The 72089-nt window shown below is 39.5% G+C and overlaps 1 protein-coding gene across 9 annotated transcripts; it reads right to left on the bottom strand.

The window, feature by feature from the left end:
* Positions 1-35692: 35692 nt before the first annotated feature.
* Positions 35693-60719, bottom strand: cnnm1.L (cyclin and CBS domain divalent metal cation transport mediator 1 L homeolog). Of its 9 annotated transcripts, none has more exons than XM_018225286.2 (12): positions 58860-60709; positions 56621-56764; positions 55239-55379; positions 52689-52858; positions 52480-52579; positions 50229-50276; positions 47191-47253; positions 41765-41928; positions 38946-39132; positions 38569-38679; positions 37371-37484; positions 35693-35838 (listed from the first exon to the last, which is right to left on the bottom strand). In XM_018225286.2, the coding sequence occupies exons 1-12, from the start codon at positions 60274-60276 to the stop codon at positions 35762-35764; spliced, it is 2736 nt and encodes a 911-aa protein (XP_018080775.1). In that variant the 5' UTR covers positions 60277-60709; the 3' UTR covers positions 35693-35761. The 9 variants fall into 9 exon arrangements, with proteins under 9 accessions (XP_018080775.1, XP_018080773.1, XP_018080774.1 ...); XM_018225284.2 differs by having other exon boundaries at positions 50229-50279; positions 58860-60708; XM_018225285.2 differs by having other exon boundaries at positions 50229-50279; positions 55239-55376; positions 58860-60708.
* Positions 60720-72089: the final 11370 nt, after the last annotated feature.

Raw genomic sequence — 72089 nt, 5'->3', positions numbered from 1 at the left:
AATTAACTGAACTTGCATGCAAAATTTCATAGGTTAACATTATGTTTTTTTAAACCTGAGGCAAATACTTGAAATTTGCTACCATATGCATACTTTGGTTTGAACACCCTGGGTGCAATTACACTGGATATATAAACATTCTGAAAAAAAAAAAAAAAAAATAATGAGAAAAACCTGAAACCGAGACATTTCTTGCTCTATCAACGACATTCCAACCAAGTCGCCGCTTCTTCCGGTGTCGTGAAGAACCTTGCAGATTGACCATCCTCGACCCGAAGTCTACTTGGAAATAACATACTATACTTGTAGCCTTTATCCCTTAGCTTCTTCTTGACTTCTATAAAAGTGTGTCGTCGGCGCTGTACTTCTGCTGTGAAGTCCGGATAGAATTGCAGGCTGGTATTCAGATACTTAACTTCTCCTTTCACACGTGCCGCACGTAGTATGGTGTCCCTGTCTCTATAATTTATAAGGCGTATAATGAAAGATCTTGGGTTCCCCCCTGTGAGTTGCTTTATAGGGATTCTGTGAGCTCGCTCTACAGCAAATGTTCCTGATACCTGTAAAGGGGCGAGTACATCTTTAATCAGTGTTTCAGTAAACTCTGCAGTATTTTTCCCCTCTACCCCTTCCGGCAGCCCAATTATGCGAACATTATTTCTCCTTGCTCTATTTTCTGCGTCTTCAACTCTCTGGCCGAGGATTTTAACTTGTTTTTGCAACTCTACCATTGTAGACTTCTGTTGGTGCATAAAATCCTCTGTCTCACTTATGCGGCACTCTGCTTCTGTCACCCGATCTCTGACTTTTTCCATATCAGCTCTAAAAATGGATATCTCTGTCTGTATCTCAAGCCTTAGGTCGTCCATTTTGGCTGAGATCGCGATCTGGGACCCCCGGATAGCCTCCAATAGCATAGCAGACTCTGGGGAGATTTCCTTTGGCTGCTCCTTCGGCTGCACTTTTTCCAGTGTGGGACTCAGCGCCTGTTCCTGCGTCTCATTTGTACTGGTATACTCATTTATACTGGCCCCTGTACCTGTACCTGTAACTGTACTTGTACTTGTACTTGTACCAGCCATTATGGTTGAGTTTGCTGACCTTGATGCTGGTTTTTGCGCCGCTGCCTTTAGCGCCAAACTACCAGTAGGACCTGCACGTTGCTCAGCTAATATGGCGTCTCGCTCCCCTTTGCGCTGTTGCTGCAGCGCCGTCTGCGTTTGCCTCCGCTGCCTCGTTCGCCCTCGGTCTGTCATGTATACCACACGAGTGTCCTACTAGTGTCGGTAAGTAAATCGGCAAATCAGCAAAGTAAATCAGATAGCACTCAAGTTGACGCTCTGGATATAGAAGAAACACGGACTCTGTACTCTCGCTGCTACCGCAGCTGCAGCTTCACATAGTCACGCCCCCTCCAACTCCAGCATCTTACTGCTCTACCTCTGCTCTCCTTGACCCGTCTGAACCACCCTCCACTCCGCCTTCCACCTTGACCACCTGTTCCCATTCCCAGTCATCTGCCACCAGCCAAGTTTCTGTGAAGGCCATGTTTGAGCGTAAGAAGCCAATGTCTGACTGTCACCCCCTTGCCCGGCGTCTGACAGCTGGCTTGTCTGCACTCTTAGCCTGCCAGCTTTTACCATACCAGCTGGTGGACTCTGAGGCCTTCCGCAAATTTGTAGCAATTGGGACACCACAGTGGAAGGTACCCAGCCGCAATTTTTTTTCTAAAAAGGGAATACCACACCTGTACCAACATGTGCAGAGCCAAGTTACCGCATCTCTGTCACTTAGTGTTGGGCCAAAGGTCCATATGACTACTGACGCATGGTCCTCCAAGCATGGTCAGGGCAGGTATGTCACCTACACTGCCCACTGGGTGAACTTGGTAATGGCTGGGAAGCAGGGAATGGGTAGCTCAACAACAACAGTGGAGTTGGTGTCACCGCCACGGATTGCACGCGGTTCTGCCACCACCTCTACTCCTCCATCGCTCTCTACCTCGTCTTCTTCTTCTTCTTACTCTGCTGCTGGGTCCTCCTTCTCCTCCTCCACACCTGTGCACCCCCAGCTCCCCCTAGGCTATTCGACGTGCCAGGTACGCCGTTGTCACGCTGTCTTGGGGATGACGTGCCTGGAAAGCAAAAACCATACCGGATCTGTACTCCTGTCATCTCTGCAGTCACAGGCCGATCGGTGGCTGACCCCACACCAACTGCAGATCGGAAAAGTGGTGTGTGACAATGGAAGCAATCTGTTGGCAGCGTTGAGACTAGGCAATTTAACACATGTGCCCTGCATGGCACATGTGTTAAATTTAATAGTCCAACGTTTTGTCTCCAAGTACCCAGGATTCCAGGACGTTCTCACCCAGTCCAGAAAGGTGTCGGCCCATTTCAGACGTTCCTACACAGCCATGGCACGCCTTGCTGACATTCAGCAGCGCTACAACATGCCAGTCAGGCGTTTGATTTCTGACAGCCAGACTCGCTGGAATTCAACGCTCCTTATGTTGGAACGTCTGCTGCAACAACAAAGGGCCGTCAACGAGTACCTTTTTGAACTGGGTGGTAGGACTGGATCTGCACAGCTGGGGATTTTTTTCCCCCGTTACTGGGTGCTTATGCGCGATGCCTGCAGGCTCATGCGACCTTTTGAAGAGGTGACAAATATGGTCAGTCGCACCGAAGGCACCATCAGCGACCTAATACCCTTCGCTTTCTTCCTGGAGCGTGCCGTGCGACGAGTGACAGATGAGGCTGTAGACCAGCGTGACGAGGAGCTGGAAGCGCACGATTTCTGGTCGGAATCACCAGAACGAACCCAGGCACCTGCTGCAACGCAGGGAGAGGTGCCAGAAGTGGAGTCAGAGGAGGAAGGTGGCTTTGTGGAGGAGGAGGAGGAGGACCAACAGGAGCAGGCTTCCCAGGGGGCTAGTGGTGACCTTTTGGGGACCCCTGGTCTTGTACGTGGCTGGGGGGAGGAGACCGTGGATGATGCAGTCCTTGATAATGAGGAAGCGGAGATGGATAGCTCTGCATCCAACCTTGTGAGAATGGGGTCTTTCATGCTGTCATGCCTGTTGAAGGACCCCCGTATCAAGAGGCTTAAGGAGAAGGACCTGTACTGGGTCGCAACGCTACTAGACCCTCGGTACAAGCATAAAGTGTCAGAAATGTTACCAACATACCACAAGTCCGAAAAGATGCGGCATTTACAAACCAGCCTGCAAAACATGTTGTACAATGCTTTTAAGGGTGATGTCACTTCAGGAACTCATCAACATTCCAGGGGCAGAGGTGCCAGTAATCCTGCCACGAGCACACCTGCAAGGACAAAGCCCTTTGGCCAGTCTGTAACGTCAGACATGCAAATGTTTTTCTGTCCAAGGCAGCGCCACAACCCTTCTGGATCCACCCTCAAAGAACGCCTCGACCGGCAGGTAGCGGACTACCTGGCATTAACTGCAGATATCGACACTCTGAGGAGCGATGAACCCCTGGACTACTGGGTGCGCAGGCTTGATCTGTGGCCAGAGCTGTCACAATTTGCCATGAACCTCTTGTCTTGCCCAGCCTCAAGTGTGCTCTCAGAAAGGACCTTCAGTGCAGCAGGAGGGATTGTAACTGAGAAGAGAACTCGCCTAGGTCACAAAAGTGTCGATTACCTGACCTTTATTAAAATGAATGAGGGGTGGATCTCGGAGGGTTACTGCACGCCGGAAGACTTGTTCTGACTTCTATGCAGCTGTCCTTCTCTTCAAGCCTCATGACTCCACACACAGCTGTCCTTTAGCGTCCTCCTCCTCCCTCCGCCACCGTTACAAACTAGGGTGCAAACCCTACTGGTTTAATTTTTTCTGGCCTCTGTGCTTCAGTGGCTGCAACCAAAAAAACTGGGCAAACAATGTCTACAAGGTCAACGTATGGCAAAAAATGACTATTTTCAGCATTTATATGGCATATTTTTTCTGGCAACTGTGCTTCAGTGGCTGCGTCCAAAAAAATGCATATTTTCAGCATTTATATGGCATAATTTTTCTGGCCTCTGTGCTTCAGTGGCTGCAACCAAAAAAATTTATATTTTCAGCATTTATATGGCATAATTTTTCTGGCAACTGTGCTTCAGTGGCTGCGACCAAAAAAATGCATATTTTCTGCATTTATATGGCATAATTTTTCTGGCCTCTGTGCTTCAGTGGCTGCAACCAAAAAAATTTATATTTTCAGCATTTATATGGCATAATTTTTCTGGCCTCTGTGCTTCAGTGGCTGCAACCAAAAAAATGCATATTTTCAGCATTTATATGGCATAATTTTTCTGGCAACTGTGCTTCAGTGGCTGCGACCAAAAAAATGCATATTTTCAGCATTTATATGGCATAATTTTTCTGGCCTCTGTGCTTCAGTGGCTGCAACCAAAAAAATGCATATTTTCAGCATTTATATGGCATAATTTTTCTGGCCTCTGTGCTTCAGTGGCTGCAACCAAAAAAATGCATATTTTCAGCATTTATATGGCATAATTTTTCTGGCAACTGTGCTTCAGTGGCTGCGACCAAAAAAATGACTATTTTCAGCATTTATATGACGTTGACCTTGTAGGCATTGTTTGCCCAGTTTTTTTGGCCGCAGCCACTGAAGCACAGAGGCCAGAAAAAATATGCCATATAAATGCTGAAAATAGTCATTTTTTGCCATACGTTGACTCAACGTATATGGCAAAAAATTACTATTTTCAGCATTTATATGGCATATTTTTTCTGGCAACTGTGCTTCAGTGGCTGCGACCAAAAAAACTGGGCAAACAATGCCTACAAGGTCAACGTATGGCAAAAAATGACTATTTTCAGCATTTATATGGCATATTTTTTCTGGCAACTGTGCTTCAGTGGCTGCAACCAAAAAAACTGGGCAAACAATGTCTACAAGGTCAACGTATGGCGAAAAATTACTATTTTCAGCATTTATATGGCATATTTTTTATGGCAACTGTGCTTCAGTGGCTGCGTCCAAAAAAACTGGGCAAACAATGCCTACAAGGTCAACGTATGGCAGTTGTTTAAAGAGAACAGTAGATTACTAGCCAGCAAAGCTACCTAAGCTAAAATGTCCCTCAAATCCCTGCAGACTTCTGTCCCTCCAATACAGAGCAGTATCAAGCAGATTACTAGCCAGCAAACTTACTATCATCTGTCCCTGAAATCACTAACAGCTCTCCCCCTACACTATCTCTTCCAAGCACACACAGGCAGATTTTTCAGATACATTTTTGCCCTTGATCCCCCTCTGGCATGCCACTGTCCAGGTCGTTGCACCCTTTAAACAACTTTAAAATCATTTTTCTGGCCAGAAATGTCTTTTCTAGATGTTAAAGTTCGCCTTCCCATTGAAGTCTATGGGGTTCGCGAACCGTTCGCGAACCGCTCGCATTTTTGCGCAAGTTCGCGAATATGTTCGCGAACTTTTTTTCCGACGTTCGCTACATCCCTAATAAGTAAATGCACCACAATCAGGTATCAATTAGAAAGGAGACTTCTGTGATTCTATCTGAAAGATGATTGGTTGCCAATTTAGTCCCGAGCAGCAGGAGAAAAGGAATGATCTAAGGCGCACTGCAAGTTATTTCACAAGTTGGTTGTCTAACAATAAATGGATATACAGGTATAGGGTGTATTATCTGGAATCCTCGGGACCTGGGAGGTTTCAGGTTAAGGGATCTTTTTGTAATTTGGATCTCCATATCTTAAGTCTGCTAAAAATTATTTCAACATTAAACAAACCCAATAGGATTATTGTGCCTCCAAAATGGATTTATGCATCTTAGTTAAAGGGCATGTAAAGGCAAAAAAATAAAATCCCATTTTTACTTTCTTTAATTAAAAAGAAACCTATCTCCAATATACTTTAATTAAAAAATGTGTACTGTTTTTACAAGAAACCTGACTGTATGCAGTGAAATTCTCCCTTCATTTACTGCTGTGGATAAGAATTGTCAGATGGTCCGTAACTGCTGAGCAGGGAAACAGGGAGCCCCCGCCTTACTTCCCAGCCATGCAGAACTCAAGCAGCTTTGTTTATGACGATCCCTAAGCAGTCCAGACCACACTGAGCATGTGCACAGTCTTAGTCTTGCAAAGATGTTTAACAAAGTAACAAGATGGTGACCCCCTGTGACCAACTTTGAAAGCATAAATTATTTGTTTGATTAGGCTTGTGGTGCAGTAAGTTCATGTTTATATTTAGTATACAAAACACAGCATTTCTAGACTTTACATGCCCTTTAAGTCTGCTAAAAATTATTTAAACATTAAACAAACCCAATAGGATTATTGTGCCTTTAATATGGATTTATGCAGCTTAGTTAACAACAAGGACTGTTTTATTATTACAGAGAAAAGGAAATCATTTAGAAGAAAATTTGAATTAGTTGCTAGAAATGGACTCTATGGGAGATGGCCTTCCTGTAATTTGCAGCTTTCTGTATAAAGGGTTTCTGGATAAGGGATCCCATACCTGTATATTACTAATTATAAAACAGGGCACATTTTTGTTCTTTTATATTCAAATTGCTTTCCCTTTAACCTTGGTTTTAGCCTTTTCAGAAAAACAAATTATCAAGTTTAGTTACCTGCCCTATGACATGCTTTGTTGCTCTTGGTTTAATTCTCTCTTTGAAAGCGTATAATGATTCACAATGATTGAGTGACAGAGGAATGCAGCTCTTAGCTTTCTGGCATGCAAAGTATCGGATCTATATATCCTGCCAAAAAGAGAGGGCAGAACAAAAAGCCTGGGGGGAGATTCCATTATTGCATTTTGTTTATGTTCCTAACAAGGCTGCTGTGCTTTGATTTCTTGAAGATTCTGAACAATGCTCTTAATACAGGTATGATTTCTGTAGGGTATAATTATAGTGCTTTTGTGTATTTCATTTGCAAGATGGTACACACAATAAGCGAGGCTGAAATGTGAAAACTGCAACATGGAACAGCTGAAGGGATAAAAAAAAAATCTCCGGGTAGGATTAGTGGTGAGATACCCACGTGCCACAGAGTAGTCACTCACTGCTAGCCTCAGGGAATGGATATTTGGTAGTACTTGCTCATAAATGCATAATGTAATATGTGATTGCTTATAATATTAGAGGCAAGTAATTCATACCATCCAAAAGACTTTAGGGGAGTATTTATCAGACAATGACTTGCCTTTGATACAATTAGTTGCAAAGAAAACCACTTAGGTATCTTCACTTGGCTGTGTTGAGAAGGGGTATTTTGTTAATAGGTGGACATCGCATTGTCCTTATATCCCTAAATATAAGCAAATAGTGAAGCTATTAATAAACAAATAAGTTGCCAGTTATTCCGGCAAAACAAAGTGAAGTCTCTAGGACACCAAGTCCTGGGCATATGAAACTTGGAATTTGGTAGTTTGGTAATTGTTAGTTGTCAAAATCCCATTAGGGTAAGGTCACACTGGGCGTTTTGGGGAGATTTAGTCGCCTGGCGACTAATCGTCTCGTCTTTGCGCAACCAATCTACCCAAACACCTTACCTCACTCTGCGCTGGCTAAAATGAAGAATCGCCGTCGCTAATCACATGCAGCGATTCGTTTTCCGAAGTCACCCGAATTTTCCACCTCAGGCGACTTCGGAAAACGAATCGCCGCGTATGATTAGTGCAAGCGATTTTTCATTTTAGCCAGTGCAGAGTGAGGGAAGGTGTTTGGGGAGATTGGTCGCCGCAAAGACAAGGCGACTAAAGACCCCCTCTGCACTGTTAGATCTATCCAAGGGGTAACCTGACCCCAGAATTGGTTCAACCATAGGGGAATGGAGGGGGGGGGTTAGGAGATAAAATACACCCACATTGCACAGTCACTTCTTTAGGCAATTCAGTAATCATCTCATTGTTGAAGAATTCCTTTGATGCATGTACATATATTTTGTTCAACTATGAGGCTTTGATAATTCATATGTGTGCTTGGTCACAAATCATAAACTTTTTTGGATGTGATAATAAATCCACTGTCACCAGTATGTGATTATGACTTTTTTTTTTTACAAAGCTTGTGCTCCTACAAAAAATGGTTTGGGTGCAGGTTTGGATAACAGAGTGGGGTGCAGGTGTCCTGGTTATTTTATGGCAGAGGTCATACATTTGCCAACAAACTGAATGAATTCCAAAATGTACCCATTTTGGTTCTCTAATGGAAAATATGTTTTACATTGATGTACACATTTGCCCTGCTTGATCCAGATATAGAAGAATATTACATTTTAAAAATTGGAATTTCCTAGAAAATAATTTCCAAGTTCATGGCACAGCTAAACCCCTTAGGCCTGTACGTCTTGTTTGCAAGAAACACACATAAACCACATGGCTCATTGTAACTCACAATGCAGCTCTTTAAAGTGATAGCAGAATAAAGTGTGCTGCAAGTTGCAGCTAACTTACAAATGCAATGCCTTTGGGGAGGGTATTATAAGTAATGTATCAGTGTTTGCAGATAACACAAAACTATCCAGCCCAATTAATTCCATCCAGGATGCGGCATCCTTGCAACATGATCTTGACAAACTGGTGATCTGGGCAGCTAAGTGGCAAATGAGATTCAATGTTGATAAAGTCAACACCTTGGATGTAAAAATATCCAAGCTACTTATACCCTTAATGGGACTGCACTAGGCAAATCTATTATGAAAAGGACCTTGGAGTCCTTGTAGATAATAAACTTGGCTGTAGCAAGCAATGCCAGTCAGCAGCATCAAGGACAAATAAGGTCTTGAGCTGCATTGAAAGGGGCATAGATTCACTGGAGGAGGGGGTCATTCTTCCACTTTATAGAGCATTGGTAAGGCCCCATCTAGAATATACCCTACATTTTTGGTCTCCAGTGGTCAAACAGGACATTATTGTATTAGAGAGGGTCCAGAGAAGGGCAACTAAGCTGGTAAAAGATATGGAAAATCTTAGCTATTAGGAAAGACTGGCCAAATTGGGGATGTTCACGCTGGAGAAGCGGCATTTAAGTAGTGATTTGATAACTATGTATAAATATATAAGGGGATCATATAATAATCTATCTAATCATTTATTTAGGTCTTTCCAGCTGACGCAAGGTCACCCATTTCGATTGAAATAAAGGAGGTTCCACCTAAATATTGGGAAGGGGTTTTGTTACAGTGAGAGCTGTGAAGATGTGGAATTCTCTCCCTGAATCAGTTGTACAGGCTGATACATTAGATAATTTTAAAAAGGGGTTGGATGGCTTTTTAGCAAGTGAGGGAATACAGGGTTATGGAAGATAGCTCATAGTACAAGTTGATCCAGGGACACTGCCATTTTGGAGTCAGGAAATAAATTGGAGAGGCTTCAAATGGTGTTTTTGTCTTCCTCTGGATAATCTTGATGGATGCGTGTCTTTTTTCAACCTGACTTACTATGTTATTAAGAGCAAGTTAGCATCCATGTTGAGCACTAATGGACACATTTTTGCATAAATTACCCCTATAGTGCTTTCTTTTGCATACGTTTTTCTGTCCATAGCATGTCTTTTTGCACTATACATTTATATCTCTTCAGCTTCGATCTTTGTTATCTGTTCACAGTGGCTACGCAGATTCAAATTCACACTTATAGTTACAGGAGGTCTTTGACTACTGACTTTCTGGCAGGTGCTCTAATATAACTTAAGTTTTCTCTTCAAGAGAATGGAGCCAGGTGGCGACCTTAGCTGGTGTCCAGGACACAATCATGCTCAGATGAGCTCAGGTCCGGACTGTCAGTCTGTGGATTCTGGCAAATGCCAGAGGGGCTGCTGTAAGATTCCATAGAACGTCATTATTTATTGGGCTGGTGGGGGCTGTTTGGGCCTCAGTGTACTTGAAATACGAGGGCCTAATTTGAATCCCAGTCCAGGGGCAGTGCTGGTGAACCCTCATCCTAACCCTATTTTTGACCTGTATAAATATCAAAAATCTATCCACAGTAGGCTGTGCAAGGTGGATTGGGAGAGTGAACAAAATTAACTGAAATACTGTATACTTCTCTTAATATAGATATTAAAACATCAATCAGACAATTCGGACCTAAATAAATCTAGCACTCAACAAAAAAAAGAATTGTCAATCATGACCCCCCAAAAAAAAAGGATTATAGCGAATCTTCCCTGCATACCAATCTTTAGCAATATTATTTTGTAGTCAGTGGAGCTACTCAATACATTGCTGAACAACAATAGCTTTTAACCCTTTAAGAACAGATTCTATGTTCTACAGCACGTCTTGGTTTGGGAGAGGAGAATTGACTTGTAAAGCTGCGCCTCCACTGCCTGCTCATTCCCCCGCCCCTAGGCAATGAGCAGAAGCGGGGAAAAATCACCCAGGGTCCCCTAGAGAGCAGTAGACACATGCCAACTACTTGTTTGCTGCAGACAGTGATTCCTCTTCCTCCAGGATCGCCCCCCCAAGCAAACCCCCTTTCTAATGACGCAGTTCATTGTACTGCAGCGGTCCTCCTGTACTTCCAGCCTGCCTGCCTGTGTTTATAACCCCCCAAAAAATGCAGTAAATGTGTTGACTTTTCAGTAGCTGACGTGACCTCTGGGACAATTTGTATGTTCCAACTTGAATTTGGGGTCTCTAAGTCCCAGATACTTTGTTAATTCTATGCACAATGGGCATCGAACTGTTCAGTGGACCCCTGGCATTCATATAAGGATGCTTTTTCTTGGAACCTTATGCTTTGTGGGAGATACAAACTTACAAAGTGAAACTTTTGAGGTGATTTTTCCTACATTTTTATAAAAATGGCTAAATTCTGATTAGCTTTGATGTTTAGTAATTAGGAGTAGAATGACATGGTTAGCCATTTTGGATTAGACAGAATCCTGGGCAAAACCTACTGTTCCAAGATCTAAAGTATGCCATATTCTGCTATAGTTCTTTGAAAATTCGCTAATTTATTGCTGGGAGTTTTTGATCTATGAAAGTCGGAAATCAATATATTTTTTGTGCATTAAATATTTTTCTGCTATAAATCCCTATATAATAAAAAATAGCATTTTTTTGTTGTTGTGGTATTTAGCTCTAAATCTTGCTCCAGAAGTGGAAATACACACCCACAGTAACAGCCCAGTCACCCAAAACCTTTACTGACTGCCACTGAAAAGCATAGAAGTCGTATCTGAAATCCTCTGAAGCAGCCGGAGCAAGAAGCACTATTGGGGGGCAAAGTAGGATGGATCAAGGACAGATTAGGTATGTGATACGGGGTATGGCAGAAGCACCCAAAGTCCAGGTTAATTAGGTCAGATCAACACATTTATTATATAAAACCTTTTGGAGCAACTATCTGAGCCTCATTGCTCTCAAGTCTTTGAAGGTTTAATTTAAATATACAAGAAGGGTGCGCAACAGCGTTCAACTTTAATTCATATACATAAAATTGCACTTACAAATGAATTGAGAGGTAACAAGGCTCGTCAAACACTCCCGGAAATCTGTTCTGTTTTAAATTCATTTGAAGTCATGATATAAGGGTACCTTGCAGTGGGAAGTCAAAAGTAACTGCACTTGCTGAGTAATCTTGACGTCACACTTGAATGCATGTTTAACAGTGAATAGTTAGAGACATTTCATATCCATTCAAATAGATGAACTGGGTTTTTTTGTTTTCAATTTGCACTGCTAAATCAGCCATTTTTTGTGTTTATGAATTGTCATGCTTTGATTTATCAAAATGCAGCTTTATTCTATGAGTTAATCTGTTTCTTAAAATCCAGCACTAGAAGACGTCAAGCTCATAAGTACAATCTCACGCTCCTTGAGATGTTAACATAAGCTTTGCAAAATTACTAAACCCCCAAACTAATTTATGAGGTGAGTGAGACTCAGAGAAAGGAGGGACATTTTCCTTTTTTCTTTGAATATGCAAAGAAGCCTATTATTTGCCCCTCAAGCTCAACAATCCCTTTTCACAGTATGGTTACATTAGCTCTTGTCCATGTGGGTGCAGCAAGAAGTTTCACATCAAATTTTACGCCCAAATGGAATATAATAATGACCGGGTAACATGCAGGAATATTTTTGATTTGCTCATCTTCAAAATAAATAAAGTACGTCAAATGGCAAGAGAAACTCATTTCATTTGTTAAGATGAAATGTTGTGCTTAAAGCTCCATTATTGTTGCTGATTGTCTATGATTTTTTCTAAAGAATATAAAATTGGGTGCAACAGTACTGAGAGTAACACTGGTCCTCAACATATATCCCTTTGGGGCATTTGCTGGCAGTGTGGTTTCAAATCCAGAACTTCTTTTGTTTTTTATTTTTTTAAACCCCATGGCAAAAAAAAGTGCAGTGATCTGAAAATGTATTAGTGCTGAACCCCTTTTCAGTTGCTGAAATCTGTAATTCCAAGCCAAATTGAGCAGCCAGGAGATGCCCAGATACTTTGGGCCAGAAGCACTTCACTGTTGAATATAATGATGTTTTTACCCATTAGGAAACTAGCTGGCTTAAAACTAAAGCAAATTCCTCCATGTGACTCCATGTTTACTAAGTGCTACTGCCTGCCATGTTTACATAATTTTCAATTCATTTGAATGGGAAGTGTGTGCTAATTAGAGTTTAACTACTATTGTTCTTCCTGAAAGTACCACAGAAGTCAAAACAACATGTTAAAGGGGATGTATACCTTCTCTAAAAATAACTATTTTGTGCCCCCTACTTTCCAATAGTGTCAATAGAATTCTCCAGTGTCAGCCAGAAAATTTACACTGTAGAACTCCAATGTGTGAAAAAGTGTTTATTTGTGCCAAGGGCCAGTCATCGTTTGGGCTCCTGCCCTTTTCTCCAGTGGCAGTTCTGTACTTTACCAGGGCTGTCAGGTTTACCTAATAATTCAAATGGAAGTCACCTTGTGCTTGGTCTCTTTCGACCCCACTTGCTGGAGGTAGTGGTTGGTACTGGGACGAGTCAAGGTGGAGAAAGGCCTCCATAAGAGAAATCAGTGTAAAGAAACATCTGTAATAGCAGAGAAGGGTTAGTAGCCTCTCTGTGTCACCTGCCAGTTTAGTCAGTTAGGCTCTGGAATAGGATGAATAAGTGAGTATTACCTATGGATGTTGCTAATACAATCCCTGTAACAATACCATCCAGGGACTGAAATATGTGTCTCCTGTAGCCTTTCTAATGCTTGATGTACTGTATACAGTAAAATGTGCAGAATCCATGCTTGGCCAAATAATACCTTAAGAAGATGTCCTTCTTCTTTCTGCCATAACTATTATTTTTCCCAGAAATGCAAAAAGTAAACAGCTCATTAGGACCATTTTATGGTTACAAAGAATGTAAAGAATCTGAGATTTCAACTGTATTTCTGCTTGTGCTTTGTTTGTGCTTTGTAGTATGATTAAGCCAGATCTGTGTCCAGAAGTAAACCAAGAGTACCACCATGTGGACAAGAATGTTCATTGCTTCTGCCTTAATCTGATTGGTGATTGCAAAAGTAATACTGGCGGTCCATTTAAGTAACGGCACTCCACTGCCATCAAGTGGATTTTTAATGTGATTTTCATATAATTTCTTACAGAGATGTAAAAAATAACCTGGGAAATTTCTACCACATAATGTAAAAGGACTACATAAAATAATATGTTTCAATAATTGTGTTGTATATAATGATTATGTTGCTGTCATAGGGGTAAATTTACTAAGCGGGAAAATTCGCCAGCGACAGTTTCGCAGCAATCACAACACTTCGCTAGGCGATAATTTGCTCAGCCAATGCTAATTTACTAAAATGCAAAGTTGCGTCCAGGGCGCCGAACACTGGCGTTACTTCGGCAATGCAAGCAAATCAAAGCGAAGATGCACTTGTGTTCAATTCTGAAGGTCTTCGCTCAGGCTAATTTGCATACGGCGGGAAATTATAAAGTTGAATGGACGTATAAGTGGCAGCAAATACATTACATTACGCATGTCCAGGGAACCTTAATAAAGAAAAAAGAGTTGTTATATACCCTACACATGAGCCCACTGTATAGTATGGGGCCGATTCACTAAGGGTCGAATATCGAGGGTTAATTAACCCTCGATATTCGACTAGGAATTAAAATCCTTCGACTTCGAATATCAAAGTCGAAGGATTTAGCGCAGATAGTTCGATCGAACGATCGAAGGATAATTCCTTCGATCGAACGATAAAATTCGAAGGATTTTAATCCAACGATCGAAGGAATATCCTTCGATCAAAAAAAGTTAGCCAAGCCTATGGGGACCTTCCCCATAGGCTAACATTGACTTCGGTAGCTTTTAGAGGCGAACTAGGGGGTCGAAGTTTATATTAAAGAGACAGTACTTCGACTATCGAATGGTCGAATAGTCGAACGATTTTTAGTTCGAATCCTTCGATTCGAAGTCATAGTCGAAGGTCGAAGTAGCCCATTCGATGATCGAAGTAGCCCAAAAAAAACTTCTAAATTCGAAGTTTTTTACCTTCGAATCCTTCACTCGAAGTTAGTGAATCGGCCCCTTAATGTTCCATATGTTAGAAAATGCATGGGGGAACCCGGTTGCCTTTTGCAGGCTATCACTTGGGAAAAAAAAAAAAAGACGCCAGCGTTTTTTGGACTTATATTTTTTTTCCACTAAAAAATATAATGAAAAGCTTTGTCCATTTACCAACCAAACACCACCCACTTCCCAAAGCCATGCCCATTCATTACCTGTAAATTATGCCTATCAATCTCTGGTCCCACCTCTGCCACAACGTCCCTGACTGCAGTACACCCCCCAACAGTAGCCCTGCCTGCAAATAAGTAGGTACTCAGCAGAAAATATATGTAGGCACTTTCAACCACATTCTTGATCTGCAATCCCACCATTCCTCCATGGCACATACATTTTTTGGGGGAGTAGTATGCACATAAATATTTGGGCAGTTGTGACCCTTACCAGGCCCATTGCAGACACAGTCTGGTCCTTGAATATGTATTTGAGAATCCTGCAGAACCAACCAGAGGACATTCTGGAGAAACTGTGAAAGTTGCTGCCCTATAACTATAGCAGATTTTAGACATCTAATATTTTAAAGAGCTAAATTGCAACTGTTCATGGACTAAATTGAAAACCCCAATTGAATAAAACCCAAGAAGTCTGAAAACCACTGCTCTAGAGAAACTTTGTGCTAGGCTATTGCTATACAACAGGGATCCCCAACATTTTGAACCTGTGAGCAACATTCAGAAGTAAAAGGAGTTGGGGAGCAACACAAGCATGATAAATGTTCTTCGGCTGCCAAATAAGTACTAAGATTGGCCATTTGGTAGCCCCTATGTAGATTATAAACCTACCATAAGGCTCTGTTTGGCATAGCACCTGGTTTTTAAACAACCAAAACTTGCCTCCAAGCCTGGAATTCAAAAATAAGTACCTGCTTTGAGGCCACTGGGAGCAACATCCAAGGGGTTGGAGAGCAACATGTTGCTCGTGAGCTACTGGTTGGGGATCACTGCTATACAAGGAGGTTGAGTGATAAACCCTTTGGAGAAGCAGGCAAGAACTGTGAAAAACACTTGTAACTCTCTTGGCAACATAGAATCTATATAGTGCACGGGGAAAAATTTACCTTGATAAATAACTGGAAATCTTTCATTTCAGGGTACACAGAAGGAGCAGATGGAGCAGTCTAGAGAATGAGAATATCGACATGGAAATCCTAAGGAGAGTATAACTGTTGGCGGGAAGATAGTTCTTATTAACGGTCTGATCCTAAATCATCTGTGCCATTATTTACAAAGAATGTATAGAGTCTGAGATTTCAACTGTATTTTCTGATGGTGTTTTGTAGCATGATTAAGCCAGATTGAAGTTAATCAACAGTACCACCACGTAGGCAAGAATATCCATTGCCTCTGCCTTAATCTGCTTGGTGTCTGCAATATGTATACTGGCTGTCCATTTTAATAACACCACTCCGCTGTCATCAAATAATCTTCCATCAACATAGAATTCTATGAATATAATTACCCGAGAAATGTTTTGCCACATAAGGCACACTGCATAAATTAATATATTTGAATGATTATGTTATAATGATCATGTTGCTGCCATAGTGATTAAAGGCAACAGCATCAAAATCATCATTTATTTTTATTGTGTCTCAGCAGGTAATATTTTTCACCTACAGACCCAGGCAAGTTAATGAGCAGTACAAGTTGGATTCACATTAAAGACATGTGGGCTGAGACAAACGGCAAGTGCACTTTCTCCTATGACCTGATGCATCTGTTGGTAGGTGCTGGCTGGCAATTTGTTTCTCAGCATTCCACTAGTGCAGTGATCCCCAACCAGTAGCTCGTGAGCAACATGTTGCTCTCCAACCCCTTGGATGTTGCTCCCAGTGGCCTCAAAGCAGGAGCTTATTTTTAAATCCCTGGCTTGGAGGAAAGTTTTAGTTGCATAAAAACCAGGTGTACTGACAAACAGAGCCTCAATGTAGGTTGACAATCCACATAGAGGCTACTAAATAGCCAATCACAGCCCTTATTTGGCACCCCAGGAACATTTTTCATGCTGGTGTTGCTCTCCAACTCCTTTTACTTCTGAATGTTGCTCATGGGTTCTAAAGGTTGGGGATCCCTGCACTAGTGTATATGACAGTAGTAGATACAGGCTTGCCTGTTCACTAGGCAGTAAGTGGTCTATAATACCTCTCGTTGCATGAGGGAGGCTCTTGTGCATGTTGCCCTAGTCTGATGTGTACCTACGGTAACTCATCCACCTCTACTGTATTAGATATTGACACAGGGTAACCCGTTACCCTACTAACATGCTTTCCCATGTCCCCAAGACGTGTGTTGGTAGATCCATAGGAGCTGGCCTAATCAGGGAATATAACATACAGGAGCCAATTGTTCCAACCAGAGGGCCATTTTACTTTCACAGGTGTGTTTCTTATGACCATGATGTCATCAAGGTGGGCTCTATCATCACCTAGCCTCTCTTTGGATATATATTTTGAACTCACACACTGCACTGTGTTTCCTTGACAAAGGTTCCTGTGTGGGACCGAAAAGTTGGATGAATAAACCTTTTTTCTTTTTTTGACACCTTTTGTCTGTTTTTTTGCTTAAAATCCTGTGAGTGCCATCAATCTACACTTTGTACCTACTTCTGAATATATTCGGGGTGTGCGGCTCATACACACCATTTTATATATATATATATATATATATATATATATATATATATATATATATATATATATATATAAAAAAAAAAAATATATATATATATATATATATATATAAAAATATACATATACACTGTATATATATCTAAATCAATAAAGACTTTACCGTTTCATCATCCCCATTTACAGCAATGTACAGGCATTCTTCAAATTGCAAAAAGAAAGGGAAGGATCATTAGATGGAGAAGAAAAGAATGAGGATTTCTGCTCTCCCAAGTACTGGAAGCTAGTTATTAGTGATTTGGTTAAATGATGATGATCGTATTTTTTTACACGTTTAATAGGATAAACAGGGAGTTTAAACCATATAACACCAATGAAATCACAGAGTACACAAGGGGCTGTCATTCTTCTTGACAAAAGTACGGCCCACACATATTGATACAGCAAGTCATATAATGGTCACACAGCTGGTGTGCAAGATAAACTATAATTAGTAATATTGGTTTTTCAAAAAATATGCTTTTCTAATAAAGAGGTTTTGGCAATTTAGAAAAATGTTACAGTTGCTTATGGGATAACAGCAGTATTATACTCAACCACTGTGTACCTAGACCAGGCTGTATGGAAGCATAGGAGATAGAATGCGTTGAGAGTTCAGTAAAGCAGCCCTAGGCACATATGAAGGAGGCAGAGGTGACCTTTTTTAGTGGTGAAACATGTATAGGTATCATTGATCTTCTCCATTATTGTAACACAAGAAATGATTACAGGAGCAAAAAGAGTATTGATAATGTCTCCTAAATTTGGCAGTTATAAACAAAGAAAACAAACCAGATTATAAACTGGGAGCAAGGGATAAAAAAATACATTTTAAGGAAAATTAAAAATACAATAATAAACAGTGCATTAAGTTTAATGGAGGGTGCATGTCCCCTTTAAAGTTCTATTGTTACAAAGAGAACTGCGTGATGTGTGATTTTATTATAACTTAAAAGGCTTTGTATTGTGGAACTGTACAATGTGCCAGAACACTTGAATGGGGATTTCACAATACATTCATTCATACCTGCTGCTCCTCAGTATAACCATATTTACTCTGCAGGTTCTTCTCAAACTCTTCATCTGTCCAGTAAAACAGGACTTCAGTTTAAGTACACATTTCATCTGCCATGGACAAAACAATATGTTGTCAGTGGTGGTCAAGCTTTCTACAAAGGGCTTTATCTACAACAGGGGTGTCCAAACATTTTACAACAAGGCCATATTTGGTGAGGTGAAAATATGTGGGGGCCGACCATTCAGCCCAACATTCTTTGAACCATTAACATTAAATTACAGGAATCACGTAATCGTAGCAGCATACCTCCCAACTGTCCCTTTTTCGGAGGGACAGTCCCTCTGTTGACAGCTCAACCTGCAGTCCCTCATTTGTACTGGAAACTCCCTATTTTCTCTGCACTGAACAGCCAGAGAACATAGCTTACAGGTGCAAATAAGATGCATTGTAACAATTTTGAGATTAAAAAAACAGTTTAGATAAGGAGAATTATTTTCAAACTTTCATAACCTGCCAAACTTTGGTCTATACTGCTGCCTGTGTGCTGAAGGTGTTAGCAATAGACACGTACTAGCACGTAGTGATGCCATACCTCTACTAGTTTACTGTACTGGCACGTCAGTACATCTATTGACACCTTCAGCCCTAAAGAAATATGCAAAAACAGCTCGTCTCTACGTGCCAGTATATGTCTATTGCTAACACCTTCAGCACACAGGCAGCAGTATAGACCAAGTGGCAGATCATTTCACTAATCATGTGCCCAAATATTACTGCTATGGGATTCCTGATCTCACTGTGCTGGGGGCCTCATTATTATTAATTTTATTATGGAGGCTGAGGGCCGGTGTAAATTTGAAAACGGCCACAATTGGCCCCCGGGCCACAGTTTGGACATGCCTGGCCTACACTGTTCTATGGAGCCAGGCCAACATCTCTGTCTAAAGGTGGCCATACACTGTAAGAGTGGATCTTTCCTGGATATGCCCACCAAAGTCGATAAGGTCGTCAATTGAAGGGAAAAATCAAACCTGCCAGATATCGGTGGGGGGGGGGCATCAGAATGCTCCATACATGGGCAGATAATCTGCAAATTGGTCTAAAGGACCCGAATCAGCACTTTAAATCTACCTACAGCAGGGCACACACAATACAGGGAACAGCAGCATAGAAAATAACATATATTGCACTTCTAGGGTAGCATGCATAATCATACTGATTCTGTCATTGGAAGGACTGTCTCTTTAACTAACTGGAGCGACCGGGATCAGAACATCTGTAACCTCTATTTTGGCTCAATAACGGCCTTCCCAGATACCATGCCCAGGCCTAAAGCAGACATCCACCCTGTTCCTAAGGCAGAAGGAAAAAAGGAAGTGCCCCTCCTTTCCCAGCACTATATCAAAGTGAGGCAGGAAGTGGCCCCCTACCTACCTGCTAGCCAATGGCATACTTATGCAAATGAACTTACTTTCCCTTCTGCCCAGCACCTGAGGGAACTGAACCTGTAGGGATGTAAAGCCATATGGGCTATTAACCTTCTGGGTCCCTACGCATGAATTAGTAACAAGTCAGAAATAAAAAATAGGACTCCCTCCCAACAGTTAGATACTTCAGTGCAGTGGAGCTTCCCCCCTACATGTCTGCAATGGTTCAATCCCCTTTGTAACGTGTGTAACAGACCCCTGTACTGTATGCAAGTCATATGTGTGCAATAGAGAGCAACAGCCCCCAGCCAATGCTATAAGTCAGTGGTACGTAGGAGAGCACAGACATGTAACTTCCCTACCTGCCTCCTTACATCTCCCATCAAGTCCTCTGATCACTTCTCACAGAAAACACTTCCTGCATTGTGCATGTGACCTGTGAGCCATGTGACCAGCAGCATGTGACACAGGGCAGAAATGAGCAAGAGAGGAATCTGTGCTGAGAAATGGCCGGCTCTGTACAAAGTGACCCCAAAGCCCTGGGTCCCAGAAGAAATGCCATTTCTATGTTGCTGTTTGATTTTTTACTACTAGACCCAGTGTTCCATGTGCCTAAAACATTATTCACCACATATATATGATGCAAGGATGAGGTTTAAAATATTTAACCCACTAAATAAAATGCATATAAAATTATAGGCTATATATCTGGATGCCTGTTATACAGAAACTCAGAATTCCAGAAAGACTATCTCCAGTATAGTCCATTTTTAGCAAATAATTTAAATTTTATTAAATGAGTTCTATGTAATAATAAATCAGTACCTTGTAGATGGTGCTAAATAAGCTGCATAATATTGGTAATATTGGTGGCAAAACAATCCAAATGTTTTTTTAAAAATTTTTTAGAAGATGTGCATCAATGTGCCCCATTACAAAATATAATTTTTTGAGCCTTCACCTGATTCATATCTATAGGTGCACTGGGCCTGATTTGTATAGGGCCTCATAAAAAAAGAGGGGCAGCAGTTCTGTCATATTAATGATTTGCTCACATCGGGGCTGGAACTAGGTGCTAGCAGAAGAGTCAGGTGCAACAGTGGGGGCTCCTTCATTCAAATAGTAGTTGCACTTCAGTGTACCCCAGAAAGGGCCTCAAAGGTAAAATAAGACCTGTAATATATATAAAAAAAACAGCACTTGAGTTGTAACTGTCATTGCCTATGTACCTGGCACTACTCTGCAATGGTATCTTCCAGCCTGTGCCTAGGTGATGATGTCATGCCACAGGGCATGAGACTACAGTTGGAAAGAGACAGTTGGTGAGGAGACATCAGAGAGAGAGAGAGGAGAGAAGAGAGATCAACGCGAATTTAGAGAGAAAATGAAGAGGATTCATCTAGATTACGGCAAGTCAGACCCCGGGCCATCACAAAAGAAAAGAAGACCAGGAAGTGAGAAGAAAGAAGATGGAAAGACCAAGAAGAAGAGAGTGAGGAGTTTGGAGGAGCAGCATGTACCAGATGAGAGCTGCAGGGAGGAGAAAAGGAGAAGGGAGGAGAATGATGAAGGTAAAGAAAACATAGCTTTTTGGGAAAAAGGAGTGGCCCACATGATTGATATAATTTATTGGGGCAATCACTGTTTAGACCTTAGCTATTAACATAGGTGCTAAATTGCAGATGTGCAGATACCAATGTCAACTAATAATCAAGCTTTAAACAGTCTATTTCATCTTGAAATGACTAGAAAGATCTTATTGGTTGCTAGGAGTAATTGCACTGGTGCAATTTTAACACTTATCCCCATATATAATAAAATACACTAAGTTTGCCATGGACACTAACCCATAGTTGGCAGTTGACCTGTAAATTCAACCTGTTGATGGGTTGCTATAGGTTAGTAGACCTGTAAGAAATTCTTCCCATTTAAATTCATAACCCCATATGTTTTGTTTTTGTATTTGCCCCCAAACCATAAGGGGTCTCTGCTTTTTATCCTTCCTGTTACATTTAGAGAACCTGCTTGTGTTTTATTTTACTGATAAGGTGCCAAGTTAATGGTTCCAGCTGATTGGTTTCTATAGGTGGCTAGGCCTGTACCAACTTTGCCCCATTTATTGCATTACCCACCATATAATGTTACAGTGATTGTATGAGCATGTAATGATACAGAGACCCTCAATATAGTGTAATGTAATTGTGGCCCCTGGTATATCACAGTGTAATGGTTCGTAATGTATAATAGTACTCCCACATTATTTTACTTTACTTATTTAGTATTTATTCTACTCTCCTTCCCTAGTAAGGCTTATTTTGTCTTAAAAATAATATATGGTTTTCCTAGATAACTTAAAAGTTTCTTCCAGAAAATGGGCCTACTGTATGTTGAAAAAAATCTAAAATTATTAGAATGTGCATGGTTTTGGGAAATCAGCTTGTGGTCAAAGGGTTAAGTAGAACAGACTGTTCTGTATTGCCATGGAAATGTCTTCCATAATGCTAAGGTTCTTCTATTCTATTAGGGAGAGAAACAGACACATTTTAAAGGTGTTTTAAGTGTATGGTAGAAGCAAATATTATATCTTGCAACAAACTGTGTCTAAAGAATTCCAGTAGTGATATATTAACTATATGTTATTACATGTATTTTAAAAAATTTCTTTTCTTCTCTAGGAGATGCCAAAACCGTGACACCAGCTCAGTCTTCAAGGCTTGACCCGCTCAGTGTCTCCAGCTATGACATCTTCTCTATGCTGGGAACAGGAGGATTTGGCAAAGTGAGTGACTGGTTTCCATTAGGTGCAGCTCTATTTTGTAATTTCTAAATCCTAAATGTGGTGGGAACCAAATGGAATGAGTGTTCTATAGACTATTTCCAATAATGGGCCAGATTCAACTCAGTGAAAAAAATTATCTCATGGTTTAACACATTAAACTGAATGTTGCCTATACGTTTTCACATGATAAACCTTTTTATCACTGAATTGAATTTGGCCCAATGTACAAAAGAACATAAATACAAAACGGAATAATATTTCCAACTATATATCAATGTGTTTTCCATCTTGCTCTTATTTCAGTATATTTATTGACTCTTTTCTTGCCTTTCTCAGGTCATGCTGGCCAAGTTAAAAGACAGGAAGACACACGTGGCTCTGAAGTACATCAGAAAGACAGAGTCAGAATATGACAGCATTGTCACCGAGGCACAAGTCCTAAAAATCTCAAGGGACTGCCAATTCCTTTGCCAAGGCTATGCCGCTTTTCAAACCCAGGTACAGCACTGACTCAGTATTTCATGTAGGGTTGGTCTGCCAAACTATCTCCTGGTTGGTGCCAGTCAATGGGTCCAGCCAGGGTACCCATCAACTACCCACAATATTAATGAACTGATGCAATATATTCATATTATATATTTCATTCATTTTATGTAATATGTACAGCAATGAGTTTTTTTACTTAGAAATTCAGAGGACTCCTTCCCTAATCCTATTTGGTTTTATGTTTCTGTGTACCAATTTATATGTAACTTTTGTCTGTGTAACCAGCGGCATGCCCTCTACGTCATGGAATACCTGAGCGGGGGAAGCCTGGAAGACGAGTTGGACAACGGGTTGCTCGAAAGGGAGAGAATCCAGTAAGTGCCACATGTGGTAAATGGTACTAGTATAATATGACTAAGAAATACTTTTATACCAATTAAACCTATGGGGGGGGTAATGGAAAAAAATCAGCTTGGCTAATAACCAATAAACATATATCATTTGCTAGTTAACTCTTTGGAAACACATATCTCATAGAGTAATCTTTTCTAACCATTTTTTCCTTGTTTAAAAGGTTCTATTCTGCTGAGATGATATGCGGCCTGCAGTTCCTGCACAGCAAGGGGATCATCCATCGGTCAGTATAGATTTCTTCATCTCTGTAACATTATACAGCAGAGGCCACACTCAGGTTGCTCTGCAGATCAGCCGCCCTTGTCTTCTTCTGTGTAACTCCTTTAATCTCTTTATTACAGAGACATCAAACCCCTCAACATCCTATTGGATCACAAAGGCCATGCTAAGATCTCAGACTTCGGCCTGGCTGTACTAAATGTCTACAAAGATGATACCATCACTGGCCGGGTCGGAACTCTGTCATATGTGGCCCCAGAGGTAAGACATGGAATTACAGTATATTTACAGTAGAAACCAAGTAAAAATAATTAGTAAAGGAGATTATGGCAAGGACAAAAGAACTGTATCTAGCTCATGACTATCAAATACATTTATACCATTTATACCTACATGTTATATAAATAAGCACGCTTGGCTTTATTTAGATTTTTTTTTAAAATCTTTGAATATGCCTGCAAATTTTCTCTTAAGTAATAACTTTTCTTTCTGGTCAAGATCCTACAAGATTTGCCATACAATGCAGCGGTCGACTGGTGGTCACTTGGGATCACCATCTGCGACTTGGCCACTGGAGAGACCCCGTTTTACAACGATGACAGAGAAAGACTCATTGAATCGATCACCTTGGATGAGCCTGTAATACCTGAATGGCTCGATGACGATCTAATAGATCTTCTGGAAAAGGTGGGTATCAACAGTGGGATAGAGAAATGTGAATAACTATCCTGCAAACCTATGGTTTCATTGGTGGGTTTTTCAGTGAGTATAAAATCTGTGGTATAGAAATAATTGCCTTTTCAAACTTTAGCTCCTTAGAAAGAATCCGAGGCGACGACTCGGTGCACAAGGGGACATCAGTTGCCACCAATTCTATGAGTCCATCGATTGGGTGGTGCTGGAAGAACAAGGAGCAGAGCCCCCTCTCCAGCCAAGTGAAGTAAGTACATGATTTCTGAAGTTTTATTTATGCCATGAAAATCAATACACATAAGGAAAATGCAAAAGTATTTCTAATGCACTTCAATTTCTAATGGCTGGACATTTTCATTGTAATCTTTATTGTATAGTGATATGAAATACACGACAAACTGAAACACAAACTGCTATTTTTACTACCAAAGCCTGCTAACAACATTTAAACACAAATACAGTAACTATTCTCGTGCTCATAATAGGTATTTTGTAGGATCTTAACTAAATAGTTTTTTTCCCCTCTGTTCAGCCATCAGAAAAGCTCTTCAAGCCATATGAGGGAAAGCTGTCGTTCCTCGCGTCCCAGGAAGATGAAGCCACATCAGGGGACAATAAAATCGTCTCTGGTTTTTCATTCCTACATTCCTCCTGGCTGGAGTAAGTGAGTATGTGAGTGTGTATGATCCAGCCAGTCATGATAACATGCTGTTCCATCTAGCATATAGTAGGTTCATAAGATCAGAGGACAGTGGGAATATCTGTGGATTCAACATCAGCTCCACCTGCTGCACAAAGGCCGTATTATCATCTGCATTTCCTTCCTTGGTAACATCAGGCGCAGTCACTCATCTGGTGCATGGCGGGTAAGTATTAGGTGGGTATATATATGTGAGCGAATGGTGAGTGAATGTGAGATATGAAAGGATAAGGGTGTAACGAGAAGGCAAGCAGATGGTAAGATCTCAGACTGCTTCGTCTTCCTGCACATCATGTCTATAGATCCTATACCCTGTTAGTTTTGTATATAGTTCTGACAGTTCAGTAGAAATCCAGGTCAAGGGTTTTTTCCCTGTCTGAAGTAAGATGGGTTTTTTTTTACCTTGTCCTGGATTAAGTTTAGTTTTATTCAAATGAGCAAAGGGTGGGACGTCATAGACACGTGCAGTTTAATCCTCGTTTGTTGTCTTTGTTTGTCACGTTTGTCTTGTCTTGTGTGAGGCGTTACACCCGGAGTGCCGGTAACAGGGTTGAAGCCTTGGCGTGGCGTTACTGCTCACATGTATAAACATGTGCTAATTCAACCAGTGGTGTGACTGTGAGTGAAGAAATGTATTGGCATAATTTGTGTTACTTAGGTCCAATTTGTCTACAACATACAAATCTTACAGAAAGAAGGTTCTGCCATCCAGAATATCTGAGAGGAGAATGTCCTACAATGCCATTGGATGCCAACTGGACTGGACAGTACTTCATACATGTATGAGCATCAGAGGACTTGAAGGTGAGAGGCGCTGCATCAACTTGGACCCACAGCTTACTTACTGACATCTGTAGTGTTAAACATATATATATATATATATATATATATATATGAAATAAGGCAAACTGGTTACTAAAATGAGTGATGAGTGGAGTATTTATGTATATTACTGATTTTTGTTAGAGAACTCAAATAATAGTTTTGCTGAATTGCCCTTTTTATATTCACATATTCAACATGTATTTACGGTATAACTGATTTCCAATAGAATGTCTCCAAGTTCTCTTTCTCTATCTTTGTACTGCATGCATGTGCGCACAATCCCACTGGAACAGATCCCACCCCTGATAGGTGGAAAAACATAGCTGATGTAATGAAGGGAAGTAGGAGCATATGTCACCCTGATTTGCAAATGCAGTGATAAATGTGATCAGTTTCGCAGCTTCATGACTTCGGCTGTTTTCGTGACTTCAGGTCTTTTTGCGGGTTCGGCACTTCCGCATTTCGGCTGTTTGGGACTTCAGGAGAGGCGGCACGGCTTCGGCACTGTCAAGGGGGGCCCAGCTATTTCTAAAAGTACAGCACAGCTAGGCCCCTTCAGGCCTGGTACAGCAGTACCCCCTGATGGTGGCCCTGATTAAATAAATACACTTTCTGAAGTCACCTGAAGATTTCTCGCATTACCCTAAACATAGTAAACTAATGTGTTTAATAAACAACTAAAAATAATATTGATGTGTATTAAAAGAATTTACAGTTGTCGGAGACCCTTTTCTAAAGGTTGCAGAAATTAGGTCAGCATTTAGCCCCTTTGCTAAAATGGCTGTGCACTGGCACAATCTGTACGGTATGTCCCAGCACTTTCATGTGACTATTATGAATCCAAATTATAGGCCTATCAGTCTAGAATTATTGCAGCATTATTTTAAATCATTGCAATTAAAATTCAGTGCAAGTGATATTAGACCGTAGATCCACTAAGTTTTGGACTTTAGTTGTTTGCCAACTCTGGGTTATTCCTGTGTAATCCAGTGGAATATCTTCTTTACAGTTGTAGTCGTACAGTTCAGTCCCACGCAAGTCACTGTATCTGCACAATAGAAAAAAGTTCACTGTCTCTCTCCATTAGATGAGAGAGAGTAGGAAACCTGTTGTAGAGAAAAATGGTGATAATGTAGCACGTGCCCTCTCTCACATGGAGAAGATTGTCTGTACAACCTGTGCAAATCCTCAATCACAAGTAGCTTATATGCAGGGTTGCCAGGTCTAATTTTCAAAACCAACCAAAGTCAACTACAAAACCAGCCCAAAACTAGCCAAGAGTCACTTCAAATGTAGCCCAAAAATAGCACAATATGTGCAGTGAACAAAGTCTAAAAATTAAATAAATATATTTATATAAAAAAATGCCTTTTTCAAATTTTTAGATATTGGCAAATTGTTCCATGAAGTTAAAATGGTACAGATTTGACCACCACCAGGGGCGTAACTACAGAGGGGGGCCAGGAGTTATAGGGGTCCCTAATACATATACAATTTCTTTAAATAAAATATTGGTAAAACAGCTCAACCTATAGACATTTTGGTGGTCAGCAGATTTTTGGCCCAAAATTGTCTGAAAATGAGAAAAGTCACAGGAAAATGCAAAAATGCTTAAAGGGATACTGTCAAAATGAATCAGTTAATAGTGCTGATCCAGCAGAAGTCTGCACTGAAATCCATTTCTCAAAAGAGCAAACAGATTTTTTTATATTCAATTTTGAAATCTGACATGGGGCTAGACATATTGTCAATTTCTCAGCTGCCCCAAGTCATCCTGATGACAGGATCCCTTTAAGAGTGATGGGAGACTGGGATACAGAGCCCAACATCTGGTAACTCCCACAAGTCAATTCCATTGCATACTGGGTATTGTAGTATTACATTAAACTTTGCAGTTGTAAAAAATTGTTAAACCAAAACTACCCAACATGCATTGGGAGACACAGGATTGGCACATTAGGGCAAGAAAAAAAACTAAGGCTGGTTTCCAAAGTACAAAAAGTAGCCCAAATCTGTACTTTGGCTAGTTTGTACTTTGAAAACCAGCCTGTGCTTTAATTTTGTAGCCCAATTTGCCAACCTGGCAACCCTGCTTGTATGTTGCAACCACACTCATCACTCCTGAACTATTTGATGAATGGTAAGATTATGGGCATATACTAAGTAGTTGTACTCAAGAGCTAGTACTACTTTCTGTTGTACTGCCACTCCCTAACTTAGGGCTTTCTCCCTTGTAACCCAATGCTCATACTTCTGTGCTTGCCTGAGAAACAATCTCCTCACCCTGGTGATTGCCATTGAAATCAGTGGGGAGTGATTCCAAGCATTTTAACCAACCAAGCTATTAATCCCCCTGACAACAAAATTCCAAGAATAGGACCTCGCCATCTTTAAAAAAACCCCAACTGTCTGGGATGTAATTTACAGGGGTCATTGATATAAGGGGTCAGGGCCATAATAGGTGGGGGATATGGCAGGTGGTGGGAGGGGTCTAATAGTAGATAAACGGACTGTGATGGGATTGGGGCAAATCAGTGATGTAGCTGAGTAGGCTAAGAGCAGGGATCCCCAACCTTTTGAACCTGTGAGCAACATTCAGAAGTAAAAGGAGTTGGGGAGCAACACTAGCATAAGAAATGTTCTTGGGGTGCCAAATAAGTGCTGTGATTGGCCATTTGGCAGTCCCTATGTGGATTGTCAACCTACATTGAGGCTCTGTTTGGTAGTGCACCTGATGCACCTGGTATTTATGAAACCGCAAATTGCCTCCAAGCCTAGAATTCAAAAAAATACTTTGAGGCCATTGGGAGCAACATCCAAGAGGTTGGAGAGCAACATGTTGCTCACGAGCTACTGGTTGGGAACCACTGGCTAAGAGGATAGAGCATTAGAAATGTACATTGCGGATAAATTTGTAATATTGGCACTAGCCGTGGCTGGTGGGAATATTGACAAATGTAACATATCCCCCAACATTTTGGAGATAAAAAGTGGTACAAAAAAGTTGCCACGCGTAGCGCGGCGAAAATGTTTTGACCACGCCCATTTTTATGGCCACACCTCCTAATTACAATGTTCCTTTTACAAAATTTGGCAGGTTATGAAAGTTTGAAAACATATTTAAGCTGTAAGTCTAACATTTCCCAAGGGACCTGTTCCCTTATATTGTTACAATTACTTATCTAGAAATTGTTACAAAAGTATCTTATCTTCTGCTGTGGCCGTTCTGCCAAAAGCCAATTAAGTTAGAAACTTTGTTTCTTTTTCTGGCTGTTCAGTGCAGAGAAAAACAGGACTTTCCAGTACAAACGAGGGACTGCAGGGTGAGCTGTCAAAAGAGGGACTGTCCCTCTAAAAAAGGGACAGTTGGGAGGTATGAAGGCTTTAGTTCACTGATTATTTGCACTTGCTCTAAATTGCCAGTCTTGCAGACTCCTGTAAAACCCTCTGATACCTTTATATGTAAAAATCTAGTGAATATGGGCCCCGCAGTCCTATTTCAACGCACCTTCATTGACACAGAACATCCCTAAATCAGATCTTATGCCTCATAAAACATGGTGTTACACAGTGGCATAACTGGATGTTATTGGGCCCCACAGCAAATTATTTTTCCAGGCCCCCAAAATGTCTAGAGGTTGACCTGTTTTATCAATATTTATTGAAATTGTATATGAATTTGGGCCTTACGGGCCCCTTTACCTCCTGGGCCCCCTGTAGCAGCAGGGTCTGCTTCCTCTGTAGTTATGCCCCTGGTGTTATGTATGAGGATATTAGCAGTACCCTCAGAGTTCTTTAACCTGTATTAAAGCTCTCAGCTTTGGGCCTTGTGTGTTTACCTAGGGCTGCATTATCCCTCCCGTATATATATATATATATATATATATATATTAAATGTTCACATTCATGTTTCATATTAAACAAGAGGATTTTCCTCTTAATGATCCACAGCTGTAAGGTAAAATCATTTCTCTCTATTGTGTCTATTAAGGAGAGATAATGTAAAGGCCATGGCAGAGAGGGTCCTGTTGATGAGAGCAGAACTGAAATCACGACTGGAGGCACTTAAAGAGGTTGCAAACCTTAATTTAACTTTTAGTATGATGTAAAGAGTGATAGTATAAAACGAATCACAATTGTTTTTTTATTTTTCATTATTTGTGGTTTTTCACTTATTTCGCTTTATTCATCCACTCTCCAGTTTGCAGTTTTGGCAATATGGTTGCTAGGATTCAAATTAGCCTAGCAACCATGCATCGCTTTGAATAAGAGACTGGAATATGAAGAGTAGAGTGTCTGAATGGAAACATAAGTAATAATAAGTAGCAATAATAATAAATGTGTAGAATTAGCATTTCATTTTTAGGAGGGTTCAGTGACCACCATTTGAAAGCTGGAAATATTCAGAAGAAAAAGGCAAATAATTCAAAGACTGGAAAAAGGAAAAAAAAGAAGGCCAGTTAAAAAGTTGCTTAGAATTGGCCATTCTGCAACATACTAATATTTAAATTTAAGATGAACCACCCCTTTAAGACTCCTGGAACATGGAACCATATTGTTAACCAGATAGGCATGTTCAACTACACGGGACTTAACCATAACTGCACATAAACAGGAGTCCTAATAACATGTCTACTTTTGAGCACACAGGCATATATATGTCTTTATATTTGCAAACAATCTATATCTGTTTCCACTAGGAATGCACTATTTTGGATTCGGCCAAACCCCTGAATCCTTTGCGAATGATTCGGCCGAATACCGAACTGAACTTGCATATGCAACATATATATTAGAGGTGGGAAGGGAAAACATTTTTTACTTCCTTGTTTTGTGACAAAAAGTCACACGATTTTCCTTCCCGCCCATAATTTGAACATGCAAATCCTGTTGAAAAAGGCCGAATCCTGGATTCAACATCCAGATACTGTATAAAGAACATTGGCTAGAATGTTAAATCTATGTGTTTGAACCCATTCTCGGCTTCTCAGATGCAATAACATGCAATATAGATCTTCGAACTAAGCTTTCCAATTGTAATCGTTGCTAGAATGAACAAGCAATGCTAAAGCAGTTAATGTAATGAACACATGCTGTTGAGTGCAGTTGAGTATGTGTGTATAATTTGGCTCTGGAACTACTTTGGCTTATATTTTATAATATTTATGGGTTATAGGTCAACTGCACAACCATCATATTTTGTTGTAGCAAGTGCAAATTCCAATTTACGTGCAAACCTTAACGTTTACTTGCCCATTTAGTTTGTCCAATATTGAAGTGGAAAGTTTCATTTTTCACCTTATTTCTTTCTAAAGCAGCTCCAGGGGGGAACTGATCTAAATTGTTCTATAGTAGAAACATTTCTTATCTTTGTCCCCGCTGATCAGAATCCCTCAGTTTCATTAAAGGGGATGTTCACCTTAAGGGTAAGGGCACATGCTAAGATTCGGGGAGATTTAGTCGCCTGGCGACAAATCGCCTCTTCTTCGGGGGACTAATCTCCCCGAGCAATTCATGTTCCGAAGTCACCCGAAGTTGCCTCACGAGAAAACTTTGGGCGACTTTGAAAATGAAACGATCCAAGTGCCATTCAGCCTTCAGTTTAGATTCTAGTTGGCGGGAAGGCTTTTCGGGAAGATTAGCCGCACGAAGAAGAGGCGATTTGTCAAAGGTGAACAACCCCTTTAAAGGCAGCTGATATAATTGATACAATAGTTACTAATAATCTACAGATGCAGCTGAGAAATGTATCAACTAATGGAGCAAATTGTAACAGTTCAGAATCTGCAAAATGCCAGCAGCACACTGAATCAGGTTGCAATAGTGTTCAAAGATGAAAATTTATTAAGCCCATATGCAAAAAGGCAACGTTTCGAGCCTGCCAGGCCCTTTATCAAGCTTGACCTAAAACCTGTTGAATTGCTGTTTTACCCTATGGGGGACCTCCTAGAACCTATTTGGAGTCAATTGGTGGACTTTGAAAAATCAAAGTTTTTTTTGGGAAAAACTTCAAATTGTAAGATTCGAATTCGGACCTATTTGATCGAAAACGAACCTATTCGCCCAAAAAAACCTTTGATTTAATTTGGTCTTATAGAATTCGAATTTCAACGTTTTTCAAATTAGAAATTCGACCCTTGATAAATCTGCCCTGAGGTGTCGGTAGGTTTATTCCTTCCTTTATTAGTGCAGTGAAAAGTTATCTACTACTCCTGGGTGATCTACTATCCCTGGCTCCTCCATTCCAATTTCTATCCAGTAACACTCATGGGAAGGGCACCCAGGATTTTTCTGGTAGGCTTCTGTCCTACAGCATTGATTGGTTGCAGAACATGATAGCATGAGTTTTAGGGTAGGATTACATGGACGTTTTCAAATTGATCTGACGCGCTGCGACAAACGGAAATAAGGTAAGAGATAGAAATGTTGCATGAAGTCTCAGTGTTGATCCGACGCAACACGACTGTCGGATGCAGATGCAGCGTCTGCATCCGACAGTTGTGTCGCGTCGGATCAACCATGCGACTTCATCCAACACTTCTATCTCTTACCTTATTTCCGTCACATGCGATTTGTCGCAGGCATTTCGTCGCAGTGCGTCGGTTCACGCCAAAAACGTCCCTGTAGTCCTACCCTTAGGGGCAATCCTAAGCAACTGCATCTAACAAGGGGCTTGCACTATATTTTTTTGCAACTAATCAATGTTGTAGGCAGGGCCGGATTTACATAGCTGGCGCCCCTAGGCCCAGTACCGTTCATCACTCCTGTCCCCTCCCTTCTATTTGCTCAAATTTTCATAATCTGGACCAGAGCAATGGGATTGGCACACGGGAAATTTAAAAAACAATCGTATCTCTTGCGCATCCCCAGTGTTTCTGAACCAATGTGGGAGTGATTGGGCAGCATGCCTCCCCCTAAAATCCTGCTGCCCTAGGCCCGGGCCTTAGCGGCCTCTCCACAAATCCGGGCCTAGTTGTAGGGTGATAGACCAGCAGGAAAAGCCCATGTACCCTTCCCATGTGTCTTTTAATTTGATAATCCAGTCCAAGACCAACTTTCCAGCCAAAGGCAACTTCCAAAGCAGATGGTGCAGACAGGTTTTTATATTGGCCATTTGCAAAGCTGATAAATGATTTCATTGGCCGATAGGCAATATGGGTTATTAATTCAGTGTACCTTTATCCAATTACCCACATCACCCTAAGAAATGTTTGCTCTCATTCTGAATGCTCCTGACCAGTAAAATCAATGGTGTAACTACTGGGGGTTCAGGGTAGGGGAGACTGCATGTAGGCCCTGTACACCTGGTGTGGCCTGAGACATGGCAGCACAAAATGAAATGATGGTGAACGGAGGGTAAAAGTGTGTGCAGATTATGCACCAGGGTCAAATCTAGCAGCTGACTGGTTACTTGGGGTATCTGACAAATCAAATTGTAATGTAACTATTAAATGAAACCCAAATCTCCCAGCAAGATTGAAGAACTTTATTTTGCACCCCCAATACACCCATCATTCCTAAACGCAATCTCAATCACCTTTAGGGCAAGGCGTTTTTACATTGCGTTTTTAAAAAAGAAACCTATGTGCTGAAAAATGCATGTTGACAGTCGCGTATTTACGCCGGACGGAGCTTTTTTTAAAAATGCCATGTTTGGCCTTGCCCTAACCCTACCCAAGTTTTACTATCCCCCTTTTCAGTACTTCCAATCTGGTATATCCTGCCTAAATAAAAAAAAGTACCATAACCCCTTTTATTTAAAAAGTGCCTTTATTTATTTTAAGTTTCATCGAATTCCACAAAGCTGTAAATAAAAAAAGTCAACATAAATGGAAAGCTCTATTATAAACAGTGATTGATAAGAGAGTTGATAAGAGGCTCCTTGTGCTACATTGTACAATAAATTGGTGATTTACATGTGCTCACTGAACAGAGAAGCATATTGGTATAAGCCACTGCCATTATATATATATATATATATATTTATATCACATACACATTTCTGGAAAACATTTGTTGGGATGCAAAAAAAAAAAAAAGTTTGTGATTTACAGCAGGAATGATATTTACTCAGTTCTATTCAAGCTGTATTAAGGGTGCATGTGTTCAAGATTTTTAAATATATATTTTTATACTGAAAATATATACTTTTTAAATATTTATACACGTGTATATTTGTATATTGGCACTTCCGATTTATCTATATTTATATATTTCAAAATAAAAACTTTCTTATAGTGAACTCTGCATTGTGCTTCCATACTAGGGAAAAAATACGTGTGTGTGTGTGTGGGGGGGGGGGGGGTTCCATTACCGGCTGGTAATTAGGATTTGTGCAGATATTTGCCCAGTCCTGAAGAGATGCAGGATCTGCTGCTGCTGCTTACAATAATTTGGATTGCAGTTGTACAATCTGGCACAGGCTCACGGACAATAATCTATCCCTGTGTAGGATAAATTGGCCATCAAAGGTCTAGTTAAAGGGATTCTGTCATGATTTTATTATGTAGTTTTTATTTCAAAATTACACTTACACTGCAAATAATTAGGAATACACCGAATCCAGGATTTGGCCTTTTTCAGCTTGATTCGGCAGAATCCTTCTGCCCGGCCGAACCGAAATCCTAATTTGCATATGCAAATTAGGGACAGGGAGGGAAATCAAATAAAATAAGGAAGTAAAAAATAGTTCCCCCTTCCCACCCCTAATTTGCATATGCAAATTAGGATTCAGTTTGGTATTCGGCTAAATCTTTTGTGAAGGATTCGGGGGTTTGGCCGAATCCAAAATAGTGGATACAAATAATTCCCTCTTCAATATAAAATTTCATTCCTGAACCAGCAAGTGTATTTTAGTTATAATATTGGTGTGTAGGCGTCATCTCAGATCATTTTGCCTGGTCATGTGCTTTCAGAAAGAGATGGCTTTGGAACTGCTTTCTGGCAGGCTGTTGTTTCTCCTACTCAATGTAACTGAATGTGTCTCAGTGGGACCTGGATTTTACCATTGAGTGCTGTTCTTCGATCTACCAGGCAGCTGTTATCTCGTGTTAGGGAGCTGCTATCTGGTTACCTTCCCATTGTTCTGTTGTTAGGCTGCTGGGGGGGGGGGGTGATATCACTCCAACTTGCAGTACAGCAGTAAAGAGTGAATGAAGTTTATCAGAGCACAAGTCACATGACTGGGGACAGCTGGGAAACTGACAATATGTCTAGCCCCATGTCACATTTCAAAATTAAATATAAAAAAATGTATCTGCTTTTTGAGAAATAGATTTCAGTGCAGAGCAGCACTATTAACTGATGCGTTTTGAATAAAAAAAATGTTTCCCCATGATAGTATCCCATTAAGCAGTTTGTGAGATCCACCCTAAGGATAGAAATAAATGCAAATAAGCAGAACACACATGCATGGCACTTACCCCAATAGATTTTGATCATGTAATGCAAGTCATTTGGGCTTAGGGGCACAGCCCACCCATTCATGCTTAACATATTAGATCCATCAGCATGCATCACCAGGCTCTGATTTAAAAAAAAAAAAAAAAAAAAAAAAAGAAGACCTGGCATTCTGGGGTCCACCATAAACACATGGAGGCCACAGAAAATACCTTGTGTTGCTAAATACTACTGCTGTGTATTTGATGCAATGATGCGACATGAAGATTATAGCACTGAGTGAGTTCATATCCATCAGTATATGTCACTATTAGCATCTCACATACACCTTATTCTGCAAAAACACATGCCAAGATTGTATTAGAATTATTATTAGTGCTATCATTGCAACCAGGGCACAGTTTAAGAAATAGCAGTCTCCCATGAAAAACTATATTTACAGCAGCAGGTATAGAAAAAGGTGTCCAGCAAACATAATACTCTTACATGTTACAGTGTATCATTTAATTTACCCAGACTTTTATAATAAATCCCTATTTTAATGATTCCGTTTCCTCTTCACACAACTAGGTGAGTAACAGAACTTTCTTCTGGGCTCTTTTCGGCGTCTCTTGATTTTTTCCTGGTCTTGCCACCTGTGAACATTGTTCAACAAGCATTTTATAAAATATATTTTAAGGACCACAAGAGCAATCTAGAGTACAATGTATTATTGTTTATTAGTGGCTACAAATGGTCAGTTCTTGACAGTCTCTAGAAATCGGCAAATGAGGGAGGTATAGAACTTGCTGTGGCTGCATGTTAACTGCAACAAAGCACCGTGAGAATGCATTCCCTGCATTTGTGCAGATATTACATTTATGCGTTTCCTATTTCCAGTAAACATGCGACCCTCAATATATTTTTATATTGATTTTATTCATTCATTGGTCTTCTAAGGGTGTCAGCTCTCAGCACTGCTAAACACTGCAGTAATACCCCAGGCCAGGTCAGTGACTACAATCACTTGGGGGTACCTAACATTTGGGCAACCCCCCACTGATTACGCCTTTCCTTCTAGAGCTGATTCCAGGCACTGCGTTGACCTTGGTGCAGACAAACAGAGCAGATTTCAGCATGGAATTGTGTGACTATGCATTTTCATGCTGAAATCCATTCCATGGGGGAAATTCACTAAAGGGCGGATTTTCAAATGTCAAGGCTCCGACACACTTTGCGCCGCTTCGTCAAATGTTAAATTCTCAGTGCATACTCTAATTCATCTAAATGCAAAGTTGCATCTCAGCAGACGAACGCTGGCGAAGTTTCGCCAGTGAAAATTCATCAGCACAAGCATTTCATAGCGAACTTTCGCTAGCGTTTAATTCTGCCTAGCGAAACTTAATTTACAAATTTACGCTTAGGTCAATTTGAACTAGGGATGCACCAAATCCAGGATTTGGTTCGGGATTGGGCTTTTTTCAGCAGGATTCGGAATCCTTCTGCCTGGCCGAACCAAATCCGAATCCTGGGTGGGGAGTGATATTGCGTGACTTTTTTTCACAAAACAAGGAAGTAAAAAATGTTTATCCCTTCCCACCCCTAATTTGAATATGCAAATTAGGATTCGGTTCGGTATTCGGCCGAATCATTCGCAAAGGATTCGGGGGTTTGGCCGAATCCAAAATAGTGGATTCTGTGCATCCCTAATTTGAACAGGGCATATATTTGTCTTTATTAGAGATGTTTGGGAAATTGCTTGAAGTGGACACTTATTATTACAAATGTCCAAGGAAGCAAAATAAAGACAAAAGAGATTCTCTAATCCTCATCTTGTCAGTTCGCCAGGTCTAAGCTTGTGAAAAAAAACTTCTGCTGAAAGGGATGACATAATGGAAAATTCACACTTTGAATTTGCGTAGTTCGTCTGAGTGAAAATTCACCTGGCGAAAGGACATGAAACTTCGTTAGTGCTGGCTCTTTCACTAGATAATTCTCCTCTACGCATGTTAGTAAATTGGCGATGTCCCTGCGGATTGTATTTCTGGCGAATTTTTACTAGCGATGGCCACTTTGTGCCAGCGGTTGCCAGTGGATGCAGCCATGTTTGCCACTAAGCCTTAATATTTTGTTTAAATACTGCACATACAAGAAGAGAATAAAAAAACATAACTGACACTATACTTACTTAGTGTTCTCAGCAACTTCTTTCCCAGAGTTTCTTCACTACTAATAAGGGATGTGCTGGAGATCAGTTCTATATGAGAATGTTGGGAATCCAGATTAATACCATAGTCTGTGTCTGGAAGTAAACAGTAAATATGATATTAAAATAATCTGTGTACATACCGATTGCTTCCCACGCTACGTGATTTGTTGCTGAAGCAGAATATATGCACACATTTTTTTCCGTATTAAGAGATAAAACATGCATCAAATGCATTTTTTTAGATGATTTGCCGTAGATCTCTGAGCTGCATTTCAGAGAGCCGCCCCCATGAATACAGAACTGCTTGTATTTGGCAGAGCTGTATCCAGGAGGAAGAGGAGGGGAGAGGCTCATAGGCAGCATTCCACTCATAATTAGCTTTCAGACGTGCAAGTTAGGGAACAGGCAACGGACCTGTACTTAACATCTGTGCTACAGGCAGGTGGTAACGACAGGACTTTCCTGAACCCGTCAATGCTACACAGCCAGTCCCCTGGCAGAAATACTCTCTGTGTGAACACTAAGGGCTCTTACACATTGGTGTTTTTGCTCTGCACTCTGTTTTAATCCATTCAGCTGCAGGGGAGAGCAGGAGTTAACACATCCAATTCTTCCTTATGAGCACGTACTCATGACGACGCACGTAAGCGCAGCACACCCATGTGTAAGAGCCCTTAGGAGCACACTCTTGCACCCATTAGGGCTCTTGTACTTCTGCCTGAGGACATTTAAATGGCCTATTTAATTTATCTTGCATCAAGGAGATTTTTTTAATGCACGCAAAGTTACTTAATCTCATTTATCTACCTACAGTATATCCCTCACCTCCCATATGGTATTATGAACTTTATCTCTTGATACTTGTTTCTTGCTTCACTGTAAGTATGCCAGTGTTACACCAGAATATAAGGTACACTTTAAACAAGACATATAGGGAAAAGTATAACAAATTAAAATAACCCTCAGCACTTTGCAGCTTTTACACTGCTATCATGAAATGTATACCCTCTGCTGTTTGGCCCAGGTGATGGCACAACAGCAAAAGCTACTTTCCCTGCCTAAGAAAACACCACTTAGCTCATTGGTTCTAGTGATCAGCGCTGACATTTAAAGGACACTTGTTCCCTGAATTATACTGTATATAAAACTTCATTACAATAAGATTATCATTACTTACTCACTGTGGTGCAACTCTGATTGTCTGCCAGATCTTCTTTTATTCTGGGGATGTCCTCCATATGCAGAAACACAGAGTCATTAGGACTCTTTAGTCCATCTGATCTGCTGCCTGTTATGGACATGAAAAATATCTTCAACAAAAGAAAAACATGACATGCCTATCACTGCATGGTGCAAGTGAGAATTAATATTCACATTACTGATTGGTTGCTATGGGCTCCTGCATTGAGACAATATTACCCTGTGTTAGTAAACTAGCCCCAATCAGTTTTACTACTCCCTGCTATTTTCACTAAATCATAAATTTAGAAACATGTTGGTATATATATTCTTCAGGCACACAATTCTTTGCATTTTAAAAGTAAATGACATTACCATAGTTGCTGTTTCTCTCATTAGCCGAAAGGACCGGATTGTCATCTTTAGGTGATGATTCTGACGCTCGGTGGTATTTTGTCACTTTTGAAGAATCCCCATCACTAAATACTTCAATCTCTGGAGACTGTGGAGAACTGTCCATTCTGCTAGCAGTCAGTGCATTTTGATACTGCTGCCTAGTGACCTGAAGTAAAAGAAAAACAAACAGTTTCCAGCAAGCTCTTCCACTTGTGTTTAGCTGTTATTTTGGCAATAATATAATCAGCAAAAAACAATTTATACCAAATTAAATGAATGTTCTTACATTAGTAGGCTTTCTGTCTGCGAAAGTCTTGACCAAGCCGATTAATGGGCAAGGAAACCTAAAGAGAACTCAAGGGTCATGTCAAAGACCATTTCATCTCATAACAGAAAATTTCACTTTGTCCTGCCTTTTCCATTGCCTGCATTAGTTTCACCGGCATTAAGACTTCTTTTTTTCCCATCACAGCTTAAAGGGGCTGTTCACCTTCAAACAACTACTTGTTTTCAGATAGATCACCAGAAATAACGACTTTTTCCAATTACTTTCTATTTTCTATGTGTCAATGTTTTTCTAATATTGAAGTGTAAAGTGTCTTTTTTCTCCTTCTAAAGCAGCTCTGGGAGGGGGGGTCGCCGACCCTGTAAACAGTTTTAAATTGATACATTTCTTATCTTTGTCCTTGCTGAGCAGAATCTCTGGGTTTCATTACAGGCAGCTGTTAGAATTGATACAATAGTTGCTAATACTCCAGAGACACTGCTGAGAGATGTATCAACTAATGCAGTAAAATTATAACCTTTTAGAGTCTTTACCTGAATTACTGAGCTGCCAGACTCAAACACGGACATTCAAATTTAAACTTCGATTTTGGAAAAATGGTATAAATAAATAATGGAAAGTAATTGAAAAAAGTCTTTATTTCTGTGAACTATCTGAAAACAACTGAACTGAAAAAAGGGTTTGGAAGGCGAACAACCCTTTTAAGAAAGACTTGGAGGACCATTTATCAAAGTCCAAATTAATCTCATTATTTTCTGAAAAATACTCCCGACAAACTCCGCACGGGGTTTCCCCCCTTATTTATCAATGCATTATCCCGTAAATTTCGGAAAAATCTGAAAAAAATCGAGAAAAAACCCGAATCGTATGAATTTTTTGGATTTTCCACCCGAAAACGATTATTGCACGAAACCCAGAGCAGCTCAAGATATCTTCGGGACTTCTCCCATTGACTTATATGCAACCTCTGCAGTTCTGAGATGCCGGATATTCGGATTCTGACTTTTTCCATCCTCGCGGTATACTAAATCCCGAAAATTTGAATTTTTTTTTTCCACTAAAAATTTGGATTTTATAGTAAAAAAAACAATTTTTTTCTGTTTTTTAGCATTCAGTGTGGAGCATGTGAGCAAACCACAATTGTGCGCATGTCATGTGATGTTCACCTTTTTATATTACATATTTAAACATTGGTACATTTATTCCAGGTCACGAGAGAACATCTGTCTTTCTTTTTGATTACTTCCAGTCCTACCACATCCACCTTAATAATGAACTCAGTTTTCTCCTTCAGGACACAACATTGTTCATCCTCCTTTGCCTTGGAATTGTCCACAGATGTCAGAGTACTGTCACTATTAAGGGGTAGACAAAGCTGTAGGACACTAATTTACAGGTAAATAAAAAATGCCAGAAAAATAAATTGCAAAAAGTGCAAATATTTTCAAGAATCCCTGTCTCTCCTGCTTTCTAGTTTCTCTCACTGGTTCATTCTTTAAATTCAAGGGCTTGCCAAATATTGTGATTTCAAACCAGGATAAGAGCCCTCTATTTTGGAAATAGTGGCCTGCTGTGTTGCCCTTTGCAAGTCAGCAAGAACATACAGTTGAAACATAGTATGATCTTTAAAATTACATGAGTCCTGCTCTAGTAACTAACATTTTACATTTTAGCATGATCACTGATTGGTCACTGGCCCACGAAATTTTCAATTGTCCAAGAGAGCCTGAACAATCAAACATTTATAGGGGATATATACCCACCCATTTTTTCCACTTTTTTGGATTTGGCCGAACCCGAAACCCCTGAATCCTTTGTGAAAGATTCGGCCGAATACCGAACCAAACCCTAATTTGCATATGCAAATCAGCGAGGGGGATCACCCTCTGCTGTTCTGTCTGGGTGGGGCAGGAATTGTGATAAATATTTTCGCAGTAATGAGCTGATGACAAAAAAAAAAAAGTGCATGCATTAACCATGTTTTCAGTCCCCAGACATTTTAAAGAGCCCTGCAACTTGGAGAACTTTGTATTAGAACCATTATTTGATAACAAAATTTAAGGCTAATGTCACACTAGACATGAAATTACTTAAAGGAGAAGGAAAGGTCTAATTGATGGGGGTGCCAAATGACAAGCACCCCCAAAGATTGAAATCACTTACCTGATACCCCGGGCCGGTGCTCCAGTTAGCAGAAACTGCACTTAACTGGGGTACTTGCGAGCAAGCAATCCTCTTCCTCTCTTCTTCTTTCTTCAAAATCCCAGGCTGACACATGCTCAGTAGAGTGAAGTAGCTGGCTTTTTCGTTAAAGATCAGCTTTTCATGCGCAAGTATCCCAGGCTGGTGTCGTTTTCTGTTAACAGGAGCACTGGGGATGCCCTAACATTTGGCAACCCCATTGATTGGACCTTTATTCTGCTTTAATTATTAAATATTTAGTGCATGGTACAAATTAGCATTTATGTTTTTACATGAATTTTGTTGACAAAAGGGAAGTAGTAGACATTACCTTCACAAACTGCACATCACAAAGGATGTGTACTGAATAATCAGGTGTGTAGAGATTGTTGTTGCTGTTGCTTAATTGGTTAGTGCTTCCACCATAGTCATTGCGCTCTCTGTTAGGGGATTCAGAGCGATTCAACCCACTGCAGCGAGAAGGGGATCTGTTTACTAGACATTAGGGGAGGGTGGAAAGGAATGCAAAGAAAAATTGGACAGAAAAGAGCAAGAAAGGAGATTTAACTACAAGAAAGGGCTTCATTTACTAAGGAATATAAATCATGTAATCTCTGTCACTCCATTACAGTACCATTTGCAAATAAAAAATGCTGCAGCAGAAACTAAATAATGCAGCTTCTACTGTACATGTTTAGATTTTGTTATATGATTATAATAGCATTTTTTATGGTTTTCTAGTTATTTAGCATTTTATTCAGCAGCTCTCCAGTTTGCAATTTCAGCAATCTGGTTGTTAGGGTCCAAATTACCCTAGCAACCTTACATTGATTTAAATATGAGACTGGAATATGGATAGGAGAGGACATACATTTGTAGCCTTACAGAGTATTTGTTTCTTAGATGGGATCATAATTTAATTTTTTTGTCGGTGGGAGTGGTTCATTCAGTTGTCTCTCTTTAACCTAAATTGTACATGTTATTGATCATTTAAACAAGTGCCTAGTAAGTAAGCAACTAATGTATATAGTAAGTAAACAACTAGCAGTTTAAAGAGGGAAACTGCAAAACAAAATTAAAACACAAAGTACAAAATTTCCAGCAATTCAAATGTAATCACATATATTAACACCTCCCTGAGTTTACTGGCAGTTCTGCTTGGAGCATTTAAACTGCATTCTGTACTATGAGGTGCTAGAGCCGAATGTCATGCCCCAGTAAATTAACTAATCACTAACATCATGGAAAAGAACTTTGTAAATGTAATGGTTATAGTATTTTTAATGAACTGTTACTGCTTCGTAAAACAAATACAGGTATGGAACCTGTTATCCAGAATTTTTGGGACCTGGTTTTTTTTTTTTTTCAAGATAACGGATCTTTCCATAATTTGGATCTTCAAAAAAGAAAATTATTTAAACCCAATAGGCTGATCTTACTCCAATAAGGAAAAATTATCTTAGTTTAGATCGAGTATAAGCTACTGTTTTATTATTACAGAGAAAAAATAAATAATTTTTAATCACTTGGATTATTTGGAAAAAATGGAATCTATGGGGCAAATTTACTAGGTGCCGAAAATTTGCCAGGGACGGCTTCGCAGGCAGCTCAACACTTCGTCAGGTGAAAATTAGCTCAGACAACACTAATTCACTGCGAAGTTGCGTCCAGGGCGCCAAACGCTTGCGAAGTTGTGCTAACATTAATTCAGCAAGCAGAGCGAAATTGTGCTACGGTTGGCTAATTTGCATACGGCGGGAAGTTAAAGTTGAATGGACATATATGTTGCAGCAAATACATTACACAAGCCCAGGGAAGCTTAATACAAGAAAATAAAGTTGTTATATTGCCCTACACATGAGCCCAGTGTATAGTTTATGTGCCATATGTTAGGAAATGTAGGAGGGAAGCTGGTTACCCCAAAAAATGCAGCCTATCACCCTGAAAAAGGAAAAGACACCAGCATTTTTTGTCACTTAGAAAAATTTTCAACTAAATTTTGAGGAAGTCCTATCTACTCTATTGCACTTCGCTGGTCTGAGGTGGCGAAGGCAAGTCTGGCGCAAGAGGTAACGTTCAGTAAAATCCGCATCTTAGTGAATTTGCGCAGTTACGTCCCTTCGCCAGAGCGCAACTTCGCCTGGTGATTGAGTGCGAATGAGTGCCAGCGTCAGTCTCTTTCGCTAGCAAAGTTACGCCTGCGCCTGTTAGTTAGTCACTTCGTCCTTTAGTAAATTTGACCCTATGTGAGATAACGGATCCCATACCTGTACACCCATTCCCTAGCTTAAACTTTCATGGTCTTGCATCTAAAAGCAACTTGTCAAAGTAAAAAAAAACACAATTGCAGCTATCATGGTTTTAGACTATAAAAAAAGGCCAGTAAATTTTAGAGAGCAAGCTCCCTGAATGCAGTGTTATCCTGTCACTGTTGTTTACCAAATTATTGTCAGACCCTTGCTATGAATCAATATAAAGTGCTACATAAATAAATGATGATGATGACTATAAAAAAAGAATTATAATACAAATTTGCAGACCAGGTCTTTAACAGTCTCTGTTAACAGACTTTTGCAAAAATGGACATTATAGGGGACCCCAGGCAGAAGTTGAAGAGCACTAAGGGGCAAAAGCAAGTCCCAGCGTTTACTGCTGTCCGCAATGGGACATTGTTTAGTATTCATTTACTGGTAGCAATCCAGTTTTTCATTAATGTATTTATGAACTGAGCTGCACTGATCGATATACAGTACCATGCCTTATACACCTTGGAGCACATTTACTTAGCTCGAGTGAAGGAAAAAAACGTCAAATTTCGAAGTTTATTTGGCTACTTCGACCTTCAACTACGACTTTGAATCGAACCATTCAAACTAAAAATCGTTCGACTATTCGATAGTCGAAGTACTGTCTCTTTAATAAAAACTTCAACCACCTACTTCGCCACCTAAAACCTACCAAACACCAATGTTAGCCTATGGGGAAGGTCCCCATAGGCTTTCCTAGCAATTTGTGATCGAAGGAAAATCGTTCAATCGATCGATGAATTAAAATCCTTTGATTTTTTTTCGAACGATTTTTCCTTTGATCGAACAAATTGCGGTAAATCCTTCGACTTCGATATTCGAAGTCAAAGGATTTAACTTCGATGGTCGAATATCGAGGGTTAATTAACCCTATTCGATAGTCGAAGTACTGTCTCTTTAATAAAAACTTCAACCACCTACTTCGCCACCTAAAACCTACCAAACACCAATGTTAGCCTATGGGGAAGGTCCCCATAGGCTTTCCTAGCAATTTGTGATCGAAGGAAAATCGTTCGATCGATCGATGAATTAAAATCTTTTGAATCCTTTGATTTTTTTTTCGAACGATTTTTCCTTTGATCGAACGAATTGCGGTAAATCCTTCGACTTCGATATTCGAAGTCAAAGGATTTAACTTCGATGGTCGAATATCGAGGGTTAATTAACCCTCGATATTCGACCCATAATAAATGTGCCCCCTCATGTGTTAATGTATAAGTCATGCGGATTCCACCCCCATGATGTCAATTCTTTATATTAAATTGTTGGATTACATTGTACCATTGAGTGTGTTCCCTTCACAGTTACAAACGACACAGCTGAATTCTATTATTGATATTACTGATGTGCCCCAAAGGAAAAACACAAAAATAAATTTAAATGTAACTAAATACCACAAAACAAATGATTTTCCCCTATTTTTTTACACTGGTTAATGTAATGAAACAACAAGGCTCCTGCTTACAATTGAGTTACTGAGTAGAAAAAGCTTCTCCTGATGTTTTTCAGCTTAGTTCTCTTGCTTATATAAAGGTCACTAAAGTGCTTGTGTGCTATATCATATGATGAAATCAATTCATTAAAACGACAATTAATTAACCATTCTAATACATCAATTGTAATTTCCAGTTGATTGTGATACTTATCATCAACAAACCCCCAGATAAATTAATTTAGTAAAATCAATTAAATAATTTACTGTGTATTTAAATTAGTTCTCCTATGACCTGTTATAAATTAATTAATAAAGGTCAAATAGGAAAAAGACAAAACTTATAAAGTGCTGAGTGCTAATTGATTGACATGATGACCCCAAAGGGATTTAATTCACCTAAAAAATAAATAAATTATTGTGCCAATTACCAATTGATTAAGTGCATGAATTCCACAGTAACTAAAGTAAAAAATAAAAAACACAAGCTCCTTTCACGGGACTTACTGTGAATGATAACTTGTATCCACCTTACGGGGCACATTTACTAAGCTAGAGTGAAGGATTAGAATGAAAAAAACTTCGAATTTCTACTACGACCTTCGACTTCGATTCGAACTAAAAATTGTTCGACTATTCGATAGTCGAAGTACTGAAAAAAAAAACTGTGACTACATACTTCGGCAGTTTAAACCTACCGAGGTACAATGTTAGCCTATGGGGACCTTCCCCATCACTTTTCTAAAATCAATCGATTTAAATCTTTCGAATCGATTTTTACTTTGATCGTAGCATTTGCGCTAAATCCTTTGAATTCGATATTCGAATTCGAAGGGTTTTACTTTGAGGGTCGAATTCGAGGGTTTATTAACCCTCGATATTCGACCCTTAGTAAATGTGCCCCTACAAGTTAAATAGCAGGGTAAACAATGTAACAATTGATTCAGGAATTAACCTCACATTCACACTTATAATAAAACAAGATTGGAATTAGAGAAAGAAGATAGTGGTGGAGTCATCCCGTTAGCTACTATCTAAGCCCTGGGATTGCGACAAATAAAGAAGGCAGAGAGTGGGGAACTGTGGTCTCAATTGTACCTTCCCTAACTACAGTTGTTTCTATCTTCCCTAAAAAAAACAGATTCCCTGCGTGTGAAAAGGAGAGAAGGTAAAAGAAGTTTGCTAATCAATAGCTCCTGTAATTATTTTAAAAGAATAGGGATAAAAGATCTTATTTAAAAGCAAGTAGAGAGAGTAGGAGTGAAAAACGAATTTCCATCAAGTTTACAGTTTTATCTAAGTAAAGCCTACCTAAAAAAAAGCCAAAATGTTGCAGTTTAATTTACACACCTATTTATATGTAGTGCTCAAACAAATCATGTTTTGTTTAAATTACCTTTTTGCACAAAATGTTTTAATGTCCTTTAATTTATTACATGTAAGTGAAGAGAATTCTTTTTTCTCTTTGTATAAAGTATGTATTCACATATGTATGTATGTGCACAGCTTTTTTATTGTAGCTCCCATCATTCTCTATCATCATTAAGTCAGGTGATCCCTGTGGAGTCCAATAAAAGTGGAACCATATGAGAGTTTTGACTACAGAAAAGCATGTATTAGGTAAAACTTTCAGGTCCCAAAGTTACGCCTCTTGGATTAATCCAAGTTCATGAAAAGTACCCTAGTATTCTAGTCCAAGTTAATTGTTTTCAAAAAAATGTTTTAGTACACTGATAGGGGGAGAGAGGATTTTTGAGGTCAGACACTCATGGCACCTAACCCTCTATAATTTAAAAATGAATGTTTATGTTGAGCACAACTTTCCCATTTGCAATTAGTGTTTGTGTGTGTGTGTATGTGTGTATATATATATATATATATATATATATATATATATATATATATATATATATATATATATATATATATATATATATATATCCAGGTAATTAAACAAAACACATTTTACATACATTTGACAACCCATTTTCATTCATGAAGAAAGCCATGCATGTTTACCTGGGGATCCAGCCAAAGATTCCCCTCTGCTGAAAGCGAAGGTGCGAGATACAGACACAGGTACTAAGAGGGTAAAGCAAGACAGAGAATAAAAAATGTTGGGAAAGAATATTAAAAACAGAGGAGAGGTCACAGAAATAAATGAATGCAAAAATAATTTAAAAGAAAGTTGGCAAATATATTACTATGAAATTGTTAGAATGTATAGGAAACACCATAACATCTTAAAAGAAGCAGAAGCTTGAAAATGGGTTGGGTAATAGAGACTTGCCTTTTTAATTAAAGTACCAGAAACACTAAATTAAAATGTATTTCTTGAAAAAATCCTGATTTTAATTATTGTGCTAACATTTATTTGTTTTACAGGTATGGGACCTGTTATCCAGAATGTGTGGGGCTTCAAGTTTTCCAGATGATGGGTCTTTCCATGATTTGGATCTTCATACCTTAAGTCTACTAGAAAATCATGTACACATTAAATTAAAAAAACCCAATAGGCTGGTTTTGCCTCCAATAAGGATTCATTATATCTTAGTTTGGCTCAAGTAGAAGGTAATGTTTAATTATTACAGAGAAAAGGGAAATTTTATTTTTTTAAAAATGGCAGACATCTTTTCTGTAATTTGGAGCTTTCTGGACAATGGTTTTCAGGATAACGGATCATCACCTGTATAACAAAGTATACACCCTACTACTGTCTTTTAGTATACATCTGAGCTTTAGACAGTACCTATTTCACTTAAAACAGAAAACTATAAAGATTGTACACAACAGGGTGCAGAGTGCTTTGAAAGTCTCAATTAAGATGGTTCAATCTGCCAACTTGTAAATGTTATGTTCTAATTCTGTTGGGGTTTGTCCTTCCAAACTTTGCACACCACACAATATGCTGTTAAAATGTGAGAAACCATTTGTCTTGGTTTGTATATTAAGCATAATTAGTAATTTGCAGATACTGACCCAGCCAACAGATCTTTAATAGCAACGGGAAATGGTTAACACAGTGTGTATGTATGTATGTGTGTGTGTATGTGTGTATATATATATATATATATATATATATATATATATATATATATATATATATATATATATATATAATAATGGTTAACACAGCGTGTGTATATATATATATATATATATATATATATATATATATATGTGTGTATATATATATATATATATATTGTTTCTGTGCATTCTGTATTTTTTGCAGGAGAATGGATAATGGAGGGTGGCCAAGTTGTTAAGTACTTCCCACTGATTCTAGTAGTTTACTTTTTATCTAAGACTGGCACTGCTCTTTTGCAAAAAGATGAGCCATAATGTTAATAATTCCTAGGTATTCCTAAAGCTGTTTCTACAGAGTTGCATCTGCAGTAAAGAAATCTGCAAAATTTTACTGCCTATACCCAACAAACAGACATCCCCCCCCCCCCAGTGATTTTACCTTTCTCTCTCTTTTAAATTTTATATATTATGTATACCCTGCATTATACACCAGTTAGCATCAGCAAGCTGTTCTCAACAGTAAGCTTTATCATATACCTTGTATAAATATATTATTACTGTGTTTCCACCCATGGTTCTAGAAATGTTGTTTTCATCGCCAGCTTTAAAATAACATTAAATAATTGGATGATTAGATGAACTGTGTTCATTTTGATGTGTAGAATCCCTACATCCTCAACATTCCTTGCTTTCCCTCATCCCTGTCTTACTTTGTGAAAATGTAAGCTTAAAGGAGAACTAAACCCCCCGTACCTAAAAAGCACCCTTAACTGCCTGGCATTGCCCCCCTCCCCTCTCCCTATACGCACTGAGCATTAGTAAAAAAACAAAAAAAACCTTAAAAAAATCTGACCCAAAAATGCAGAGCAGCAGAACTCCAGGGCACCATCTTCCACCGATTCGTATTCTTTCAGGACTCAACGCTGACATAAAGCCTGCAGGAGCATGTGCAGCTGGGCCAAGTCAGGAATCAGCTTGCCCATGCTCAAATCGGCCGCCCAGGAGCTCCGCTGCTCTGCATTTTAGTGTGGTTTTTTTTTTTACTAATGCAGAGTGCGTATAGGGAGAGGGGAGAAAAGGTCAATGCCAGGCAGTTAAGGGGGGCTTTTCTGGTACGAGGGTTTAGTTCTCCTTTAAGAAGAGCAGTTATGTGTATGTATGTGACTCTGCAAAGCGAGTTTCTGTTTTCATGCTGCAGCAAATATGTGTAAGGCCAGTGACATGCTCCAGGCAGGGATGATACTGCGCAAGAAAAAAGGAGGCAGGCAGGGATCTAAAGTTCTACTGGCAAAAGAGTTTCAGATAGCCATGAAGCTGAAAAGATGAAGCCAGGCTGGTGCATTTTTTTAAATAAGGAGTGCTGGTCTGGTATATACATTAAGGTAGTGGCCTTGATGATGTACATACTCCAGTGGAGAAACCATGCCGTGTGTCAGCCAATAGTAGAACATAAGGCAGAATCACTGGGGTTGTTAGGTCTCCCAGCGATTCTAGTCACTTACTTCATACCCCAGACCAGCACTCTCCTTCATTAAAAAAATGCACCAGCCTGGCTTTATCTTTATCAGTGCTACGCCTCCATATTGCTCTATCAACTATGCCTACTGAAGGTGGGGGCATGTGCAGTACAGACATCTGAAAAGTTCTGTTCTCTACATTCGAACACCCAATGGGGTATAGGGGATATCTGGGACACTGGAACAATATAGTGGTTTAGTGCTGAGATGAAAAGTATTCTTGCATGGCACATTTTTAAGAAGAGGAGTGCCACCCTTGGGTAGGAAGTAAGTAAGTCCTCCTTGATAATAATAATTTCAGGAAAAATACACTTTTTGTAAGTTGCCTTTATGTTTCCTTCCTAAAAAAAGAATGGCCAGATGAAATCTCTGTAACACGGTGAGAGCAAACTCAACTTACTAAATATGTGTATTTAAAGAACACAAGTAAATCGAGTAATTACTCTAGCCTCAATTGTCAGTGTCTAGGAATATAAATGAAAAAACTCACGTGCAAAAATGTCTACTTACACAGAAAAGATGACCCAGCCAAGCTCCCAACTTTTCTCACGTCATTATCTACTGCAATGGAAAATGAAAAACCTTTTATCTGCTTATTTTGTAAAAGTGCAATCTGTTTTAAATGGAAACTGAGACTGGATTCAATTATGCCATATGGTTTAGCCATTACAGTTCGTGTAAGCAAGTTCCAAGTTTCTTCAAAAAAATTAATTGTCTTCTAATAGTTGCACTATTAAGGGGCAGATTTATCAAAGGTCGAGTTATAGATTTTTTTACCTTGAATGAATTCAGATGACAATGAATGACCTAGAAACTCGAATAATATCTTATTTAAAAAAAAAACTTGAACGGCTAAATCTCGAACTAATATTACCGTCTCGAAAACTCAAATCAAATTCGACTAAACTCAATTCAAGTTTTTTCTCAGAAAAAAACTGGAATGTCAGGAAGGCTATTAACATCTTCAAATGTTCCCAGAGTCAAGGTATAAAAAATATCGAATTCGAACCTTAATAAATCTGCCCCTAAATGTTGTACTTTGAAGTACTTAATAGCTTTCTCTACACGTTAGCCACCCACTTAGGTTATAACCTCCTTTCTCTTGTCTCTTTAACACTGAAAACTTAATCTTTAATGTTACAATATTTTGTATTTATTAGTGCAGTGACCTGTTTGTAATATTAATATATTGTTCTGCTGTACAGCTCTGCGTACACAAATAGTGCTGTATAAATAAGAATTTAAAATTGTACAGTGGTGCAAATTCATGTTGCTCTTTATAAATAAAATATACATGCACACATACACATCCTTACAAATTCTCATCACTAAGGCCCAACCCCACTATCCACATGCATACATACAATCTACACTATGGCCTTAATGATATAACAATTCAGTTTGGCTTTCATTTAATTTTATACAAACAAAAAAAAAAAATCTAAACATTCCCCATTTAGAAGTATCAGATGAGTATGCCTGGTGTTTCAGAGAATTAGCTAAGGCCTGCACTGTGCAGCTCTCCAGATCAAGTTTTTTCAGAATTAGAATTATGAAAGACGTCCCCTAGAAGTCCCCTTGTTTACACCAAGACGTGCTTAAAATGGAATATGATAACTATGTATATCTATGTATCTGCTTTATAGATATGTGGTAGATGCAAATCAAATTAATTGCCATATTAAATAATCTTATCAAACTCCAACTGGAATATATATTTAAGTAAATATTGCCCTTTTACATCTCTTGCCACCAATTCGTGATGGTCTGTGTGCTGCTTCAGAGATCACCTGACCAGGATTACTACAACTCTTACTGTAACAGGAAGCAAAAGACATAACTCTGTCTGTTAATTGGCTCATGTGACCTAACTTGTATGGTTTGTTTGGTAAGTTTGTGTGCACCGTGAATCATACGATCCCAGGGGGCTACCCTTATTTTTTTAAAATGTCAGTTTTCTATTTAAAAATTACCCAATGGCACATACTACTAAAAAAAGTATATTATTATGAAAATGGTTTATTTACATGAAGTATATATATATATATATATATATATATATATATATATATATATATATATATATATATATATATCCTAAACCACCCTCTGCCAACCTGACTCTCCATGCTGTAATTTTTTTATATAACCATGCCCGACCTACCCATCACCAGAGGGCAGCAGGTGCAAGCATATAAATAAGCGGATGGCAGCCAGAGGAATTGAGCCATGTTAATGTTTTGCGGGCAGGGTGGGTAATGATCAGAATTTATTTCTCTACCCTCCTACCACCTGCTAAAGATGTGCTTTACCCAAGACCTTAAGAACCTGCGGGCTTACCCCCAAGCCAAGCGGGTAAAGGCTAGCACACACTTCACTACTGTATATTATTCTGTCTTTTTTCAAAGATAACAAGTAGGAGATCCAGATCCTCATGCCATGCAAGTGCATCCACCCTGTCCTTGAGGTGCACATGCAGTGAATTTGATATTCAAATTAACACAGGAATTGAGGAGAATATGTAGTAGTGAAGCACTGGCACTTGATCTGACCATATTACAAATACAAGTAAAATTATGTTTATTCTGAGCAACTTGTGAAACCATAGGACATCAATTCAGACAGTTACAAACTATATAATACAATTATTATTCAGTCACGTGGAATTGCTTTTATTCAACTATTTGTGAACCTCAAACCTATTTTGCAGTTTTATCTAAATATATAATACATACTACAATACTTAAACTAATAACCATACCTGAAGACACTGCAGTCATGATAGCAGGAACTCCATAGTATGTGAATGCTCCATTCTCAAATCTTAGTCCCTCCTTGCCAACTTCTACTTCGACTTTTCCCTGAGTCACAAGGTCAAATAAACAATTTAAAATATGAGAAACAGCACTATACAACTATAGTCTGGTTGAATCAAAAACAAACATGAAGTAAGAATGTACATAATTTTACCTGTATAATTAATATAAAATAGTCCACAGGCCGATTCCGTTGGTATAGATAATGCTCTGATGCTTTTTTATTTTTCTCATCAAACTTTACCTCTTGGATTACATTTGGATGCTTTAGAAGACGTAGTAGAATTTTTTCTGATAGATAGGGGGCTTTAAAAGGTTCAACCTCTGAAAATTACAATGTTTTAAACATTAGGGAATTACGAAAAGTTTTCTAATTTCCTTATACATTTAGGTATCTGTAAATAACAGACAGAAACCAAAAATCTTAAGCAGACCAAGCATAAAACAAAACGAATGAAACAAAACTATACCCATATAGGAGCTAATTCAACGTAGACTACGACCCAAACTGGCTATTCTAATTGAAAGACAAATCCCTATAGGCCACAATATTTGCACAATTTCCAACTGGACCATAACATCTACCGTATGTGTGAATGGTCTGTTTTTTCGCAGACCAAACTCTGATGATTTCTCTGTAGACCAAACAAAAAAACAGAGCTGCTAATGGCCTGGAGCTTCTATAGCGTCATTAGAACTACAGTATCTACAGTGTGATACTAACATTATGTAAGGTGCAAATACAGGGAACGACTGCAGAACCTGATTCAGTCTGCAAAGTTAAAAAATGACACAATTTGCCATGTTTTTGTTGCATCTTTTTACAGGATCTTTGCTCCCTCTGCATATTTGCATAAAATTTAGCGCTTGCTTTTATGGATAAGCCATGCTAGACTTGGCAATAGATATGCAAGTTGCCTCTGGGCAGAGCATGAGTGTTCTCTTACATTCCCAGTGATTTTGCAGGCACAAGAGGGCAAACTGCGAAAAATCATGTTTATCCTAAGGAAAAAAAGGTAAAAGTAAGAGTGCACACTTTGATAAATAGGACTCCAAAATCCCATACAAGCTTATACAGAACAGCAGAATTTCAGTTTCATGGATTGTGGCTCTATTGTAACTTTTGATAAATGTGCCCAAATGATAGAAGGGCACGGTATCAGTGAATGACAGGTATCAGCTCTCCTTACATTTGGAGGGGCATTAAAGCTTGGGGCGTTTCTGCCATGAGGCTAGGTGAGTACTTTGCCTCAGGCTAAGAGCCGAATTTCCGGTTATTAAACTGGAAATTCGGCTTTTCTATCGCAGAAAACGCAATTTTGAGCAGCATTAAAGCCTCAAACGCGCCTGATTAAAGCACAGCGCTGCTGCATAGCTGCACAGTGTAGCTAATGACCTATATGAAATTCATGTATCATCAGCCCCAAAGTGCTCGAAATATAAAAGTGGGAGTTATACACAGAAAATATGAAAAAGAATGCAATAGTGAGAAGGTCCCAAAGATAAATTTACTGTATGACATTTCGATAGCTTTTTCAGGGAAAGGTTGCAGCAGCAATGCACTGGAAATAGTTGTGGATCACTTTCTATTCACGAAGAGTGTAGCACAGTGTAACCAAGGCCAGTCATTATTGTGCAAAAACTTGGGTTCAAGTATTTTTGATGCACAATCAAGCTGTTGTTTGTGGGAATAGCACAGTAAACTTGTGCCTAAAAGAAGCAGTAAACCCTCCCCTGTATTATTATGAATTTAAAACTCAATTCCAGTGGACTACAAGACCTCAACACATCTTTAAAAATTTTTGAGTCTCTGTATCATAAGATTGGCAGAGAACAAAAATTGCCACTGTGCTGGCCTACATTATTTACTATTAACTGCTTCTATAGCTGCGATTGGTGACCTTAAGCTGGAAGTTGAATTCAGATGGGGAGAGGAGGGTTTAATAGTTCTCCTTTACTATTATTGTAGCATGATTAAATGCAAGAATGCCCTTGTGTGACTGTAGAATTACGGCGTTACGTTATACATTAAGGGGGTTATTTACTTAACCTCGATTTCTGGTAAAAAAAAAATTTTTTAAATTTTTAGAGAGAAAAAAAACAACTTTTCGAGATGTATTATACCCCGAAGCTGCTAAAAGTCAGAATCCGAAAATTCATCATCTCAAACCTGCCGAAGTCATGTAAAAAAAAATCAATTTCAAGATATTGTGATCTGCACTGGTTTTTATCTGATAATCCAAAAAATTTGGTTTTTGGGCGGTAACCCGAGTGACTCGGGTGTTAAATCCAAAAAATACAATTTGATTTATTGCTCTATTTTATCGAGTCTTTGCCTTTAAGTTAAAATCGTGGATGGGAGTTGGAGTTGAGCTTGATTTAAAGGAACAGTTCAGTGTTAAAATAAAAACTGTGTAAATAGTCTCTCATTGGTTACTGCCTGGTAATCAGGGTAACCAGTCAGTGTAAACCAAGAGAGCTGAAAAGCAGAAAGTAGTGTTCTGGCTATTATGTTACACACCCAGTCACTCCAGCCTTTATACATTACATTTTTGCCTAACTAACTATATTAGAAACATTTTTTATTTTGCACAGCCTATTTACCCAGTTTTTATTTTTACACTGAACAATTCCTTTAATGAAAAGATGAAATTAGGTTTTAGTAAATAACCCCCCAAGTGTAACATTTATGGTCTTTACAAACCTGTTGCCATAAAGCGATGTGTAGCCAGAAGAAGTTGTGGGGAAATCTTTACCTTCATTTCACTGTCTGAAAGTTTGAAAAGTGAGAAATCGTGTTGTTTTCGCTCACGGTGTGGGATTCTCTCTTTTTTTTTATTATCTGCTGAGAAAAGGAGTATCATGAAAGCCAACAACTAGGTGCACATTCATGCATGATTCAGTATGATTCACAATGATCTTTGCCATTTTTATTGCAAATATCTATTTAGAACAACTCATTCAGAATTGGTTGCATTTTATCAAACATCTAGAAGTAACTTCATACTTCTGGGAAAGTGAATTTTATTGGCAAAAAATATTTAGATTGTCCATAGCTTTATATGTAATCTTTTTTTTTTATAAATTCTTTATATTCGTGTTTTGCAAAATACAGAAAATACAATGGCATGAGATTCCTGTAGTGAAGAGTTCAAACATATGATACAGTTTTTGATCACACGGTATCTCAACATAAGGATTATTATATGGTATCAGCAGATTACATATCTCGTAGCCGTTTTTTATGAGTAAGAAACCATGAAACAAAAAAACAAACTATGTTGGGCACACCTACAACCCTGCAAGTAATAGCAAAATGGTGGTTGGAGGAGTAAGCACAGAAAAGATAGGGTAGCAAGCACTATATATTAACTGAATATCTTGATTGTAAATCAATTGAATATCAAGGGTCTCACTAAAGCTACGGACATACAGTGGTCGTCTCATGAAGTAAGGGTCCGGTACTCCTGCGATTGCTTTATATGTAATCTGATATCCGAGACCATTTTTTTGGAGGTCTGGCATACTAAATTCCTAAAGGGTTGGACAATAATAAATAATGATTTAATTGAACTAACTGAAATGGACGTTTAATTTGTTTGAAACCATATGACAATGTGTTCAGTAATTTGATTAAGTGTATAGGTACCCATATAAAGCAATGCAAAATATTTTGTGAAGTTAATGGGATTTTACCTTGCACTCTACTGAAGCATGAATGATCACATGCCCAGAGGGTAGTTTGTATAGAGCCCTGAGTGTTTAAGAAAGGTGTCACAGAGACTGGCATAAACTGACCCATGGGTCGAATAGACAGATATTGGTCATACACAGCATGGACCACCTTCCATTGTTTTTATTCTTTTGGTCCCACAGCCAAAGATTGTGACAGCAGAAAGTGAAGAGGCTGCAGCTCTCATACACCTTTTTATCTACAGATTTAAAATACACTGACTGATATGGTGAATTGAGAGGAGAAATTTTAAAACCTGCTGATGAACCGATTGATACCCAGATATTGGTTTGAATGTTTTTTTTTGCATTAAGAACACGGAAAATGCTTTTGATCTTAATGATAAAACTTACTATACAGATCAGTCTCATCAAGGATCTCAGACTTTATGATCTCTTCGATAATATCTTCTAGTGTGACAATGCCCATCACCTCGTAAAAGGGGTCTCCTTCTCCTTCATTGTTAACTCTCTGGACTATTGCGAGATGCGATTTTCCTGTTCAAAAAAAAAAAAAATAGTTATACATCTAGAAATATTGTAGCCGCGGGAAAACATAGATGAATATTCTAACCCACAATTATGAATTTAAAAAGAACCTGTTCTACAGTGATCTGGCTTTTTGGTTACAATTAGAAAACATAATTTAATTTAAAGAGGTAGTTCACCTTACAATTAACTCTGTTGAAAAGCTGCATGGAAATATAATGGCTGTTTGGTTGCTAGGGTTTTACCTTAGAAGTAGAAGTTTGGAAATGAACACAGGAGATAAATAGTAGAGTGTATGAATTAAAAAAACAAATTAAGAATAACAAAACTGAATCGTCACGGTTTAGGCTAATGGCACACCCACTTGGACCTTTTCACTGAGGAATAGCTTGCCAGACTAAGGGTAGGCTGCATATGAGGTACGTGCCTGGGCCCTACAAGCTTTTGCACCCTAGGCACGTGCCTCTTCTGCCTACCCCTAGTTCCGGCCCTGCTTGGGCCCCCCTCCAGCTGCAGGGTCTGCTTTCTCTGTAGTTACGCCCCTAGCAAGCCCATAGTGTATTTTATATCAAATGCATATACAGGTATAGGATCCCTTATCCGGAAACCCGATATCCAGAAAGCTCCGAATTACGGAATGGCTGTCTCCCATAGACTCCATTTTAACCAAAAAATCCAAATTTTTAAAAATTATTTCCTTTTTCTCTGTAATAATAAAACAGTAGCTTGTACTTGATCCAAACTAAGATATAATTAATCCTTATTGGAAGCAAAACCAGCCTATTGGGTTTATTTAATGTTTACATGAATTTCTAGTAGACTTAAGGCATGAAGACCCAAATTACGGAAAGATCCATTATCCGGAAAACCCCAGGTCCCGAGCATTCTGGATAACAGGTCCCATACCTGTACTTGTATTTCACAGCATCATTCTTAGACATGACTCAAGAGCATATTATGTGTGTGTACACCACAAGTCTGCGTCCTAGTAAACAAAACCCTTGTACATAAGGTAATTATCTTGACATATTTGGTTCCACGCACTACTTTATGAATGGATGAGCTAAGAACTTCTTCAGTCGCTAAAATGCAGCATGTAGCACAAAATCAGGTCCCTTCAGCCTTCTATTCCCAATCTTATCGCTGCACCTGGCTGCTCAGTCTCCCTATAATGTAAACAGGCTGATACTGAACTTCTTCTTCCATCCTATTCCTTGAGATGCAATGGACCTGAGAATTGGGTGGGTGCTGGAAGCTGTACATAGTTCTAATACTGAACTTCTACTCCCATCATATTCCTTGAGATGTAATGGACCTGGGAATTGGGTGGGTGCTGGAAGTTGTACATGGTTCTAATACTGAACTTCTTCTCCCATCCTATACCATGAGATGTAATGGACCCGGGAATTAAGTGGGTGCTGGAAGCTGTGCATGGTTTTAATACTGAACTTCTACTCCCATCCTATTGCTTGAGATGTAATGGACCTGGGGGGAATTAGGTGGGTGCTGGAAGCTGTAAATGGTTCTAATACTGAACTTCTACTCCCATCCTATTGCTTGAGATATAATGGACTTGGGGGGAATTCGGTGGATGTTGGAAGCTGTACATGGTTCTAATACTGAACTTCTACTCCCATCCTATTCCTTGAGATGTAATAGACCTGGGGGAATTAGGCGAGTGCTGGAAGCTGTACATGGTTCTAATACTGAATTTCTATTCCCATCCTATTCTTTGAGATGTAATGGACCTGGGGGGAATTAGGTGGGTGCTGGAAGCTGTACATGGTTCTAATACTGAACTTCTACTCCCATCCTATTCCTTGAGATGTAATGGACCTGGGGCGAGTGCTGGAAGCTGTACATGGTTCTAATACTGAACTTTTATTCCCATCCTATTGCTTGAGATGTAATGGACCTGGGAATTGGGTGGGTGCTGGAAGCTGTACATGGTTTTAATACTGAACTTCTATTCCCATCCTATACCATGAGATGTAATGGACCTGGGGGGAATTGGGTTTATGTTGGAAGTTGTACATGGCTCTAAAGTAGAATGTAGGCTAAAGAGCTGACACTTAGGCCTCCCATGTGACAAAGCAGAGCTCACCCTTCTTGAACTCCTCGAGCACAGCGTCCAGCTTGGTGTCATTGAAGACGCAGTGCAGGGGCCGGTGGTAGAAGCGGGTGACAGTCTGCAGAGGGGTGCAGTCATCCGGGTCCACAAAGGCCAAGTCTTTGACGAACAAGATGTCGACGATGTTGGATCGATCTTCCCCCTCGTACACCGGGATGCGAGTGTAGCCGCTGCGGAGAATCTCGGAGACTGTGCTGAAGTCTAACACCGCGTCTGAGCGCAGCATGAAGCAGTCTCCCAGCGGGGTGAGCACATCCTCCACCGCCTTAGTCCTGAGCTCCAAGGCCCCTTGGATGATGTTCAGCTCCTCCTTTACCAGATCGTTATAAGGGTCGGCGGCTCGTAGGGTCTCCAAGAGCTTCTCGCGGGTGTAGAAGGTGCTGATCTCCTGGCGCAGAGCCCAGTCCAACAAGCGGCTGAGAGGGAAACACACCGGGAAGGCGACGGCCATGAGTAGACGTGTGAGCCAGACGGTGCGGGAGGCGATGGCCAGGCCATGGCGAGAACACACCGAGTAAGGAGCTACTTCCCCGCATAGGAAGACGCAGGCGGCGCACACCAGCACTGGCAGCCAATTGCCCGCGGCTGTGACAGGTAGAGAAGAGCAGAGCCAGCCGGCCAGGGACGCATTAGTAAGCACGTGACCCAGCAGCAGAGTGCAGAGCAGGTAGGAGCCGCTGCTGCGCACTGATTGGACCCGGCGGGCGTGTTCCTTCTCCGCGGCCGAACCGCTGTTCTGCAGCACCCGCAGCTCTACGGGGTCTAGAGACAGGAGACTGAGCCGGAGGCCGCAGAACACAGCAGAGAAGCCCAAAAGGAGAAGCGACACCAACACTCGCAGCCAGACCGGCAGTCCCGCCTCAGCCTCTCGCACCTCCAGCGCAAAGTGGCCTCCGGCGTGATGTTCCCATCGGCTCCCATCAAAGGCGCAGAGGGAGAACAGCTTCCAACGCTCGCCTTTCCTCAGCTCTCTAACCCGCACCTCCACCACCGCAGAGCCTACGAGGGCCGGCGAGGATTGAAGCGGGCCCATCACCTCCACGTCCGAGGCCCATGCCCCCTCGTCTTGGCACGGATTGGAACCGCTAGGGGACCGAGGCTCCTCGATAAACACCAGTCTAGGGCTGCTCGCGTTTTCCGCCGTCGGGGTATTGTACAGGAGCGGGGGCTGAAGTTGCTGCGCCGGTAGAGGCGGCTGGAAATAAACACGGAGAGTAAAGCGACTTCCCTCGGATGCCCTCAGGGTACCACCTTCTAGGCTAACATGTCCGCCTACTGTATCTTCTGGTCTGAGTCCTAGCAGCCACAGGGAAACCGGCCGCGGGGAGAGGGAGATAAAAAGGAGAAACACTGCCCCGGATCCATACCGGCCACCGACGGCCTCCGCCATCGTGACAGTGTGTGACAGGTTGCGCGAACGAGGCGAGGGAGGCACGTGATCAGCAGTAGCGCGAAGCAAAGCTTTCTATTGCTCGGGGAGTCTGAGGTGGGACCCGAGTGACGAGGCTGAGGTGGGGGGTTTTGCGCGCCAAGGCGGGTGAGGAGAAGGGAAAATCTGAGGAGTAGTAGCAGTTTGGCGATGGCGAGTAATATCTACAGCCTGAAATAAGCCTGAGGGCTACTTGCATTACGTTGTTGCAAAGTAAAATGCCATTGCCTGGGCTGGATATACAGAACAGTCGACGACAGTATAAATATGTGTGTGGCCCAGTGGCTGCATTAGGGGTCTGTCACGTGAGCCCTGGGGCATTTAAAAAAAAAAACCTTTCCCTCTTAGGTATTCAAATAAAATGTCACTTCAAACCTCTGGAAAAGGTGGCATTTGGCTATATCTAAAAATAAAGTATTTGTTTTCTCTGTAATTGGAATCCCACCATTTTTCTTGATAAAATTGCATGAAAACATCAACATGAAATAGTGTTTTATGTGATATATTAAAATGAGTAAAAGTAAATACCACGAGTACAAATAAGAATAAAAATGATAGTGTTCCTTTAATTACAACTGTAGCGCTTAATTAAAGGACAAGGAAAGATTAACTCAATATATTAAAAACACCTCAGTGATAACCTGGCTTTACTCTTTTTTTAATAAAAGTTGAAGGCAGGGTGCTTGTTCCTGGAAATCTGCCATTCCTTACTTGTACGCAAAATTGAGCATCGATGCAATAGGCACTACTAACTGGAGCCAGACTTATTGGATGTGGAAACCACGTCCAGTTGTGTCTAATCGTTGGAGGAAAGAAAAGAGTTGCAGAGGGGGCAGCAGTGTCAGACTGGCCCACAGGGATACCAGGAAAACTCCCGTTGGGCCCAGGTGTCAGTGGGTCTTCTTGCTTCTAACTATTAAGCCTATTTCTTCGGCATTCACTTTTTCTTTATGGAAAAAAATGCTTTAATAATGGAAGAATAGAGTATAGTAAGTAGATTAGGTGATTAAAGAGGTTGAGTGAGAAGAGGAGGAATAATCAGGGACGGATATACATAACAGGCGCCCCTAGGCCCACTGTCATTTGTCGCCCATCCCTTCCATTTTATTCATCATTGGGACCAGAGCACTGGGGATTGACGTACAAGAAATCTTAAAAAGTATCGTATCTCCTGTGCCTCCCCAGTGTTTCTGAACCAATGAGGGTGTGGTTAAGCATCATGCCGCCCCCTAAAATCCTGCTGCCCTAGGCCTCATCTCCACAAATACGGAATAATAGTTTGGAAAGTGGGCCCACAGTCTAAAGTTTTCTGGTGGGCCCCTGACATCCCAGTGCGACACTGGGGGGCAGGATTAGGGTTGCCACCTGGCCGGTATTTTATTGATACTTGATGCCAATGTTATTAATAGGAAAAAATGGCAACAATATAGGAAGGCTGTTATTTTTTTCCAGAAAAGGCGGCAACCCCAGGCAAAATGAGCCTGAGATTTAGCATTGGGTGCCCAGCAGCAAGGGGCTATTTACCATACAGGCACTCGAGGGTCTCTCCGTAGGGCGGCAGCTTTATGAGGGTTGGCCCTCGGATGCCTATATGGTAAAAATTTCGATCCCCCCACCTTCCCTGCTGCCGGGTACTTTCTACCACATCTGGCAGCAGAGGTAGGGTGTCCCTTTAGGTGTGTAGCAGAAGTGATGTCAGACACGCATTGCAACGTGACCAGTGTCGGACAGGGGCCCACTCTCAGTACTATTATAATTCCTCTCCTCACGCAACCTCTATTCTGCTAGTCTCTTTTCTTTACATACTATAATCTATTATTCAATCTATTTAGCCTCTTTGTTCTCATAGAAATAGGTAATGGCCATGAAATATGCCAAATGTTTTGAAGCACCTTGGCCCACCGGGAGTTTTCCTAGTATCCCTGTGGGCCAGTCCGACACTGACCGTGACTTCACATCTGCTGATGTCACAAGCATGCGCAGATGGAGGTGCTCAAGATCAGCACCTTGAGCCAACAGCTAGAGGAACTCTACAATATGACCATTTTAATTTTTTTCTCTTCACTTAGATTTTCTATTCTCATGTACGGTATGTTCCTAAGTGATCTTTTCAATAAATATCTGTTATATTTAGTGGAGATGTGATATTCTTGTAATGGCAATTTGTCATTAAAGGGGTGGTTCCCCTTTAAGTTAACTTTTATGTTATAGAATGTCCAATTCTAAGCAACTTTCAATTGGTCTTCATTATTTATTTTTTATAGTTTCTAAATGATTTCCCTTCTTCCTCTGACTCTTTCCAGCTCTCAAATGGGGATCACTGACCCCATCTAAAAACAAATGCTCGGTAAGGCTACACATTTATTTTTATTACTGTTCTTTCTATTCAGGCCCTCTCCTATTCATATTCCATTCTCTTATTCAAATCGATGCATGGTTGCTAGGGTAGTTTGGACCCTAGCAACCAGATTGAAACCATAATAAAAAATGCAAATTGTAGCATCATTTTAAAAGACCACTCAAAGGCAAACAATCCCTTTAAGGTTCATCCAGTCCCATGGCTGCTGGTTCAGGGTGGCAACAGACCATTTCTTTACTGTCTGCCTTATTATATTGAAGATCCCCTGCTTCAGGGTAGTGGTATTACAAATATTTAGGAGCCCACCGAAGAGCGCTTTGCCCTTAAAAGATTGCCTCTCCTGTGAGTGATAAAGCATCCAAAAATACCTTCTAATCAAGAATAATGGGGACTGAGTAAAGAACATATTTATAATACACAAGAGCCATGAATAATCTGTAATTTCTGTCAAATGGCTTACTGAAACGTGTGTATTATAATAAATAATGTACCCCATGCTGAAATATATGAGGATGTTAGAAGTCATCTTGGAGTGCCATGACCTGTATAAGAGAACTTGCCCTTCAGCCTTGTGTCTTAATATGATCATGAAACTCCTTGGTGACTTATAATATCATCATATTTACAATAGGGGGGTACTTACTTCGCTATACAGGTATGGGACCTGTTATGCAGAATGCTCAGGACCTGGGGTTTTCCGTATAATGGATCTTAATGTCTACTAGAAAATCATTAAAACATTAAAAAACAATATATGTTGGTTTTGGCTCCAATAAAGATTAATTATATCTTAGTTTGGATCAAGTACAAGGTAATGTTTTATTATTAAAGAAAAAAAGAAAATAATTTTTATAAATTTGTATTATTTGGATAAAATGGGAGTCTATGGGAGATGTCCATCCTGTAATTTGGAGCTTTCTGGATAACATGTTTCCAGATAACGGGTCCCATACCTGTATAATAATGTCAGCATTGTGAAGTGGTAGTATTGTGGAACATTTTAGCTAGTTTGGTTGGTACATTGTTCCACCTATACATTAGTTTAATAAGACTTTCTAAGAAATGAACTGCTTTTATACATATGCATAAGGACACAAAGGCTTTATTTCATTCTCTGATTTTGAATTGTTAATTTTATATCAGTGGATTGGATCTAATAACTTCAGCCAGGTGTTCCATTGCCAGGACTAAAATGAAATGTGGCAACTGGTAGCCACTTGCCATCACTCTGCCTGTTGGTACTGTATACAAGGTTAATCAATTGTATAGGAATAACCCCGAAAGTCCAAATCGTAAGATTATTTTTAATAAATTTAATTAGCGAAAAGAAATACAAAACACTTGACAGTAAAACGACCTCTAAAAGCTTGCAAGGTCATGCAGAAGTCAACAAGAGCTGTTCTAGCCAAAAAGTAAACTATTTATAAAATTCCAGGTTTCGAGTTTCTAAAAATTGTTTGAGCAATCCACAAATTCAAAGTATTCAAGTTTTTTCACAATTTTATTCATTCCAGCAATTTATATACTGATCTTGTAATAAATAAGGTAACAAATGTGTTTTCTTAAATTGTCTAGTAGAAGTAGAAAAAAACCTCTAAAATGACACAAATCTGAATTCTGATAAATAGGCATCTCACAGTTTGACTGGTAATTCATTTTTAAATATAAAAGCAATTCCATTCCTTTTAACTCGTGTATTAGAATGCTAAAATGCTATTGAAAAGTTTCTCTTGGAAGCAAAGAATATCAGCATTACAAACTGCTTCAAATTTTCATAATAAGTTCATAATCATTTAAGGAGAGCATACATTGTTTCATTACTAGATACAATTGGTAAGATGTTATATGATACACTCCTTGCCAGAACAAAAAAAATTCAACATTTAAAGCGGACCTGTCATCTACACATAAAAACCTGTATAATAAAAGTAATTTGCAAATTAAACATGGAACCCAAATTATTTTTTTCATTAAAACATCCATCCCCGTTAGAAAGGTGTTTAAATGTCTGAGCTGTCAATCATATATATAGCCTGTCCCGCCTCTATGCCTGAGGCATAGAGGTGGGGCAGTCAATTACTTTGACTTTCCATTCAGCACTTCCTAAATTTTACTGCATTCCCACATTCCCCTCCCTCCTAATGCTCTATAATTGTGTAGGGCATTGTCTATGGGCATTAGGTCCCCCATTCTGGTGTATACACAAGATTTTTGGGTGCTACGCAACAGTGTCCACAAAATGGCTACTGCCTGCATGCAGTGATTGTGTAATTCCTAGATTAAAGGAAACAAAATGCAAAAATTAATTGTATTGTAAGTACATTTTATTTGGCTCAACTTACATGATAGAAAATAATTTGGAATTATTTCCTACGATGACAGGTCCCCTTTAACTCGTTTAGTAACAGAACTGTAACAAAATATTAATAGTAAAGAAGAGAAACTAATCATTAGCACTTTGGGTATTGATTTATGGCCACAAAAAACATTTAGGTTGTCTGTAAAATTTACTAATGCGATGTCTACTTTTAGTGATGTTGTCCCATTATGATCTACATCCATAAAAGCATTGTTAGCATTCTGTTTCATGGAAAATATTACTTAAATATTGATTCATGAGAAAATGTATTTTGCTATATTCAAGAAATAATGATTTCTTATATAACTTTAATGTAATAAATATCTGAATGAAAAGCATGAAATAGGGGGGTAATATAGACAAGCTGTTTGTTGGCAGTCTCTTGAGATCTACTGATCACCAGCTTAAGGTCTACTGTTAGATCACAATCTACCTTTTGGGCACCCCTGGTGTAAAAACTTGTCCAGTGCATTGGGTAGAAACCCTTCTTAGTAGGCTAAGGAAAGATTTAACCAGCTGAGTTTTGTATTCCAGAAAAATATTAGGATTAATGGGTGAGTACATTTTGTTGTATCTTGTTGAAACCATTGACCAGCCTAGAGCTCTTTTATAAGTTATTTGTTGAGGTATCCATTTATTGGTCTTAGAAACCCCAGTCATAAAGAATTTTAATATCAGAAGCCAGATCATGGAAGTTAACTGTGTTACAGTTGTGCTGAATTATTAGGTAGCCCCCACCAGCAGAACATACTTTGCTTCAAAATATAGAGATGCTGATAAATCAGGAAATACCTTAAAGATTTTGTACAGTTGCTCTTTGATGTTATAGAAGCAAACCCTAGCAATCAAATCTCAGTAGGTAGGTGTTTAGGCTTAGGCTTAGGCAGTCTGTGTATGCAATCAGTTTTGAGATCAGCAGAAGTATATGCAAAAACATACTTGTCAATAAGGTGAGATTTTTGCTTTCTGATTCATCTAGTTAAATTCAGATATTCCAGGTATTCTTACATTATTTATCCTGGGGCGATCAGAGAGGTCAGCTGTGACTTTTTAAAATCATTTTATTGTGTGCTTCAGGTTTTGCATTCTGATTGCGTTGTAATTCTCTAACAGTGAGAAGTAATTTGCAATATATAGGGAATTTATAGTGTCTGTATTATTATGTTGGGGAGGCCCTTTTATTAAGGTCTAATTTTAGTGGCATTAGAGCTTTCTGAAACCACGATTAAAACCCTATTTTTCTGAAGTCATGAATGTCATGGAAGTTATTTAAGGATCTGAATATAAAAAGTACGAATGGAAAAAAGTGCCTTATGATGTGGAAAAAAAATATATGAATATCTCTAAAAACCTGTAAAAAGTTACAATATTTACAGTGGAAAAAAAGTCTAAAAAAATAAATAAATATATATGAAAAAATATGCCTTTTTCAAATTTCAGTGTTTCGCAGATTTTTCCATGAAGCAAAATGGGACAGATTCGCCCATCACCAGGAGTGTAACTACAGAGGAGGGCCCAGGTTGTACAGGGGCCCCATAAGGCCCTAATACATATACACTTTAAAATAATATTGGTAAACCTGGTCAACCTCTAGGTGGCCAACAAGTTTTTGCCCCAAAATTGTCTAAAATTGAGGAAAGTCAACATAAATGGTAGAATTGGTCTAGAGACCGGGGTACAGAGCCCAAAATCTGGTAACTTCCGACTTCTACACAAGTCAGTCCTATTGCATTCTGGGTATTGTAGTCTTACATTAAACTTGGCAAATTGCTAAACAAAAACTACAGTATCCAACATACATTGGGAGACGCAGGCTTGGCACATTAGGGCAAGAAAAAACTTTGGCTGGTTTCCAAAGTACAAACCCGCCAAAGGCCCAAAAAGTAGCCTAAAGCCGTACCTTGGCTAGTTTGTACTTTCAAAACCTGCCTGGGCTTTAAATTATTAGCCCAATTGGCTAGAAAACCACCAACCTGGCAACCCTGGTTCCACTCCCAAATTCTATGGGACCTCCATTGCTTTTACTTGAAGAAGATTTCTATTAGATTTTTTGTGGCCCAGTAGAGACTGATATCTGGTTTAGTAGGTTTTTACTATTTCTAGTGTTACTCATGCATCTTGTAGGAGCTTTCAAGGAGTGTTACAGTCTTAATTTGCTGGCTCTAGTTTAGTTGCATCATTGAAAGTTTTGTTATGCTTGGAAAACAGGGGCCATCTTGGATAGCTGATTTAGTTTAAGGGATCTATTTATCTGGGCAACATCACGAGTAATGTTTCACTCCACTTTACACACCATAATAAATAGTTTTATTATAATTATAATTTATTATAATTTTGCCTGAATTGAGCAAGACTGATGCTTGAGTTGCCTTCTGGAGTTTTTAATAATTTCACTACAGCTACAACTTGCTGATTTGTAGTCACTTTTAGGTCTCAAAATATGAGCTCAGTTCTAGACCTCCATCCTTATTGCCAGCTAAGCTCTGCCTTCTTATTTTATATAGCATTGTGTTTGTTAAATGCCAATTTCATTCTAAGAAAAGTGTAAAATGCTTACAAATTGCTTTGGAGTTTAAGGAAAATCAACTGTACTATAAAAAATTGAATAAAAAGGCACTAAAGGAAAAGATGTTTTATCCTATTCAATGTTGTAGCCAAAATGGATTGTTGCTTATTTGATTTTGTTTTTGCGCTGTAATGATTCATACGTGCTTATGCATCACTCTAGTGCAACTATATGGAAGTGCAAGGAGAGTGTTTGGATGCGAGTACCTGAATTAAGGCAATAATTACAACATTTGCCACATTTTCTTGCAACCACACTTGCAGCTGTCTTCAATAATGACCCTTTGTGGCACATTTAGTAAGATGTGAATTTTCTCCTCATCTAATTTAGCCAAAGTTCACCTCAGTTTGACAGGTGTATATTCACAGCACATCTCAATTTTACTTATAATTGTAAGTACACTTTTTCAAAAGAAATGTGGCAAGTTTTCTCCTGGAGTAAATTCTCTGTGAAAATTCACCAGTATATTTTCCTCATACAATTGAAGAGCCTAGAAAATTTTCGCCATGAAAAATTTGCATGAAAGGGGGTGATGAGATTCAAAAGTGGCTGCTTTGTCTTTATGATGGTAGTTAGCCATCTAGAACCAGGCGACATTTATCTTGGTGAAAATGAGTTCTTGAGCTCTTAGTAAATTGGAGAATATCCACTTTAGAAATTTCACCTGAAGAGGAGATTTTACACCAGTGCAAAGATAATCTTCACCACTTTGAAGTTACTTCTCCAAAACTTGTTGGGGCCGATTCACTAAATTCGAGTGAAGGATTCGAAGTAAAAAAACGTTGAATTTCGAAGTATTTTTTGGGCTACTTCGACCATCGAATGGGCTACTTCGACCTTCGACTACGAATCATAGGATTCGTACTAAAAATCGATCGACTATTCGACCATTCGATAGTCGAAGTACTGTCTCTTTAAAAAAAACTTCAACCCCCTAGTTCGGCAGATAAAAGCTACCGAAGTCAATGTTACCCTATGGGGAAGGTCCCCATAGGCTTGCCTAAGTTTTTTTGATCGAAGGATATTCCTTCGATTCGATTCGAAGGATTTAATCGTTCCATCGAAGGAATAATCCTTCGATCGTACGATCGTAGCATTTGCGCTAAATCCTTTGACTTCGATATTCGAAGTCGAAGGATTTCAATTCCTAGTCGAATATCGAGGGTTAATTAACCCTCGATATTCGACCCATAGTGAATCAGCCCCGTTGTGTTCTCCATTTAGGAGGGGAATCTTTTTTCTTGTTGAAGCTACTCCAAATTTCCACTTCTAATAAGTTTTAATCTAGTAAATATGCCCCTTAATGTATGAAAAGGAATGATTGGGCAGATTTATCGAAGTGCAAAATTAGAACTGACCACAGAAAAACTCACCCACTTTCTATTCATTCCTATGGGATTTTTAGAAGTGGATGGGGTACATTTACTAAGAAGTATATTTAGAGCTCAAAACAGTCTGCCAGTGATATTCCTCCACACTGAATTTAGTTATGTGGGATTTTTAGGAGTGTATTTTTCAAAGGGTGGACTCACTTTCACTGATTGATAAATAGGTCTTTAAAATTCCCATAACAAAGGAAGTGGAGGAATTTCACTCTGGCATGCTCTAAATTCTTGTAGTGTTTTGAAAAGGTTTCTCTTTATAAAGCATGTTGATTTGCCTATATGCATTCTGTCAGTTTGTCTTCTCTCCATGTCTAATGGGCTGTGCCACATGCAACTGACTTTAGTTTAGGTTTTCCTCTAAAGAGCACTGATATTTAAAAAAAAAAAATGCAGTTTTGTTAGCATGGTAAAATGTTAGGTGTGATGAGGAAATTTAACACTTATTCCTTATTCCTGATGACCCCAAGCTATGCTTGAGTAACCCTTATAAAGTGATGTGACACAGCAAATAAAATCTTATCTCCTCGTGGCACATGCACACACTCTCCTTCTGGCAGTTTGTACATTTGTATCAGTTTTATTCATCTCTCCGCAGCCACACCCAACATCCAGACCTCATGCGCACACAACGTGTAAACAGCAACAAATTATTTAACTCCTTATGCTAAGCTGACCATGATTATTATGTACAAAGAAAGAAATCCAGTAGCACACTTAAAGGGATCCTGTCATCGGAAAACATGTTTTTTTTCAAAATGCATCAGTTAATAGTGCTACTCCAGCAGAATTCTGCACTGAAATCCATTTTTTAAAAGAGCAAACAGATTTTTTTATATTTAATTTTGAAATCTGGCATGGGGCTAGTCATTTTGTCAATCTCCCAGCTGCCCCTGGTCATGTGACTTGTGCCTGCACTTTAGGAGAGAAATGCTTTCTGGCAGGCTGCTATTTTTCCTTCTCAATGTAACTGAATGTGTCTCAGTGAGACATGGGTTTTTACTATTGAGTGTTGTTCTTTAAACTGCCAGGCAGCTGTTATCTTGTGTTAGGGAGCTGTTATCTGGTTACCTTCCCATTGTTCTTTTGTTTGGCTGCTGGGGGGGGGGATAATATCACTCCAACTTGCAGTACAGCAGTAAAGAGTGATTGAAGTTTATCAGAGCACAAGTCACATGACTTGGGGCAGCTGGGAAATTGACAATATGTCTAGCCCCATGTCAGATTTCAAAATTGAATATAAAAAAATCTGTTTGCTCTTTTGACAAATGGATTTCAGTGCAGAATTCTGCTGGAGCAGCACTATTAACTGATTCATTTTGAAAAAATTTTTTTCCCATGACAGTATCCCTTTAAATACATGCAATATCCGTAGTGATTAATTTAGCCCATATATGAACAAACAAGGGCAATGTTTCGGGCCCTACTGGACCCTTTATCAAGCCTAATAATAAATGTTTGATAAAGGGTTCAGTAGGGCCCGAAACGTTGCCCTTGTTTGTTTATATATGGGCTAAATAAATCACTACGGATTTTGCATCAATTCAAGTGTGCTACTGGATTTCTTTCTTTGGATGTATCAGTTGACCCAAAAAGCAGGTGAGGGTCTTCCAGTTTAGCACCTGAAACCTACATACTGTAGGTTCTAATGAGGGTAGAGCACTCCCAATTACTAGCATGACTATTATGTACAACATATTAATAATTATGCTAATTGAACTACATCAATAATTCTTTATCAGGGGCTTGTTATCAGTTCACTGATTGTGAGTTCACCCTAACTGCAGCTGAAAGTGAGTCACAGGTTATTGTTGACGTTTTGAAAATATTTATTGAGAAGTGGGTGGTTATAAACATTCTTGGTGGTCTTGCCCGATTGTAGAAAGCTTCTGTAAAGACATAGTCTGAATAGCCTCATTAATACTAAGGGGCACATTTACTAAGGGTCGAAGTGAATTCAAAGTGAATTTTCAAATTTTCGAATTTCGTAATTTTTGGGTACTTCGACCATCGAATAGGCCAAAATTCGATTTGGATTGAAAAAACATTCGAAAAATCGAAGTACTGTCTCTTTAAAGACTTTGGGGCCGATTCACAAAGGGTCGAATATCGAGGGTTAATTAACCCTCGATATTCGACTGGGAATTAAAATCCTTTGACTTCGAATATCGAAATCGAAGGATTTTAGCGCAAATAGTGCGATCGAACGATCGAAGGATTATTCCTTCGTTCGAACGATAAAATCCTTCGAATCGAACGATAAAATCCTTCGAATCGAACGATTCGAAGGATTTTAATCCAACGATCGAAGGAATATCCTTCGATCAAAAAAACGTAGGAAAGCCTATGGGGACCTTCCCCATAGGCTAACATTGAGTTCGGTTGCTTTTAGATGGCGAACTAGGGGGTCGAAGTTTTTTCTTAAAGAGACAGTACTTCGAATGGTCGAATAGTCGAACTTCGAATCCTTCACTCGAAGTTAGTGAATCGGCCCCTTCGACTACGACACTTCGCCACCTCAAATCTGCCGAATTGCTATGTTAGCCTATGGGGACCTCCTAGAACCTATAGCCAGTATTAAGAAGTATTTAGAAGTCAAAGTTTTTTTTAATTTTGAAAATCATCGATTGATCGATAAAATCGTTCGAATCGTTCGATTCCAATGATTTCTACGTTCGATCGAAAACAGCTAAAATCACTCAAAAAAACGCAGACTATCGATTTTCTACAATTCGATGGTCGAATTGCGAAGTTTTACCACTTCGAAATTGGACCCTTAGTAAATGTGCCCCTAAAGGTCCATCTAATATGCTGCCCAAAACATATTTACTGTATTACCCCTATCCTGGTTTACCAAAAGAAGCTATTTATTGCTACAATTATGGGCTGCTGCTTGATGGGTGATAGCATTAAATTGGATTCATATAAATAATATATATATAAGATCCTTGATAAAGGTCCCAGTGGGGACACATTCCCTATAAGCGCCTGGATGCCTGGCTAACTTAGAATCATGAATCTCAACCAAAACCGCCTCATGAAGGTTTTCTGGAACAAAGAGTTTGGCCAGAGGTACATTAGGAGGTAAACTATCCTGGGCTTCAGACA

This window comes from Xenopus laevis, chromosome 7L, assembly GCF_017654675.1.
Source record: "Xenopus laevis strain J_2021 chromosome 7L, Xenopus_laevis_v10.1, whole genome shotgun sequence".
Taxonomy (NCBI): Eukaryota; Metazoa; Chordata; class Amphibia; order Anura; family Pipidae; genus Xenopus; species Xenopus laevis.
This window is presented reverse-complemented; position numbering and strand designations above follow the sequence as displayed.

What these genes read in the sequence shown, in the direction of transcription:
- cnnm1.L (XM_018225284.2), bottom strand. Translation starts at nt 60,276, where the DNA reads ATGGCGGAGGCCGTCGGTGGCCGGTATGGATCCGGGGCAGTGTTTCTC. An exon ending in CATGACTGCAGTGTCTTCAG is followed by an intron (nt 50,280 to 52,479) that starts GTATGGTTATTA and finishes TTTCCATTGCAG; the next exon opens with TAGATAATGACGTGAGAAAA. An exon ending in TGAGAGAAACAGCAACTATG is followed by an intron (nt 38,680 to 38,945) that starts GTAATGTCATTT and finishes TGTCCATAACAG; the next exon opens with GCAGCAGATCAGATGGACTA.